The sequence below is a fragment of the Platichthys flesus genome, chromosome 22 (assembly GCF_949316205.1).
Source record: "Platichthys flesus chromosome 22, fPlaFle2.1, whole genome shotgun sequence".
Taxonomy (NCBI): Eukaryota; Metazoa; Chordata; class Actinopteri; order Pleuronectiformes; family Pleuronectidae; genus Platichthys; species Platichthys flesus.
Genome location: NC_084966.1, coordinates 2649192 through 2720601, shown reverse-complemented (window position 1 = coordinate 2720601; position 71410 = coordinate 2649192). Strand labels below are relative to the sequence as shown.

Below are 71410 nucleotides of genomic sequence, written 5' to 3'. Positions count from 1 at the left end.
AAATCAATAGACACACACAGATGCCCACATACTTACAGACACACATAAATCCACAATGCACATATACACCCAGCTCCCCCTTGTCTCCTTCTTACTTACCTCCCACCTCTTTTTCTCTCTAGCATCCCCCCCCTCCTCCATCCACATCCTGTTGTTGGGGTTGTATGAAACAAAACACACACACCCACACACACACCCTCACCTGTCAGGTAACATCAGAGGAGGGGAGAGTTGAAGGGACGTGGCAGCCTGCTGAAGGAATCGTGTGCCAGGGACACGGAGCTCTCTCCGTTCACCTCGGCTGTGCGGGAACACAGCGAGCTGCAGCCTCTCACCTCTGCTGAGGATCAGGCGAGTTCGCAGGGAGCTGGAGAACCTCCAACAGTAAGGGCGGCGGAGCCACGCCGAGAAGAGGAGGTAATATATCTGAGCACTGAGAGGGAGTTCTGATAATCAATAGGCACAGAGACTAAGTCGGAGAAGGGCGAAACAAAGGCAGACAGAGGGAGAGAACCACGGGGTGGGGGGGGCCGACACATGCAGCCCAAAGGCCTTTTCAGTATCCATCAAATTCAACAAGTTGGCCCGAGAGCTAGCAGCTGCCGTATGTGGTGAAGCATTTCCACAGCCAAGTCCAACGTGTCAGCGGCAGAACATGTCTGAGAGAAAAATCCACCAAACTGAAAACTTGAAGATTGCTCTCCTTATTTTATAATTTTCCATTTCATCGCTGATGCTACATGCTAAAGGTGCCAGAAGGAGCCGAGGCTGTGGATAATTCAGAATCAAGTGGATTCTTCAAAACAACATGGGATCATTTTATTAATCTGATTATAATTAGTTCTGTTCAAGAAGATCCAGACGTTTCAGTCTCGTCTTGATTGTATCGTGTCTTATTTGAATTAAAATGTTTAAATCAAAGAAGACACAATGTACTTATCCCCATATATTATTAAATAAAATGTATATATTAGTTATCCCTGAGAAAAGATGACCAATCAGAGAGTCTGCTGGGAAGGGGTGGGTCGACGGTCTTAAAGAGCCTGGAGCTCTTATTGTTCCAGTCAGAGGCTGAACTGAGAGGTTTCATAACACTTTGAGATGAATAAATCTGTGAATCAAGCAAAGTTGCTCAAGTCCCAGAATAAAATATAGAGCTGGAAATGAGAATAATAGTTCCGCTCTAAAGAAAAGCAGCCAAGTTGACGGATAATGAATAAATACATTGGTAAACAACTGGCTGGGGATGTAGATGACCGACGGACAGAACTAATAATGCATTCAGTCCTCGTGGAAGCTGACAAATAAGAAAAAAATGTACTGGACCGTGATACACGTCCATATTATTAATAAATAATAAAGAAATATTTGAGTGTTTCTATTTCAACCAGCAAAGCTTTTCTAGACTTCACGGCACCGGTTTAGCAGCTGAAGAAACTAATCGCATGTGTTAACACAACTAAATTAACACTTTGCATACACTTGTTATTTGTAATATCAAACACTTAAAAACACATTGTTTTAATAGACAAAGTGTCAGATGAGGTGTTTGTGGATCATCAGTGTTAATAACAGTCTTGTAAATAGTACCAGGGTTGGTCCCTTGGTTTTAAATAGATCTGAACTGAATAGAGCTGTCAGTGACCCTGTGACACGCTGACGCCATGAGGGGGTTTTCCTGCTGGCAGCAGAAAATATGCTGATTCAGACCTCAGCCTCCTGGACAGGAGAAGATTACACCAAGAGGAGGAGTCGTGCAACTATTGTCATTAAACGATATTTCCATTTTAGTTTGAAATCTTTACTGTTATTTTCCTGTTATCAGATTTTCTGTGGGCTCGCTCTTGTTTTCCTGTCCTGGATATGTACACTAAGTGCGTGGTCATCAGTGCAAATAAATGTGGCTGGAAATGCATCCGCCAACAACACGCTGCATGCAAAACTCAATGTATTCAAGCTGGGAGAATGAATTAGTAATATGTCTGCATGTGCTGGCCTTGGGAGAACATCTTTATAATTAAGCCAGTGGCAGAGGAAACCTTAGCACAAGCCTCGGCGTCTCCCCCTGGTTCGAGGGGAATGTTAAAAGCCGTTGCAACTAATTGGTTCCCCTGCCTCCTGTTTGTCATGGGAAGGACACAACAATCAACACCCTCCATCAACTCCTCCGGAATCGGGAAGTTAAACAACAGGGTGGTTGTTTGGTGTCACACCAAATAGACTGGCTGTCAGTCGGACACTAGTGAAGACTGATGTCATGCATTAGTCACGTACAGGGGGCATCCGTCCATCGCCCGGCTGCTTCTGCGTCTGAGCAACAACTTCTGCAATTATCCTAAAACAAAAGGAATCACAAGTTCTTTGTTTATGCTCCGTGCAAGCAAAGAATTAACTTCTCACACTCTGCAAATGGTCCTATTGTCTAATTTCATTACTTTGAGGGAGCACTCCAGCGTGTATATTCAAGCACAGCCCTCCAGGCAGATTTGAGGGGCTATTTGCAAGTTAGAGAATGCTACTCGAGCGATAACTATCCGGCTCTAGTGTTCGTTATCCTCAGTGTCCACAAGAGCCATTTTCACAGGGGGGAGAGAACGATTTTCTCTTCATCAGGAAGAAGTGGATCTTCTAAAAACAGTCATTTTGTCCCTGCGTCTTCCCCCCCGCCACCCGCCCTTACGCCTCAAGAGATGCTGCGGCCCGATTCTCTGCGTGAAGAGCCTCTCGACGCTCTCAAAACTTACATCACGCATTGTTTCGCCGCCCGGTATGTTTTGCAGGCTCTCGGTCCCATTCAGGTGCTGGATTGAGTGTGTGTAGGTTAGTGGGTGGGCAGCAGGAGTGGGTTCTCTGCGAGGGGGCAGTAGATGCTGAAATTCCTAATAGAACATAATTGAAAATGAGCACTTAGGAGCCGTTGGCGGGCGTTTTCATCGAGCTCGCTGAAGGGCCTCTGTAATCATGTGCTAGACGCCGTTGTGCTCAACATACGAAGGGCCCACGTGGCCAGGATGCATTTTCTCGGTGTTCGACAAACATACACACGTAAAAAACAAAAAGAAACCCTGCCCCTGTCAGGTCAGCAGGAGCATTCCTTTCACAACGTGCACGAGCGCTGCTGCTCAACGTGAAGTGGAGCTTCGACCTCCATATTCCTACTCTTTCACTCTCCGTCTTGTCTGTGTCCCTGCGGCGCTCTCTGGCCGCAGCTTTCAGAATAATGGCGCTGTTACCTTTACATACTTGTGCCACCCTCAGATGGATTTGAACACTCGTCACAAGTGTACAGTGGACGACTCATGCAAGATAAGTCCTTGTTCCATTTGTGTGAGTTGAAAGGCAAAGAACAAACTCTTAAGAATGTGTTGAGCTTGAGGTTTGATCATCTTTCTTAAGGACATGTCCGGAAAATGATGAGAAATGGTCAGAACTGCGCTGAAGGGCACCGTTATGTGATTCCATTGTGTTCTATGAGCGTAAGCAGATGTAAAGTCTATTTTTACGGGGGGTAAACTTGGCAGTGGAGGCGACTTGGTTTGAAGAAGAAGAAACTAAAGGAAGAGAGACAGAGACGAGAGCTGCCTGAGAAGCAGAGGTCACCCGATCCAGTTCTGATAATCCTCACATTTAAACGCTTCGACAGCGGCGGAGCTGAGATTCTATAGCCGGCCGCTGCACTCAATCTAACACAATATCTTGCTCCAGCAAACAGAAGCTGTGCCGCGGCCGCTTAGCACCGGGATGATGATCAGATTAAAAGCTTCGACTGGTGAGGCTTGGACTGATTCCAGGTGATGGGAGCAATTTGCTGTCCAATCAACGGCGACGGGAGCGGCGCACTATTGGCTGCGTGCGACGGGGAGGGAGGGGCTGCGAAGGCCAGGAGGGACGGCTGGAGGCATCCCAACCCCAAAAAACAGTCAGACCGTCTCCATCTTTACCTTTTATACATCAAGTGTCTCTGCTCGTCTCCTTCTAATCAAGTCTTTCCCCACTTTCACTCCAAGAATTACACCATCAGCACCAAGGCCTTTTTAACACTGAGTATTATTCCACACAACTCAGCCAAATGCAGCGCCGAGGAGACGTCTCTGTCAGTGAGAGAAAGACACGAGTGGGCCGGCATGCTAATCATCGATCGGATGATTAAGGCAGATGAGGAGGGCTTTTTCCCTCAGTGAGAGATCTGATTGTTGGTTTCCTCCCGCCTGGCGTCCAGGGAGCACGCCGGCGGCAGCGGCTCAGGATCAATACACTCCATCGCGGCTGAGAGGGGCAGCGTCAGTCACGCTGTGCCAGACGATTAGAACCAAGTAGGCAGACAGTGAATAACTCCATGCTTCCCTGGTCCCACCTCACACCACAGGGGGGAAGCGAGGAACTGAATGGCTGGCTGGAAGGAAGGAATGTGTGTGTGTGTGTGTGTGTGTGTGTGTGTGTGTGTGTGTGTGTGTGTGTGTGTGTGTGTGTGTGTCACACCTGCTTTTGGTTAAAGGAGGAGTACGAGACAAATGCTGAGACAGATTTGAAGATTTAATCTGCAGTCTGTTGTGCTACAGCCACGATAATACGTTTTAGTTTTAAAATGCATCATAGAGTTTTCAAGCCTCAAGATAAACTTCAGTTAATAGATCAAACATTTTAAATACTCGTGTGTGACTAATTCATCAAGTCAATTTCCTTTGACCTGATTCCAGTAAACACTGGGGCCTGGATAGTCTTTAGTTTGGCCAGTGTCCCATTTGGTGAAGGTCGACGTTGTGGTGTCCCATTGTCAGAGTGGACATCATAATGAGATGAGACTCATGTTGGTATAAAGACTTTTGGAGGAGTTACACAAAGAAAATTATTTGCAAAAATTGAAAAACCTAAACTCCAGCTTCTAAAGACAAAAGCGATTGATAAAAGCAGCAGCGACCATTTCTTTTACCGTATCCTTCACATTCTCACAATGCTTCCTCTAGAGTCTCAAAAAACTCAGCACTTCAAAAATATTACCCATGAAAATCACTCCTCAGACAAAAGGAAATAACAAATCACTGTGATCTCCGCTGCTCTGGCGTCTTGTCAGGAAACGACACACATGCCGCTCGGCCTCGTCCTCATCTTGGTGCTTGAGACTCTCTGACAGAAAAACAAACCCGTCCTGCCCCTATGGACAACATCGTCCTGTGTGGCGCCGGGTGAAAGACTCATTAGAGGCGTAAGAAGGGAGGACGGCACTTGTGAGACAGCTGTGTCCCTGACAGACAATGGATGGCCCGGGTCCATCTGGAAGCAGCAGCCCTGGACCAACATGATGTATTCTGTACATCCTCGATAGCCAATGGGTGCCATCAATCCCTCCTTCACCATGGTGACCAGCAATGACAGCCGAGGGTTTCTGCATCCATCTATCCCTCTTTCTTTCTATCTATCTATCTATACATCCATCTATCCATCTATCTATCTATACATCTAAACATCCATCTATCTATCTATCTATCTATCTATCTATACATCCATCTATCTATCTATACATCATCTATCTATCTATACATCCATCTATCTATCATCTATCTATATATACACATCTATCAATCTATCTATATATACATCTATCTATCTATCTATATATACATCATCTATCTATATATACATCTATCTATCTATCCATATATCTATACATCCATCTATCTATCATCTATCTACCTATCTATCTATATATACATCTATCTATCTATCTATATATACATCATCTATCTATATATACATCTATCTATCTATATATACATCTATCTATCTATCCATATATCTATACATCCATCTATCTATCATCTATCTACCTATCTATCTATATATACATCATCTATCTATATATACATCTATCTATCTATCCATATATCTATACATCCATCTATCTATCATCTATCTACCTATCTATCTATATATACATCTATCTATCTATATATACATCTATCTATCTATATATATATACATCTATCTATATATATATACATCTATCTATCTTTCTACTCAACATATAAGTAGCACAACATATTAAGTATGCAAGTGACATGCAAGTAGACAGTAGGTGGTCAGGGCAGAGAGGATGAGTAGTGCAAATGGGATTAGTGCTGAGGTAGAATGAGCCGTGCAAAATACTTCAGTGACAGTAATGTTCCTCCACAGGACGAGTAAAATGGCAGCAGATGTAGTAAAATTGCAGCAGTAAAAATATCAGCAGATGAAATGAGGACGAAACGTGACTGGTGCATATTGATGAGTTCAGGTGGAGGTTGAGGGGGGTGGGGTGTTTAGTGATGTAGGTGTGGGGGGGCCCTGGTGCGGTGGTGGTGTCCGAATAGTACGTTCAAGTGGGGTGAAAGGTCATGATAGACAGCTGAGACTGACTCACGATTGGTCGAGCTTGGGCATCAGTGAGACCTTGCCATCATGGCTCCATCCCCATCGGCTCCCAACATGGCGGCATTGATATCCAGAATATTCTGGCCTCATATCTGGATGGTGAGAGGAAGTGGAGTCGTGTCCGTGAACCTGTGAACAAGTCAGAGGAACAATCATTGAAAACAGGAAGTTGAAGACAACTTTCTCTTTTAGAAACACTTCAAAACAACTTTATTCAAACTAACATCTTAAACACTTCGACTCTAGTGTCATTTATGATAATCATAACAAACTTTAACGATAAAGCACTTTTGCTAACAAAGATAAAAGGCATACAAAATAAATTCAATGGCAATCGTTAATCAAAATAAGCTGAATGAGATAAAGAAATAAAATATATATAATGTAACAGAATTAAAGAAAATCCATTTAAAAGAAAGACTTTGTGCAAAATCTGTGCAAAGAGGTGACTTGGAAAATAGATAAATTCAAAATAGATTAATAAATAAAATAAATGACCCCAGACAAAGTAAAATAAAATGTATTCAAATAGTTTATATTTATAAAAATGTGCTCAATCAAGTTTTTAAGGAAAACATCTATCTATCTATCTATCTATATATCCATCCATCCATCCCTCCATCCATTCACCAGCTGTTTTAATATTCAGTATTATCCCTTTGGTCGAGGCTGCTTTTGAATCGAGTGTTTGCAACATTCCTCTCTAATCTACACCTTTAAAAAAAAAAAAATCCCAGGCAACCTTGTCAGCCGCGCGGTGGAGATGCAAAGAGAAATTGGAGGAACGGCCTTGCTACAGGACCATTCGGAATATGTTAACAGCGCTGCTTCCCTTGAACTGTCACAACTTGAAAATCCTCCGTGTTAAGAGCCTCACGCGCAGGCAGCCATGAATATCTGCTGTATCCATAGACTTGGCCACAGAGGCTCTTAAAAAGCACTTGTTGTAATACATGACCAATTTCCCGGCAGCGAGTGCAGGGGAGTATTAACATCTCCTCAGCCTGGTTCGGTTTTAATGTGATGGAGATGTTATTAGAGCCATCACAGGCCCAAATGAATGGCCGGTGGAAGCGCCACAGCGGGAGAGGGAGACAGAGAGAGAGGGGGGGGGGGGGGAAACACACCGACCTTCGCCTCACCAAGGACAAGGACACTTGTGCTCGTAAAAAGGGGGTGGTCCGATTGTTCACGCCAGCCATGGCTGCTGAACCAAGCCTTGGAGTCAGCCTCACACGCTCACATTACACACAGTGTGTCCGCTTGCATTTCTGGGAATTTCACAAGTTGTGTAATGCCGCCGACTAAAGAAGTTTCAATCCAGTGTTTTATGATCTCAAGTCGATAAACATCATCTCTGTCATTCGGATCAAGTGCAAGAAACGATTGAGGACATGTGCTTTTAGTTTATAAGAATGTAAATGATGAATAACTTCATATTCATCTGCACATGTGAGATTCACTGTTACTCCTTTATTAAATGACAGATATCAAAAGGCTTTAACAACCCTGCAATGCATTTGATTCATTTCTCCGTCCTACTTGGTTGAGGAAGCAGTTCTCGGCTTTGAGCGCTTCCCGTGCCCGCCTGCGTCTATGAAGTATAATTATTTCACCATAATTAGAAGCGGATCATGCTTAGTAAACACAAAAACAGGGTCTCTTCAGATTAATAGGCCGGGGTAATGCGTTAGGCACGGGGAGCTGCTCAGAATGGGCTTTGGCTGCGCTCCAGCTCGGGCATGATTCTCATTGTGTGGCGGCTCCCGGCCTTGACGAACTGACCGGCGACTGGAGCACTTTACAGAAAGGGGGCGAGAGGGAAGACACTGGATTCTGCTATTGTTCCAACGCAAAACATGTTGTTCTTTGTTGTCGGCCATTAATAATACATCTGCCAAAATGTGTGGGTCAAACACGGCAGAATTACGCATGAGGCACCTTGTTCCAAATCCAGAGCGTTACATAACTTAAGAGCATGCACTGAGACTTTCCCATCATGCAACACTTGGGATATTTGACTCAAAGTACAGGGGGACGTTGGATTTAAAGCAAATTTTAATTACATTTGCATCGTTAAACTTTCTCTTGCACATTGATGCAGTTATTGCTTATTTCATAACAGAGGAATTTAGATCCCTTCCTCTAACTTATCCACTAACACTATCAAACTGAAAAGATAAAATGCTCTAATATTTACTTGCTGGTTTCAGCAGCAACGTGGACGGAGGGGAGGGAGTGTGTGGGGAGGGGTGGGGGGGGTGTCGCTCTCCCAGCAACTAATTACTTAAGCAGTTGTCAAAGGTTTGAAGCTCGCTCTTGAATTCCAATGAACACTGTCCATGGACAGCGGTGGTTTTGCATATATTATGAATATTTCAGCTTCCCCCAGTAACCTTGGTGTCGTTTGGCAGATAGGGGCTGGCAGAGAGCCATTTAAAAGCTTCTCTGTTGCAGGAGGGAGGAGACAGGGTATTAAGCTTTATCTATACTTGACATTTCCAAGCATTTGTAATTAATTCATATAGAAAGATCCCCCCCCCAACACACACACACTCACACACACTCGTCCCCCCCCGCCAAATTTCTCTAAATGACTGCAAAAGGTAACCATGATTGTTTCTGCGAAAGGACGCGCGACACAAACTGGTACATGACAAAATCACTCATCAAGAAGCGCCGCAGAAAGCAGGCACACGTCAAACCGGGTTCTGAAATGTGTTTGTCTCTCTTTCTGAGCCAGCGGGTGTCCAGCTCCAGCTCATAGAGACGTTTGTGTCCACGCCTGCTGCTCAGGATTCAAGGTGCGAGCTCAGGTGCGGCCGGGCCCTGAATACCATCTCACAGGTTTGAGATTCTTAGTGGGAATAAAGATGCACATGTAAATGTTAGAAGTGAAATGGGAACACAAGGCCAGATGGACACAACTATAGTCTGTCTGCTTGTCACCAGGGGTGGCAGGCGGCCAGAGACACAGGTGTGTGTTTCCTAGACTGTATATAAAGATGGACGACACGTCTCCACCTTCTCCCACTATACAGCAATGAAGCCACAAGGTGTTTCATCCCTTTCTCATATCATAAATCAACTAATTAAAACCTAAAAGAGAACTTTGACATGTACTTTGACTTCTTAGCTTGGTTCATGTCCCATCCACTAACATGGAGGATGCAGGTGGTGCCAGTCACCAGGTGGTGATCGAGATGCTTTGGCTCTGTTATTGCAACGTACAGAACTCAGAAGTCTCTTACACACACAGTTCACTTGCAGTTTGTCTGTTTTCCTTCTGTCCTTTTCCCTGCCTCACATTTCATCTTTCTTTCTTGTTGTTGAATTGAAAAGGCCGACGTGAAATCCTTAACCACAGGCCTTCAGAAAACCTGAACTATTCGACCTTGGACAGAATATTTCTGCGCTTCTTGTCCAAATATGGCAACACACGCAACCACTCGCAGAAAAGATAATATCCGCCACTTATAAAAACACTAGTTTTTCTTTCTTCGAGAAACTTTATTAAAATTTTTATAAAGTTTACAGCATGTAGTAGCAGTCCAAAAAAACTTGTAAACCGTAAATAATCCTACCAGCAGAGCATGCTGTAACTTAAACATGAAATACCTACGATTTATATATTGCATTTAAGCATCTTTCAGCGCATTGTTTGGGTTTGGATGGGGAAAACATTATTTTGTTTATATTGATCATATTTGTAACACAAAGTTTCAGTTAGCCAGATAGAAGTTTACTGATCTGTGTGAACTGGATTATATTGAGAAAACTAATGCTCATAATTAGTTAGCAATGAAGCCCAGAAATAAAGTGATTAAAGTTAATTAGATTACATTTAGATTTCAGTAAAGATCGAAAGAATTCGTATAAATCTGTATCAAGTGATTGAAAACATCCCGGCCGCCCAGTAAAGGTGTTTACGTTTTAAGAACTCTGGTGATTCAATAAACACCATAACCTCAGTTCTGATTGGTGCTCGGCCTCCTCACTGGAGGTGATGTCACTCCACTGAGACGACCACGCGAAGTGTAAAGACTTCAATCTGCGCCTGTGCCTCATCCAGGGCCGGACCCATCCACACCATTGTTTCCATTTTCTAAAAGAGTGCGTGACTTAGTGCGGCGTGGGGGTGGTGAGCGGGATTGTGTGCAAGCCTGCGTGTGTGTATTTGTGTGTGTGTTTGTATGTGTGTGTGTGTGTGTGGAGTGAGTGTGCCTGTCCAAGAGGTTGCCAACTGGGATTAGGGGAATGTGAATCAGTGAGGGACCACCGCGGTGGTATCCAGTGGTGTTGAGAGTGTGTAGCACCCCCCCTCCTCCTCTAACGCACACACACAAACGCACTACAACCCCCCCATCCAGCCACCCTTGTGTCTCTTTCAGAATCCAGTCCACCCCCCATCCCCTCCTCACCCCCACCCCCATTCTTGTCCCTTGTTTCTGCCTCCAGCTTTAGCACTTCCTAGTTTACTTCTGCCTGAGCGCAGAGCAGCTCTCTCTCCAATTTAGTGAGTGGCAGGGAAGATGTGGACTGACACCTCACTGATTCACTGTGTGTGTGTGTGTGTGTGTGTGTGTGTGTGTGTGTGTGTGGTTTGGGAATGTGTGAGCCGTTACATGTGGGTTGACTGAATGGGAGACAAACTGCAAAGAGAGGGGGGGGGGGTAAATAATAAATAGTAAATAAAGTGTGCACAAAGCTGTTTTCAGACTAGAACTGCGAACAATCTCACAAAACTGGGTCTGGACATTTTCTAGAGCTTGTGAGCAGGAAGCAGACGTGACGTGTAAATTCCGGCCTCTATCGCCCGAACCTCTTGGATCTCATCTTTCCAAGTTGACATCTTCATCAGCGTCTTCTACATCTATGACATCTCTTTTTAATTTCGAGACATTTGAAGAAACATCACTCACTTGCTGTATTTTCAAATGGGCTCACCTGTACATTTTGCAAGGGGGGGGGCATTTAAAAAGGGGTCAACACGACAAAGAACGGCTATTGACTCCTTTCCTGTTGCAGTAGAGGAATTTGCATTAATCATATCAACAACAATAACTACACAAACAATCAGGCCAAAGCCGTGAAGTTCAATGCACATCATTAGGTCACACAGAGAAAGTGCAGCATCAGCGTCTAGACTGTCACGATAAAGACGTATTTAGCACGTTCACCCAGGTTTCATGTTCACTGCCGATCACAGCCGTGCATGAGTCATTCGACCCGGGAGTGAAACACAACTGCATCCCCCACGTATGCAGACAAAAGCCAGATGTTCTCAGGTACAGCTCCTCCTGAACACATCAGGCAAATCTACGGACTTAACTGCTTGTCTAAAATCTGCCTCTGTGTGTCAGGGAGATAAAGACACATCAGCAGCTGAGCAGTGTCTTGATTTCACCTCTGTAATCTTTCTAAAATAATCAGCAACTGCTGCCACCTGACCTGTGTGTCTCTCCTAATTAATAACCCATTCATGTGGGAGAACACGCAGACAAAACGGGGCTTTAAAGAAAGAGCCAAATCATATCCTCCATCAGCCGCGATGCCATATCTCTAAATCCTCTCTTTTTATAGTGAAGACTGGTGTTTGCACAAGGGCTGAGGCGAGTATGTGTAGAAAAGCTATAGCTCTGTATGAGAAGGCCAGCGCTCAGTCTTCAGGGTGCCATCCTGTGGCAACATCAGAAGAAATGTCAAAGATTTTGAAGGCTTGGTTAAATACGACTGGATTTCTTTGCCTTAAACCTTCAATGACATTTTTGGCTGTCGGAAAGGTCAGCGTGCGGCTCCTGTGAAATGCTAGCTCTTTTGGGGTGAACTTCAATACAGGATAATAAATCCCTCTCTCTTTTTGTCCCTCCATACTCGCAGCGCCGGCCGCGCCACAATAGCCCGTCAACAAGTAGGAGAACATAAGAGATTTGATAGATATATCTGCAGCTTCTGTCCTGTGGATTGGGACAGATTTAGCTGAATTCCAACCTTACAACTCTACATTAAAAACTATATTTGAGGTTTTAAAAAGAATCACAATCTGTAAATTAGGCTTTTTAAATGAATTTACCGGTGAGGATTGTTTTAACATTCCACCCGTGAATCTTTCATCCTTTTTACAGTCGTCGTTAAAGAGAAGGAGTCAGTATTGACCAGTGGCTCAGGGGAAGGCTCTCGTAAGCTCATTGAATGAATGTGATTCATAAGGTGGAAACCCCAGAAATAGAAACAAGTAAGGAAATAGAAGCCAAAGGATATACACTGTTGAGTTGAAGCCTGATACCTAAGGGTTGAACATCCATTACCTCTCTGAAAAATGGTTTGATGCTGAAGTGCAAAGACTCTTGGGGCAGGTTTGGCCAAGAAGGATCCACCCGTCGGCTCCTTCGTTTATTGGCGATGGACGGATGCATTTGTTGGTTCCTCCGAAGGATGCAGCCCCGGGATTGAGACGCAGCTTTCGTGTCCTGCAGCAAAATAGGAAATGCAACTTATTCACCCTCCACTTGTGTGTGAGTAAACGTGTCATCGGCGAGGGAGCAGTCTCTGTACTACAGTGTAATTAAAATATTGATCACAGTAACAGGTATTGGTTCACAGTCATTTTTCATTAGCTGCAGTTGTTTCCGCTGCGGCGACCTGAGTCACTTCCACTGAGCAGCAGCACAAGCACAGTGGTGCTACATCGAAACACGATGACACAAGTGCAAGAGGAGATTTCAGTTGTGTGCATTTGACAGGAGGTAAATGTGCCAAGGAGCTAAGTCATCACCAGCAACAAGCTACAGCTTCACTCGCACATGATCACGTACTTGAACGCTCCCTGCTGTAGTCTCAGCTCTTGCTTTACCAGAGGATGCTGCACTCCACCATCCACCGCAGTGATGCACAATTACTCCTTCACTACGATGCCACACAAAGACGATTTGGAGAGAGGGAGAATCTGATGAGAAGCATTGAACAGGAATTAAATCATGTTTTCCACACCATAGCCTCGGAAAATGGTGCTTGAGACACTGGAGGGCCCAGCGGCGGATTCCAATCTGTGGGCTGAAATTGGAAATGAACAGCGGTCCCGTCTCCATTCTGACAGCCTTGTGTCAATAAAAGTCAGTCTCCCTCCATTGCTTCCCATCGCTGACCACAAAGGGACTTTTGTCAGCCGCCGCGCCGCTAACATCGCACTGAGATGCAGGAAACCGTGATCGCCCGTGCAACCGGTGGGATTTTAACGATTCACGTGACGAGGGAAGAGGCAAACAAAGTCTTTAAAGCCTCCACCTGTGCCCATAAGTGCCGCATTATGCAGCGGTGATTTGGTGGTTTTATGCTTTCGGGGTGAACGTGCACGGCAGCTCCCCTGAGCAGAGGAGATCATATAATGTGATTTATGCTTGTGGAGTGAATTATGGAAACACTGACCTTCCTTTTACATCCCATCAAACAGATAACTGGCCAGTAAGTTGCTGTTATGATAGGACGGGGGGGGGAAGAGGCACCGTCATGCCTGTTTACATGAACCGCTGCGGGCGAATGGCGACGAGCACCAGATTCATATCGGACGGCGTCTTTGATATATGAACAGGAGTCCGAAATTTGGCAGCGGATGAGTTTTTGGTGGAAAACACATCTAATGGCATCTCACGCTTTTCTTTTCAACACAATGTCATGACAACACCATCTCTGAGATTATTTTATTTTGGGGGGGGGAGAAAAAAAAAAGAAAAAGATCCTTCATCTCCCCCACCTTTGTTTGCACTTTCTATTTGCATATCAAAGAAATCCCATCGGGACCTGCTTTGCATATTTACATCTGATTAGTAACTTTAAATGAACATGTCAAAAATGGTCGAGTTTTCTTTTTTGAATGTGCGAGGACTACCTAGCTTGTATAATTAGTGCCAGCACATGTAACGCAGCCAAAAAACAAAACAAGCTGATTTCAAACACCACCTTTTATACTTCCTTTCATTAGGCGTACTCAAATATTCCTGTCTCACCTTGGACCTCCAAGCTTGCTAAATGATAACTCTCTCCGAACGATAAAGACAAAAATATGTACTGTATGTTTGTGGTAATATTTCTTTGCAATGACATTAGGTCTCGTAAATTCTATCAGTTTGCTTCTGATGGGAATATTTTTAGATGTACGGAGGAAGAGTTTGAAACGAGAACGGCTGGGTTCAAGGTCACTTAGTTCTGTGACAAAAACAATCTGTCTGCTTACCGTCATATAGTTCAAAGTCACAATAGGCTAAAGTGATATTCTGTCGTCTCGCCTGACAGCAGCGTATGTCTCCATGCTGACATGTTATTCCTCTCATTCTCGAGAGCTGAAGCGAGATCTGAAACCAAATTTAAACATTTTTCTTTTTTTAATTTCGCCTGTTTTGTCGCACGTGGGAGGGACGCACTCGATGGCCTGTGCCTTCTTATTTCCACCGAGCTGAAAGTTGACATGTTTGACGTTCTGTGCATGTGTGTGCGTGTGTGTGTATGTGTGTGTGTGTGTGTGTGTGTGTGTGTGTTGCAGCACGTTGTGAGATATAAACCAAACTTTCCCCTCTGCAGAAACTTCTGGGAGGCTCCTGCAGGCCACAGCGTGCGCACGAAGAGCCGGGCAAAAAACCAACTAACTATGTGATTATTAATTGGAGCCTATTTTGATTCAGTATTCCACGCTGCATATCGTCACGGGTCCTCAGTGGGATTGTGTCTGCGTGTGTTGGGGGGGTGAGGTGTTGGGGGGGGGGCAGTCTGGAGGGGTGTGCCGTTTGGAGCTCGCCATGCCCGCACTTCGGCATACCAATGAGCGGGGTTAAGAAGGCACGGCTCCGCGCGGAGACACCGTTCCTCCAGCAGACCCAATCCGCCAAGTCTCCGCGGACCTATTTCCAAAAGCTGCTCCTAATGTGGGCCCGTGTCAATCACCCCCCCCCCCCCGCTCCTGTCCATATGAAATAGTCATACATTAGGAACCAGGGGAGAGCACCTCGCTGTCTCCCAGTCCTCATGTATTCTAATGCTATTCAACTAAATCTATGGGTAGTTAAGTGGAAGATGGACGCCTGCTCACTGGAAGCACTTCCTGCTTCAAAGAGCGGAGCGTCGACATGTGAGGAATCATCTGTCTTTTGTCTCTGTGTGTTTGTTTATGGAGACTCACACTGTGCAGGCAAGGAGAGGATTTAACAGAGGAGGCGTCGTTCTGTCAGCAGGTGGACGGGGCCTGGATATTGGATCCCGTAGTGACATGTTTATGTGACAACATCTTTTGACAGCTTTGACACTCCATAGACAAACAGCTTCAAAAGAGTTGGCAGTAAACCCACCTCAAAAATATAGGGATGCCTTTTTTCTGCCAAATGTACAATAAGTTGATGGAGCACGTTTGTTTCCCTCTTTCTCAGTGAACTTCACTCATCGTCAGGGCTTCGTTCAGTCTTCAGCTCCTCCTAATGTGGCCTGGAATATGCAGCTGGATGCAAAATCCTGAAAGCACAGAGACGGATCAGCACCTAGGAAACTCACAGGAAACAAAGAACTCAATGTGTAAAACAAGATCATTTAAAATTGCAGAACTTTGGTGTGTTCCTGTTTGACCCAGCAACTTTCAGTAGGAAGCATGTGATTGGTTCTCCAAGGCTTTTAAAGCCACATTACACAACAGTTTTAAAACAGTTTCCAGATTATTTTCAAACATAAAGAGTAAAAAAGGCAAAGCGGATCTTGCTTTCCATCCTGTATTGACTCCTGATTTATTGGAGCCTCTACAACTAACTCATTATCAGGCTGTAAGGAGTCGCACTGTGGTGCCGCGGAGGCAGCGAGTTCCTCCATGACCAAGGATCCAATCTCCTCTGGGGTCAGAGTACATCCAGCCTCCGCGGCCCGTCCAATAGCACCACGCTCGGCTGAGTGCGGCCCACGCTGGGCCAGAGGTACAGTGGCATGTCCACAGGACGTGAGGTAGTATGAGTACACCGCAGGGATCTGAGTGGATTTACTCTCCTGCCAGCATCCTCTGTGGTGGAACCATTGTACTGCTCAATATTTTTAAAGCAACACAGAGACAAAGAGAGACTGAGGGAGACGACATATGAAGACAGGTGGAGGACGCATTCAAAGACGCTCAAAGACGCAGCGTCACAAGGACACTTCTGCTTCAGTTAAAAAAAGAAGCTCTTTATCATAAAGAGAGAAATAGCTGAAAGAACCGAGGGGCCATGAAACTGAAAATTATTACCACTTGAAGTCTTGTTTCGTGGCCAGGTTTTTACTGATGTAAAACTTATCTCCCAAATTAATTTAATATATGTGAAAAGAAGCTGATAAACCAATTAATTGTGGAGGAGTCTGCTATTTAGAGAATGTGGATTTCTTTCAAATAGATTCATTTATGATATAAAAAGGAAGGCTGTTCCTTAGAGAATATCATTCGACTTGGAAAATTACCACTGGAGTATGCCGCCAAAAAATGTATTAATTTGTTTGCATTCATTGTTCCGACCTGGAATTAAGTTTTAATGCACAAACAATGAAATTAAGCATTGCATTAGCGCTAATATTATCCAGTCGCCGTGTCACAAACCTCCTTCTATACTCAAGTCTTTTAGAATCTTTGCAGGAATAAAAAGGACGGGTCACGGGAGGATTAGAAAATGTTTCTTTTGAAGACGCGGCTTTGAAAAGTTGTTTCTTTTTGATGCACAAAGCTGAAACACCCACACAGTGTCAGGAGAAGCTGCTGCAGCGCTGATCAACTATCCAGACGGTTGTTTGTGCCGCTGCTGCTCTTGTGTGTTTAATTGAGAAGTGTGCGACTGTGACTACCTGTCGTCTTCACCTTTATCCGCTTCATCACTGACGCTATTCATTCTCAATACACTGACTTTGTGTTTGTCGTGTGTTGGTTCAGTTTTTCCGTCTCTGTGAGATACATCACCCTTTATAGAATTAATTAACACATTAACCTGCTTAGAAAACAAAAGATTTAATAAGCACCTGCACACACACACTATTTGGGGTTCAAGCTACGAGATTTATATTTCCTTTCTGCCCAGTTAACATTCAAACCAATGGTGCAGGATACTAAGCCAATATTGAACAATAGAAGAAGAAAAAAATTATATTAAATGAATACTTGCACAAATACACCACAGCTAATTTTCCTTGGATATGAACGTATAAATGTCGATGTAAAAATGACATTACAATGTAGGAAAACCTACCAGATCAAATGTAAACAAGGTAAACTGGTCATTCTACAGGAGCAGGAGCTAATGAGCTCACGTCTAATTTCTACAAAGAAGAAGTGAACTCAACAAACACGTCAACATGAGTGAACACAAGTATCAGGATCAGAAAACACTCACACACGATGTCCACAGGTGCAGGCAGGTGAGCAGGACGCCATTAACGTGACGTCTGGATGTAAACACACTCACTTCCGGTTCTTTCGTCAACTTCCGGTTACTCCAATCAACCAGTAGGGGGCAGAAAAAGCGAGATGAATCTGACCCGACCCACTTATCTAATTAAACTGAATAGATGACACTTCAAGGATGATTTGTTGGATTTATTAGAAATGAAATTAGTGTAGTTTGAAACTGTTCATGATATAATCTGCAGAGTCTTATAACACTGACATTTAATGAGTTTAACAGAAACTCTTGTTTTTCATTTCATAACGACACATTTTTCTTCTAATCCATTAGGTTTTTTAAGGTTAATTTTGGTTTAAGAGGTAAGTGGGTGTTCCACTAACCAGAGCGTCAGCGGTTCGATCCCAGTCTTACCCGTTGAATGGCAAAACTTTACTGTAAAGCACAAACTTTATATAAATACAGAGCATTTAGCATTTTACTAATTATTATCTCACAACTTCAGGAGTAGCTGAATTTTCCACTTGATCCTTTTGTTTCCTAAAGATTGTTAAAATTCTTTCTTCAACGAACGTAGCAAAAAATAAGAGGCATCCATTCAACACTTGTTTTATTTTTGAGATAAGAGATGTGAAAGTATTTCTCAGGTGTCTTTTTTAAGTTGCTTGCTGCCATTCATCACAACCACAAATAACTTCCCTACAGTCCTTAAACTCCACTTTTAATATTGTTTAGGAATTTATTTCCTATAATAAAACCTTGAATTCCAGTTCAGAAAAGCCTAAAGTCCTTCTGGTGGAGCAGTGGATATGGTTAGTGTATAGCATGAAGCCCAGCGGAGGAATTTATCATTACTGTGTGAAGCCTGTCGGTATGTGTGCTTTTAAAATTAATGACAGCAGCACTCTGACTTTTAGTCCGTCTAAAATTTTCATTAAATTTCATTATTCATCTGTCTCTGTGGCCCTGAATTAATAAACTCCAGGTATCATATCATGAATTCATATTACATTTGAGATGGACACAGACAGGTATGCAGGTTTTTTTTATACTCCACTTTACAATATCCTCCAAAAAAACCTACAATTAAAACTAAGTTCAAAGCAGATTTTCTTTGAAAATAGAACGTGAGGACAAAAGAAAGACAACACACACACACACACACACACACACACACACACACACACACACACACACACACACAGGTGTATCTATTTTTGTAGATGCTGAAATCGATGGTTGGAGCATGTCTCACTCAACCGGCCGAGATTTCTTTTCACCGACACTGACGGATGAAGAGCAGATGATAAAGATTTTCCCTCCGTGGCTGAAAACTTCAAAAGTCAAAGCGTTTATGTTTATTTTACAAAGTATTTCACGTGTAGGAAATGGTGGAGCAGATGATGTAGAAGAAGGGGTCACAGGTAAAGCACCTTCAACTCAGAGCATTCAGAACTGTACTTGAGAATAAAGTCATAATATTAAATCATATTTAGACATTCAGGTTGTAATTTAATGGGAAAAAAGTTTTAATTTAATGTGTGTAAAGTTGAAATTGGGAAAAATCCGAGTAGATAAAGATCGTACGAGAGATTAATCTCAAAGTCCAGATACTTTTGTTGATGAGGAGCTGATGAGACAAAAGATGAAGCAGTTCTGTATTTGTGAGACTTTCACTCAACTCCAAATATAAATATATAAATCAAACGTTGTCGGAGTCAAACAAAGATCGAACTCTTTCCAAATTATTTCTGGCAGATGTCGTCAAAAAGCAGCTTCTCTCTACCTCTTTCATTTTCCACATAAAACATGAAGGAGATTTTTTAGATGTTTCACTCTCTAGCATATTGAAGAGAAGTGAAACTGGCGTGTTTGTCGGAGAAGAGTCCACACAACTCTTAATTTCCTGCAGGAAGTAGCAGATTGTGAATAGCGGCCTCCTGCTGAGAGTCGGGTTCATGTTTGTTTACCCCGAGTGCGATGGCGCCGAGGTTAAAGCTTCCTCGAGGCTCCGTAAAGACGCACAACACCTGTTAATAGCAGCGGCCTTTTACTTCAGCAAACTCTTTACAGGTTTTACATTGCAGCAAGAAACGTTGCCTTTCAGTGCATCTCTCTCTGGGTCTGGACCTCCCACCCTAAACTCATCACAGAAGACGTGGACGGGAAAAAGTACATGTGCACAGCCCAGCGTCAGGATACAGAAGATAAGAAGTGATTCCATACATGGAACGAGAAGAGAGTCTGATCTCCTGCTGCCTCCAGTAGATCTGACTCTCACATCTCCTTTAACGTCTTGTTTTATTGGGAAATAAATGTATTACTGGTTTTATAGGAGATGCATGTACTGAAGTTCATGCTACCGCCATTTTGTAGTCACTCAGAAAGATAGATAGATAGATAGATAGATAGATAGATAGATAGATAGATAGATAGATAGATGGACAGATACATACATAAATACATTGATAGATTCATAAATACATTGGTCCGTTTAAATGACTCATTTGTTCATTGTGTAGTTTTCAAAAAAGCTGAACTTTGAAAGTGCAATAGTCCGAAGTTGTGTTGATTTTTCTAATCCCTCTTCAAGCTGTAAAGTTACCAACATGGAGACGTGTGTTACAGGGACCACGACGATAATGGAGACAAATGTGACTAATTGTCATGTAACCTCAAATTGGGGGCACGGAAGTGGCTAAATGATGGCAGCTAATTGGCCTGGTATTGTGCTTTGGTGATGGCTTTAAATTGAATGAGTCAGGATCCATTCTGGCGTAATGTGAAAGACGCGGCGCTGGTTCACACCGGAGACATCCAAGGTCGAGCTTCTCCAAACGAAGGGGTGACGGGGGAGTGGAGGGAATTAAAGGAAGGCGGCTGAGTCAATGGACGGCCGCTCGGCAGATTTGGCACCTTATACATGTAACCTTGAATTATTGCTTTCTCTTTTTTATTCCTGTCTGCATTGAAAGCTTTTCCTCGAGCCCTCCTCAAAAATATATTCATTTTTGTCACCCACATTAATGGCACAATCAGTCTGGAAAAATTGCAGTCGCAAATTATTCATTGTAATCCTCCATTTGATGGCCCTAATGCCTCTAATTGGGCTTTTATGACTTACAAACTGTATCTTCCTCTCTTTTGTTTAATTTTTTCCCCTCTGGCGTTTGTTTTTCTTCCTTCCCGCCACGGTGCGGAGTGACATTGAGCCTCTCCCTGTCGGGGTGCTCTCTTGTCTCACTCCAGTGCACATTTTCTCTGTCCCCTCTCCTCCTCCCCCAGACAATGAGCTTTTGACTGAATACATTATCCGAGCTGTTGTTCTGTTTGTTGTTGTTTTAGCATCCAAGAAAAGAGATGAATTATTAATGACGACAGACAAAAAAGAAAGAGGAGAGTATAAAAAAATAATCATATTTCTCTTTTTTTCAGGGATGCTGCCGAGCGCTGCGGCTCCATCAAGAGGCCTGGAAATACGTTTTATTAGACAGGCTGTGATTTACAGTGTAAATAACAGTGGATGCATCACAATATAATGCTTAAACCAGTTTTTAATGGTTGACTAACTGGGAAATAATAAGGGAAAGGTTTGAGAGTAAAAATCACATTTATTAAAAATTAAAAAAAATAGAATAAGGTCCACATATTTATATAAATGTGTTTAGCCATTTTGATGCACTTACTTATACATATCGATTCAATATTATTATGCTCATCAGTTTTTCCTCCTGTGCATGATGAAACGGAGACCAGACGTGTGGAAGCATAGGAGGGAAAAATGTAATATTTGAAATGAAATGACTGATTTGAGTTCAAAATGTGCAGATAATTAGCACAACATGCAGTGAAGTCACAAAACTGAAATATCTGTGTGTACACATTAGTTTGAAAGCTCACATTTCACAAGTTGATTATTCACAAAAAGGTTGATTTCTGTAGCGTGTGAAAACAGTAAAAATCAAGTGACTCTCTTTTGAAGAGTACAAATATTGTTTATTGCAGCTATAATATATAAGTTGGTCCTTTAAAATATGCACTGTATATCTCTATAGTAGCTTTTTGTCAGGTGGGACAAACTCACTTTAAAACTGCTACAGTCCATAAGCAAGTCACACATCTCCAGTGCATCAAGCTGCTGTTCAACCTGTGAAGCCTCTTTCGAGTCTAAATACTCTTTAAATAAGTATTTCCCAAGGATTTAATTTTCCTCAGAAACATCTGTAACAGTGTAAAACATTATTATACCATGATTACATGAAATGTTCTGCAGAGTGTGTAGTTTCCCCCACTGCATCCCACAGGTCTAAGAAGACTTAAAGCATAATTTATTTCTCATTTCCTCTAAAAAGCACAATTATTCCCCAAAGTCATGTTTCTTGCAGTGGTGATTTGCTCTATATGTAATTATACTGTAATTAGTGGGCTGTGTTGTAAAGTAAATAGTAAAAAACAAGTGTAAATCAATAGTTTTTTTAATGCATCATAGTAAAATACTAAAATAAAAACCCGACAACAGCTGCAACATCTGGAACCATCATGGTTGGGGCTGTAACTCCCACCATCAATGTGTTTCTGAAACAGAGATCACTCTGCCCCCTGTTGGTGGCACACCGGGCCTGCACTGTCATTCACAGCTTCATTAGAAGCTTCAGGTTTCAGTGAGACGACACAGAGTCAGAGATAAACATGGGGTCAACACGTCACCAGGAGGAAATACACTGTTTTGCATCAGAGTGCTTCACAGTGGAGGATCCTATAGAGACGAGGCTTTGACAAATTAAGTAGCATTATTGTGTCACTGCGTTGAATCAGAGACGTCGACCATTCATCACACAGAATCCCCGTCCCCCCCCCCCCGTCCCCCATCCCCTCCTCTCAGGACTCAGTGATAAGGCTTGAATGAAGAAAAATGAGAGCGATGGGCCTTGTCCGCCATCGATCACCGAGCAACAGGGGCCTTCCTTCTGTGAACTCCAAAATGGCGCAGCGGCGTTTAGCTCCTGCACGGCGGCTCACGTCATGAAACAAAGCGGTTTGACTTTGTGTCAAACGAGCATCGCTTTGTCCTTTAAGAGACGGCGAATCAAACCTTTCAGGATCCACATGTTTGATTGATTTGCGCCGCTCAGATTTTTCGCTTCTCTATTCTCTCCTCGCTCTTTGTATTTTTTGGCGCCTCTTTAAGTCCTTCTACCCTCAACCGAGGAGCGGTGGAAAAAGAATCCGAGAGGGCCCGTCTGTTTGGAGTTTACAGGATCAAAGACGAGGTAAATATCATTTCCATAACATTTGAACCAGTTAACCACCAGCACAATGCAGAGAAACACTACTGTAAGCGCCTGACAACGCCAATGAGGCAGGAACTCTGTGATTTGCCGCTCCGCCAAAGAGGATGGAAACGAGCGCGAACATGGAGGAGGTCAGGGGTCAACTGTGCTCTCCCTGCATCACTTTCCAAGAAGCCCCTCTGGCGCTGCTGGTGTTTTAGGCAGCCGTGCCTCACTTTGGGGAAGGGGGGGTGGAGGCCTGATGGATGCCGCTCCCAAGGTGAATGGAAAGAATAGCATTAGGCTGCAACCGCACCGCCCGGGGAGGACTGCATCGCTTTTGGTGATTCATCTATTGATTATTTCTACCCAAGCATCGAGGTGCCCATGTAAACACACATATATTAGCAGCGTTGTGTCTCCACGATGAACATGTGCGCCCCCTAACACGCATGTAGAAGCGGTGGGTTCCGGCCGGAGCGCGCCTCGGGCCCATTGCACTCGTTGATTTTATAATCAGATTCCGACTCCTGCCAGCTCGTGGGCATCTTCCACACCACAAGGCAGATACATCTGATGGATAACTAAATAGAGATGAATGAAGAGATGAAGGAATAAATAAATGATTAATGTGTATTACCACTATTTGTGTGGGCCGGCTGTTGTGTTATTGATTTGAGCAGAGGTGGGGGGGGGTGTTGGTATTTTGTGTGTACTCGCAGTGGGCTTCAGGATGTGGGCCAATCATATTGTTAAGCTTATTCTTAAATCAGATATTAGCATGAAAGTTAAGGTTTCATGTCTCATCACACATGAGATAACAAAGGAATGTTCAGTGATTTGTGTGCACGCAAGAAATCTTCATGCTCTACAGACGTCTGGTGCATTCTGGGACACGCAGCTATCCTCCGAACCCCCGTGAGCATTGATTTGATTATTTATTTTCTTCAGTGTTATTCAAGTTAAGGCTGATCCCAGTGTTGCCTGGGTCGGATCTTTCTTATTTTTCTATCCACTTATTACACAAATTATTCCAAAAACAAAAATACAGGAGCACACCTTGGTTTTCCTTATTTTTCCCCATTGAGTAAAACAGATTTTTCATTGTACACATGCATTAAACTATAAATAAACTCGTCTGTCGTTCAGGAGATTGTTCGACCTTTAACTGAATTCCTAACAACCTGGATTAGAGATTTAAAGTGTGAACTGTCAGATTGGAAAAACCTGAACTACTAAAGAACGGATGCATTAATAATTTTTATTAAAAATTAGATCAACTTCCAAGAACCTCACTGGTAGTTTTTACTTTTGTATTATGCACTTGTACTTTTTCTGAGGAATATTTCAGTGAAATCAAAGAATTGAAATGATAATTTAAGGGATTGCAAAAAGTGGCTATAATGCACAGTGTGGGTATGATCATGTAGAGCTACTCTGTAATGTTATCATGTTGCACCTGCAGGGGTAAATCAAAAAGGTGAGTGTGTCTTCCTTTTTGTGCATTTAGGCTCCACACATGTATTTTCTCCACACAGGTAGTTGTGGCCTCCATGTGTGTGAGCAGCCTCCTCATCAACGTGTCTGAACCTGGATCATGTGACTGAGTCGTCCTGCAGGATCCTGCCCGCTCCCTGTGTTTCTCAGTCCGTCTCTCCACCTCGTCTCCTGAGACACTGCATCAACAAAAACCTCTTTGTGTCCACGTCTGCTGCTCAAAGGTCCGTCTGCGCTGGCAGCCTTTTTTAAAGCCTGGATCATAAACTTACATGACACGAGTAGCATTTCATGTTCCGCTGCATTACAAACCCCGAGTTCTTGTGTCTGCATGATCATGAACATCAGTGCTCAGGTTGAAATCCAACCTTTCACTGCTGAAGCAGGAGAATGCCAGGGTTGTCACTTGCGTTGGATATCATTGCTTTGGGCAGGAAAAGGAGCTTCTCCCCAACATATGTCTGTTTCTTTATCCACAGACTTTAAACGTTGGATGTGGCTCTCTCCCTCAGGGGCGGTAATGGCATTCTCCATGACAACGGCGGTGTGACACGGCGGTGCCCTTGAGGGCCGGGCGCCCCTTCTGGGGGGAGCGCCGCAGAAACACGACAGGGTCAAGGGTCACCTCCCATCATCCACCAGCAACCCGTCCTGGTCTCCCTCTCCTCTCCCTCCCTCGTCAGGTGGAGCGAGGAGCGCTGGAGAGAGAGAAAGTCTTGAAGCGAGCCCACTCAGTCCAGGCCTGGCAAACAAGGAGGTTTGGCCACAGGCAGTTCTGGCTGGGTCTCTCCCTCGCACAGCTCCTTGCTGTTCCTCCAAGGCCAGGGCTGGATCAATACGTATAGTAGTGCGGATTCTTTTGGCACCCAAGTATAGCTGTGCAGTACTGCCCCGAGGTACGGGTCCGTTAAAGACATAACAGTGTGAGCATGTGAGCAAAGTGGACTGAGTTTATTCAGGAAGGTGTTGAAACGCTTCCAACACAAATGTTTATTCTTTTATTTTGTCTCAGGAAATTCAGGAAATTCTCATCTCCCTGTTAAATATTGAAAGTTGTTTTATTCTTAAAATAATCCTTCAAAAGCATCTTAATTCTGACAGTGCAGAAAAATAAATCACTTTAATTTAATTTAAAAGATTCATTAATATTTTGTATAATTTAATTCACGACTCCTTTATAGTAAATAAAAAACATAGTCACTAATACTATATATGAAACAATAACGAATATGCCACATGTGATGCATCTACAAGAATTTATCAGATAAAAGAAATACCTCAAATAGATCACCACCTGTTTAATGATGCTCTACTGCCACCGTGTGGCCAAAAACAAAACCAGCCTGGATTCGACTTCATGAGGTTTACTGCATGTGTGAGAGCATAAAAAAAATTATCTACATCCTGAGGGAGAAATTAATGAATCCCAGCACAATAATTACAATCATATCACTGCTTTTGTTTTACACACGGAGTTCTGACGTCAGTTGTATGTCCGTCCTTGGCACATGTTGAAAGAACATTTAAAAAGAAAGTAAAAAGAAAAACACAGGACGCTGTGGGATCAACAAACTCGTGTCCTGTACATTTGGCCTTCACAGCTACATGTTTACGTCCAACCTCTGAACGTAAAGTCCAAAATAAAATCAACACAACACAACACAACATGGCGTCTTGCACAAAGAGAAATAAAAAACACACATCAGAAGTCAGTTGCTACTCGTCAGAAAACTGAGAGTGGATGAGGAAGATGAGTGAGGAAGATCATCAGGCACCTGCAGCAGAAACACAGAGTCACAACCCTCCTCTACTCATGTAATAAGATGAAGATGAGATATAGATATAACATACAATAAAGATGAGGAATAAGATTTAGATATAGAAAAGATAAAAGAATAAAATAATTAAGATATGATACAATAAAGTTAAAGGGAGGTGGGGGGAGGTGCAGCCAATAGTTAAAGCCAGACGACCATAAACAACACGAGGTGGAAAGTTTAACAATGGCTTGACTTTTTAAGGAGGTACTTTAAAGAGGTACCAGTACGTTAAGGACTTACCGTACTGGTACGTGGAACTGGGTGCTGAGGGGAGTGCACTGTGCTGGCCACTGGGATCCTGAAAGTCGAGAGTTTTCCCGTGACTCTGCAGGTGAGACATCTGCACCGCCAACGCCACCGCTTGAGCAAATCTGGATGGAGCTGCGCTCATCTTATCCAAAGGCTCTGGTGCACCTGAGACGTCTCGATGGTCCTCGCTGAACGCGTTGGTCTCTCCGTTGCAGGCAGGACTTGATGGTTGGGAAGGAGAAGAAGTGAAAGCGTCTTCTTGCTCTTCTGCAAGAGCTTCTAGGTCTTCATTAAAGAAGACGGGGGGAGGTGGAGGAGGAAACGCGTCCTCCTCTTCAGTCTCATCCTTGCATGAGATCCTCTGGTCCACGCCCTCACTCACAGACCCTTGACCAGGACTCTGAAGATCTTCAGCCTCATCGTTTGAGTTTATCTGACAGTCACTGGCAAGTGTGATTGACTCTGTAGCTGCAGTCACCTCGGATACAACTTCAGGTTCTTCCTCCTCTCCCTCCGTCGGCCTGTTATCGTTGCCCTCAACCTCAGAAAGAGGTGAGACTGTACGTTTCTGATCGACTAAATCTGGAGGAAGTGGAGGAGAGTCTGGAGTGTCAGACACCTCCTGGTCGGATGGAGGAGAGTTTGGAGCACCAGACAGATCCTGGCTAGGTAAAGGAGAGTCTGGAGGATCAGATGCCTCCTGGGAAGGGGGAGGAGAGTCTGGAGCCTCAGATGGCTCCTGGGCAGATGGAGGTGAGTCTGGAGCCTCAGATGCCTCCTGGGCAGATGGAGGTGAGTCTGGAGCCTCAGATGGCTCCTTGGAAGGTGGAGGAGAGTTTGGAGCACCAGAGAGATCCTGGTTAGGAGAAGAAGAGTCTGGAGGATTAGATGCCTCCTGGGAAGGGGGAGGAAAGTCTGGAGCCTCAGATGGCTCCTGGGCAGGTGGAGGAGATTCTAGAGCGTCAAACGCCTTTTGAGAAGGTGAGTCTGGAGCCTCAGAGGGCTCCCGGGAAGGTAGAGGAGAGTCTGGAGCATCAGACACCACTTGAGAAGGAGAGTCTAGAGCGTCAGATGCCTCCTGGGCAGGTGAAGGAGAGTCTGGAGCCTCAGACGCCTCTGTAGAAGGTGAGTCTGGAGCCTCAGATGGCTCCTGGGAAGGTGGAGGAGAGTCTGGAGCATCAGACGCCTCTTCAAAAGGAGAGTCTGGAGCCTCAGAGGCCTCCTGGGAAGGTGGAGGAGAGTTTGGAGCATCAGACGCCTCTTGAGAAGGTGAGTCTGGAGCATCAGATGCCTCCTGGGCAGGTTGAGGAGATTCTAGAGAATCAGACGCCTCTTGAGAAGGAGAGTCTGGAGCCTCAGATGGCTCTTGGGAAGGTGGAGGAGACTCTGGAGGATCAAATGGCTCCTGGGCAGGTGGAGGAGATTCTGGAGCCTCAGACGCCTCTTCGGAAGGAGAGTCTGGAGCCTCAGAGGCCTCCTTGGCAGGTCGAGGAGAGTCTGGAGCATCAAACGCCTCTTGAGAAGGTGAGTCTGGCGCATCAGAGGCCTCCTGGGAAGGTGGAGGAGATTCTAGAGAGTCAGACTCCTCTTGAGAAGAGAGCTTCTGCCTCTGCAAAGATGTTCCAGTGTCTGATCCGTGAGGAGAATATGGATTATCCTCATGCTCAGATTGATAATTCTCAGCCTCAGGAGAAGCTTGGCTCTCAGGGTCCTTTTCTACCATTACCTGGTGCTGGTTTGAAACATCTGGAGGCGTCTCTGGTTCATCGGACTTCTGCTTGTTCAGTGGAATGACTTTGAAAGTGGTCATCCCCTTCCTCTGCCGAGGATCCTCCCACTGGGGCTCAGTGGGGAGCCTGGACTTGAGAACAGACTCGAGCTCGATGCGGAAAAGGCCGTTATCTGTAAACCTCTGAGTCAGAGAGGAGGAGCTCCGGTGAATCTTCGGGAGGCTGGCAGACTTCCTCCAATGCTTGACCAGCGTTCCCTTGGAAACAGAAGATGACAGGACTTTGGCGAGAGCGCTGCGGGCTTCTGAAAAGTCTTTCCCTCGAAACGAAGGCAGACACGGTTCAAACGCTGGTCGAGAGGAGGAGGAGGAGGGCAGTGTTCGAGATGAGTGTGGTGACGGAGACGAGGAACGTGACAGGTCTAAGGAGTCGGACTCGTCGCTTTCTCTCAGCTCCTCCAGAGTGTTCAGAGGGTCAACCGGCCCTGGAGAGACAGGAAACTACAAATAAGGCTCTGGAAGTTGCAGTGGAAAAGAGATGGCTGTATTTCAAATGGAAGGTTTTAACACATTAGAAAAATATTTCTCATGAGAAAATCCCAAACACAGGAAACTGAAAGTACTCAATCTTTTTACCTAAATCACTTCAGTGAAATATTCAGAGACAGAAACACATCCAATTGAAGTGAAATGAAGTTTCCACCATTTTATTGCAAAAAGACAAATGATGATTTATAGTTAGAAATTTTTTCTGGTTAGTATAATTTTTAAATGTATTAGTAAAAGAATTTAACAAACGAATCAAATCATTAATATAAAACAAGTATAACTCTGAGAAAGTATAAATCATTTTATAAGAACATTATGATGGAGAACACTTATAATTTCACAGTGTGGAAAAATTAAAAATACTGCGTATAGAATGACAGAGTACTTGGGACATAAAGGGAAAAAATATGAGATTAAGCAAATCGGAACATTAGAGTAAAATTGTATAATATTTAGATCCCGCATCGTTTTCCCCATTTTGTCATTAAATTACAACTTTATCATAAAAATATCAGTTTCTTTTATTTATCTGGCCCGAATACTCTGTCATACCAAATGAGACAAATGTGGACTTGGCTTCTGATTTCAATAAAAGGCACAGCAAATAGTCTATGAGGTCTATTCAATAAAGTAAACACACAAAACAACAAAAAGAAAAAGAATCACAGAATTTCCATAAAAATAGATGAGGAATAAGTAGGCGGCTTCAAACAAATAAATAACATTCAGGTGCAGCAGGCCACAGTGACACACATCCATAAAAAGCCACTAAGAGGGGAAGGAGGAAGAAGAGGCCGACGCAGGAGGAGGACGGAGAGGAGGAATAGGGACGATGGAAGGAGGAGAGGAAAAGGAGACAGCAGCAGCAGCAGCAGCAGGCCTCAATCACCCCCATCAGGTGAGTCTGTAAGCAGGAGGAGAAGAAGCTTTAAGGCAGGTTTCAATCAGGAGCCCCAACACCTTCACAGTTCAAGTTTCATTCAGATCTGTGAAACCGGGTCTGGACTTTCTCAGGAGTTTGCCTTTCACACATAAACAATGTCCAGCCCTTATCCTCAGCTTTTTCATCCTGTGATATTTGTTTTCTTTCCGTTTTTAGCATTTGCATCGGTGCAGCGTGATAGACCGTCATCAACACATCCTCTCGCTTGAGGTGAATCCAGGCTCCTTCAGACCAGCTGCAGACTTGTCTACTTGAAAGTCTGCAGAAAGTCCGGAGGCTCTCTCTCTCCGGAGGCTCTCTGGAGTTCAGTGCATGTCTGGAAGCAGCTTATGAAACTCTCGTGTCACCGTCTGCACAAGGAAGTTTGACGAACTTTCACAGCCTCCACAGAAGTGTAGGAGGAGGACAAGGACGAGGAAGAGGAGGAGGAGGAGTGCGTTTAATGATCGACTCGGCACTGGGAGTTTGTTTTTCAGGCCGGGACTCAACACCGAGTCAGCAGAGAAAACAAGGGAGTGAACCAAGACAGCGCTGAAGGCAATTTAGTCTGGTAATTACGACATGGACAAGAAAAATACACTTTTGTAAGAAGTCCTGTAATTACAGTGGTCTAATAGGCAGCATGAGATAAAGTAAAAAGGAGCCGAGCACAGAGAGAACCTGAATCCAGGCGATAAGAGCACATCAGACGGACTCATACAGGAGAATGAAAGCCGGGACAATGGAGGACTTATCACTGGAGCTGATATGAACGAGGCTCAGGTCACTTTAACAGGGCTAAATTGTTCAGACTGATAAAAGCTGCATTTAGTGTTGGATTTAACTTCTAAATCTCCCACTGGACTTCACTGTGACATTTTAATCTTGATTTAACTTCAAACCTCTCTTGACCCGACTCAAGTGAAGTGGCAAGGATTTGGCAGATACTAGAATCTGCCAACCCCCCCTTCCTCTAAACCCATTTGATTTCCACCAAAATACTGTAAAAGGTCAACAGGGATTATTCTAGTAGTATATTTCATCTGTGCTGCTGTCGGCAGGATGCAGAACCAACAGTCGCCACTAGGTGAGAAATGGAATAGCAAGTTTGATAATGACACAGTCTGTAGATATTTAGAGTCTGTTCCCATGTGCAAAGGTCAAAGGTTATGAATGCTTTTACCTGTGAGCTGTGTGTCCGCCTGCTGCTCCTGGTGGGAGTCTGCACAGGGCGGGGGTGGTGCCCTCCTCTTGGTTCTCCTTAGGGTCGAGTCTGCAGACATCTGCACAGAAGAAGCTCGTCACAAAATGATTGAGCTGTGACCCGAGCACTTTCCTCCCAGCGTCAGTCCACCTACCTGCGGCACCCGGAGGTGACACGTGCTCAGGTTGTTGGGGACACTCAGCGACACACTCATAGGCGGCTGGGGGGCTCGCCTCTTCTTGGGCGTGTCCACAGTGTTGGAGGAGGAGGCGTCCTGCACATTCATACTGAGCGCCATCGGTTTGTTGGCAGCAGGCGAGGCCGGGACGCTCGCTGCTCCGTCCTGCACAGAGGAAACCATCAGACGGAGCACGTGATAGGACAGTGTGGAGCAGTCTGGTGAAAACAGATGTTAAACAAACCTGCTCTGGGTTTTTCTTCTTTCTTCTGAACAAGCTGAGGAATCCAGGGTTCTCCTTCTGTCTCGACTCCTTCTTTGGCCGCTCTGTACAACGCATGAGAACTAGATGAGTGAATGATGCACAGTGTGGAAGGTGAATAACACTGAGGCCCTGTCACAACTTTTTGTGTGTTTTATGTGCCGATACGATAGAGAGAAAGAGAAAAATAAAGAGATAGATGTAGTAATAGAGAGAGCGAAAGACATGTATATATAGAGAGAGATAAATAGAGTGTGTTACCTTGTAGTGAAGGTGGTGAGATGATCTCTGTGGGTGAGAGAACCATGATGTCATTATTATATTTACCAACACAGAAGGATACCATCAGGTTTAGAGTATGAATCTAATATTGTGCGTCGTCCTCTAACGTACCTGCTCCCGGTGTCTTGGGCCGGTCAGCCGGCTCCGTCGCAGCAGAGTCTTTAGCGAACACTTCCCTCAGGCCGTGTTGGTCCAGGCTCTTGGTCAGGTCCAGTGGCTCTGTGGACTGAGGGTCTCTCAGTAAGACGGTCGTGTCCACTTGAAACTCGCACTTGTCGCACACCCGCGGCAGCAGCAGCTCCAGGGGAACTCTGGGATTCACTCGCACCACCGCCTTGTGGGCCCTGTTGTAGTTGATCAGCAGGCGGACGGTGGCCTGCAGGGAGAAGTTTGTTTTATTCATTTAATGCAACTGTGAAATGAGAAAAAACGTACATTGTCCTCAGTCTTCATAAACATTTTCAGACATGAACTCTGGATATTTTCTGGAGGGTCAGATGTGTTCACAACAACAGGAAAACAGCCCTCAGATCTATTCTTGAAGGTCGACATCTTCTTTCGGGTCTTCTACGTGTATGACACTTTTTTAATCCTGAATTAATTGTATTGTATTCTTCCAGTTTTGCATCATCAACTCTCACTTTACGTCCTTGAAACTGATCGAATCCATTTTTCGGCTCGGTTCTCACCTCCGGCATGTACGGCGTCCTGATCTTTCCCTCCGTTCCTCTGGGCTTCAGCACAATCCTCTCCGCCTCCAGGGAGCCAATGGGAGAGTTGGGTTTGAAGCTGATGTTGTTCTTGTTTGTCGAGACGACCTCAACGGTGTAGTCGGCGGGATTCAGGTGGTAGCTCGCACAAAGGGTCACCAGTAAGTCCATCACTGGTTTACTGGGAGGAGGGGGAACGAAGAAATTACAGCAAACTTCAGTAAGGTCCGGGTTTATTCTAAAACTAGGACTTTCCAAAGAAGTGATAATCCTGTAGCTTAGATATGACTTACCTTCCATGCACCATGGCATTCTTCTCCTGTCCCCCAGGCAGAACCACATACAGGGAGTGGTCCCTCTCCAGTGGATTCCCCTCCTCGTCCATCTCAGGGACCTCGAAGGAACTCTATCTGCGGCTGTTCCTGACGTCAGGTTGAACTCCTTGGGTGTAAAAGATATTCCAGTTATTACCTCCCCCAGCCAAAGAGGTCATGTGGTCGTCTTGGTTTGTTTCTCAATGAGACTCAGAGGAAGGATGTGGTGTTGCTCAGAAAAGAAGTTCCAGGGTTTTGTTGTGATTTTTACATTTTTGTTTAGGGGACTGATATTTGTGAGTGTGTGACATTTGGTGCAGCCACAAGTAAAAATCTGGATCTGGTTTAATTTAAGTGTGACAGAGCTATCGAGTGCCCTTCAGGTTCCATGCATGTACGATAGAAAAGATATGCTGCATAAACCCAAATGTGTGAAAATAAACACATTACAGCCTATTTTATGCAACATGGGCAATACAATAGGTTGAATAGGGTTTTCTAGGATTGTATTTTACTTTTTTAGCATAAAGCTCATTTTACTTTTATTTAAATGTCATTTTTGAGCTCACTACAGACGGACTCATGCACAAATTCATCCAACTATTCATTCCAAGTCTTTGAACAACTCCAATCAAAGAGTGACCTGCAGAGCTTCTTCCTCAAACTTGCACCAAAACCAACAACTCACTTCCCACATTGCAAAAAATGTCTCCTCAGTGCAACGTCGCTGGAAACTGAATTAAAACCATTCCCAGCTTGTTTTTGTTGTTTTGTGGCAGATTGTGCAGCGGCAGCAGGACCCCTCAGTGTGAATGTGTGAATGAAAGTGACCCGACCGTGCGTGCGTCTCCTCAACCAGGCGCGTGCCAACAAAACAGCTGTAACTCTCTCTGCTCATCAGGGCAGTGCGTTCAAGTGCCCCTCGGATTTCCCGTTTCCCCGAATATGACGTGTTCATGTGCTTTAAAGTGGGGAACAAACAGGATGGCTCTAAACACAGCGTTTCCTATGAGGTGTGACAGGAGGTCAAATTATTTAAAACTTACATTAAACAAAAAACTTCTGAATTGCGTGGAAGTTGTGCTAAGCCTTTGAGAGACAGAAATGAAGTTTGCGAGAGACAAAATTGTAAAATGTAACTAGTTGATGTTGCAACTGATTGTAAAATGCTGTTAATTGGTTCATATATTATTATTATTATAGGATGCAGCTAAAAGCTGAATGTAAACTCTATAAATGTGTTTATAATTGATGATGTCAGCAGCTTGGCAGCTCCTGCACCAACAACTTGAGCTGGCAGTTCCTTGAATTTAGTTGGAAACTTATCTTTCCAGTTATCCCTAGAATGTACAATTAGGCCAATACATCTTTATATTTAATTCTTTACTTTACAAATTATATATTGAGGAGTAAAGTCTGAGGAGTTGTTCAAATCTATGATGTACAAACTATGTGGATAATTTATTTACATGCTACATTTGTCATGCAGAACTATATTCACTGCAGAAAATGACATCACACCATGAATGGAATCATGAACAAAAGAATCTTTAGTCCAAATATATCTCAGCATAATAAAGCCATGAAAATCATTTCAGAGACAAACTCACGCAGGCAAAGATCCTTCCAGCACTGGTCTGTTGTTCCACCACCATGTTGGTCAAGCATAAAGCTTGAGGACCAAATAAGCTTATACTGTTGCTCAAGTAAGAGGGATTAGTGCTTTTAAAGGCTGCGTCTCGCCAAGCCACAGATTCACAGACCGTTCCTCATGCTCAGTGTCCATCTTTAGTGTCCTGCACTTACCTGCGTCCTCACATTGTCCCCTTTCTCTTCTGCTTCGCTGGGTTCTGGGAGGACAGACGTGCAGGGAGAAGGAGCTCCTCTTACCCTGGAAATCCCAGTTTAGCCACCACACCTACAGGCCCTGCCCAGTCATGTGATCACACTTTGCATGTCTGTGTGTCTGTGTGTGTGTGTGCTGTGTGTATGTGGTGGAGAAGGGAGTGGGGGGGGGGGATTTACACAGGCATGAACATGGTAACCCGTGTGGAAAACCACATGAATGTTGCATGATAGGAGTTGACCAGACAATTTGTGGAAAAGGCCTCTAATCCACTTAAGCTTCTCATCCTCTCTGGGATAAATTCATGATGATTAACAAAAGAACCAAAAGCAGAGGTGGTGGTGTAAGGAGGTAAATGAGGCTCAGGTATCTACTCTCACCTTATTGAGAACAGTCTGAATGTTATGCAGCCACATGTTGACCTTTCTCTTTTTGCACGAGTCTGTTTTTGGCTCCGATGGAAAATCACACTCTCTTGCTGCTGCTTGTCTCTATTTATCTTTCCAGCTTGTTCTGTCACAGCTGAATGAAACCACTTCACGTCCGGCCTCTCTGGGCTCTTCAAGTATTTTATCCTAAATCGTAGTTAAAGGAGGAGGGTGGTCATTAATTAATATATATCATTTACACACATGATTATCATATTGTCGCTAAAGTCTCTTTTAGAATTTAATTAAAAAAATCATTTCATGCAGTCACTAGCATGACAGACTGTTGTTGGGTTTAAATCATCATAGATTAATTAATTAATATCTCACAGAGTATATTAAGAAACTAAAACTCCCTGTTATAAACACGTGGACTTCACTCTGTTCTATTTTTACAGTTTAATAGGAAGTTATTTACCTAAAGCTTTGATTCGTAGAAGGATTTCCTGGCATCTACATTTGGAGGTTAATCCTCAATACACTCCCCTGCACACATAATGTTTTGTGAGAGATTAACGGCCCACAGAAAGTCAAATTATTGTTATTTACTTTGAGTTAATATCACACACAGTCCGAGGAGCAGCAACAGGCAGTTAAGTGGGAGTTGTAATCAAATTAGACACAGGGAACACATGTCCACACGACTGTAATCCTGTAATCTCATTGTGAAGTCTGTCAGTGGCCGGCTGCAGGGAACGCTTTGTTGTGTGTGGCCGTCTATGGCCGTTAATGAACTTCTTTAGATGGCTAATAACATAATAACAGAAAGTCACACTATCCAGGATCAGCACTTAAATACTGAAATGGAAGAGAGGACCATATTCTCCTGTTTGCCAGATCTAGGCCACAAGTGAGCCACAGCAATTAAGACGCATTTCAACCAAAGGTGCCAAAGGTGGCCTGGATTTGTTTTGGGCCACTTGAGCCACTTTAGGCCCACATCTGTTTGGTCCTGGTCACAGTGAAGTGCCAGAGAGCTTTAAGTCCCCTGCTGCCCTGGAGGACAGGTTCCCCTCAGGCCTTCAGACTCCAGCCTGGAGCCCCGTGAGGAAAGAAGTGGCGTGATACACACAAGCTTTATTTTTCCTGTCAGAGGAAATCCAAAACGCCAACAATATGATTTCACTTCCCAGCCTCATCCTGTGCTAATGTAAACATTCACACTCACGTAAACTCTATTCTTGACATGTTGTGTAAACTCAGGAAGTTTTTACCCAGCCGCGTGAAGAATGGTGATGCTGCTCATTATGAATATTTATAGAGAGTCTAAAAATGTGATGCTCCATGTTTGTTTCTCCAGATTCAAACAAGGGCACAAGAGGCTGTTCCTTTGAGCAGAGCGACTTGCTACAGCCTGATTCTGACGTCACACAGTCCAGAACAACACTTCCAAATTCATCACTTGGCTTCTAATGAAATGTGAAGCGGAGTCACAGTCAGCTGCAGAGAATGTAACTGTGAAGTCATTCACACCCACCAAGGAAACGCTGTATATAGAACTGTGTTTTGTATTTGAATACATTACAACAGCAAACAATTGAATCTTGTCAACATTTTCAAGTCATGTCCTCAAATCTTACGTCATTGTTAGAGTCAGATTTGTGTGATGGTTACTTCAAGGCTTCGTCTGCTGCTGTGCACTGCAAATATCAAATTATGTGTGTGAGTGTTGTTTTACATGCAGGTTGCAGGTTAGAGCTCAGAAATGGGATCTTAATAAAATAAATCAAATAAATGTATATGATTTATATCTAAAAAAAAAGTAATCAGAAATGTTAGTATAGAGAGCTGTGACTGATAATCCTTCAAATGTACATGTCAACAACTGTAGAAATGAATAATTAATAATCAAAATAGTAGATAATAGAAAAATCTCATCTTGTCTGAGGAACAATCATTGATGCCAAATTAGAGAACCTAGCATAGAATCTTTTTAACAAAAGATGAATGATTATGAATCTATCCAGGGAGAATATAATCATAAATTCAGAAGAGAGAATAATGTGTTAAAGTTTGTGAAATCCCAAAAAACAAATATACTGGTAGTGTATTGAGAGGAAAATGTGTCAGAGTAATAGAGTACGTGAAATAAAAAAGATGTGCAAAATAATAAATATGGAACCCAAATAAGTGGAGAAACAAATAGAAGAAATTCAAATTCATCCATTTTATGCAAAGATCTTTGTGAATGTGTCAGCGCCCTGTCTGCAAGGCCTACAGTAGTGTAAGGTAACCAACTGTCCAGCAGGTGGCGTAAATTCACAAGAAAAACACAAGGGGCTGTATTTAAGCGTGGTCTCCACGTGAGCTAACCATAGACTGGAGCCAACCTGTTTCCTGTCACCTGTCACCCCCCCCCCCCCCTTTCCTTCAACTTATTAGTAAAATGTCAGTTCTACCCTTCATGTCATTATTTCAGTACCAACATTTAAAATAAAATCTTTATGTAAAGAGATGGTAACTTAAACAGAAGTAAGTAAGAATAGGGATTTTAAAAGTGAAATAATAAGCAAAAATAAAAACTTTATTTACACAGCACCTTTAAAAACAGGGTTTGAAAAGAGCAAAGCAAACTCAAGAGGTTAGTTTTTCTCATCATGCATAATAAAACTCCAACTTTATGTAATTCTATCAAATTTAAATGTTCATTAAGAGTTTTTCTATGATTTATCTACATTTTCTTTTAGATTCTGAAGCTGAACCAACATGTTGGATGAAAACCTGCAGGATTGTCACAGTGAAATAAGAGATATTAATTGAATTCATTGCATGTATGGGTTTAAACAGTAAATCTGTATTAATTTAGATCTAACCTCGCAGCTCTACGTCACCACTGGTGTATTTAGAACATGTGGCGTTCAGGCCATCTTGTCACCGCTTCTCTCCCGTGCCCAACCAACCGGAAGCGCGCATTGATTTCTCAATGGCGAGTGCAGGCTGCTTTAAAGAAGAAGAAGGAGAGCAACCAGGAAAAAGACAAATCCACTGATCTCTTATTATATCATTAACAAACCACCAGCGGATTATTTACACGGTTTTCACGCTCACTCCTGAAACTGCGGATTATTCTTTCTGGAAATGGGATCTACCTTCCAGGTCCCCACCTGCTGGGCACCATGATGGTGGTGAGTATCTTTCAATCACTCAAACAACGATTAACAACCGTCTTCACATCGTTTCTTTATAAAAACAAGAAGAATACATCCCATGTATTTATATTTATTGTCATTTGCCCATGTTTGATTGAATGCACCTCCGCTAATTATGCTCGTGATGTATCCTGCCTCATTTATTCCTCGACATTTTGTTTTAATCACGCAGAGAATATAGTCCTCTCTCCCTTTAATGGAACTAATATATTAATTTAACACCATTTACAGATATGATGAACATGTCCTCCTTTTCCAAACAGATTAAATGAACAAAACTGTCGTGTTGATCTTGAATATCGTCACCTCCCCTCCCATCCACCCTCTGTCAGCAACAGGCCCTTTTTTTATTGAGTGCTCTCTTCATGTGTGAATCAGAAATCAGAGGTCTCATGAGGATGTGACAGGAGGAGGAGACGGAGGAAGAGGAGGAGGTGTTGTGTTTTTGCTGATCCAGATGCTGCCTGTATAGATTTAGCACATCTGGCACACCGGGCACGCCCAGACTCATTGAGAACCATCCGGAGGTTTACAGGTGGTTTTAAACCGCTGGTCCTCCTCTGCACTTTGAGTTTTTACACATTTCACTACATGCTGAAGATGGTTTAAGCTCCTGGAGCCACAGCTCGAGAACTCCTCGGTTGGAGCTCCACGGAGCCCAGGCTGGAGTTGCGTCGCTCCCCCGGCTCGTGTGCGTGTTGAAGCGGATCGCCTCTCTCTGGTTTCGCTCCTGGGAGTCATGCCGCCGGTGGAGGTGGTTGTGCGGGGAAACGAGCTCTTGTGGTCGGTCGGAGAAATGCGACAAGTGTCGGTGTGTGGGCTCCAGGAGGTGAACGCGGAGACGTGATCAACATGGCGACTGCTTCTGCTCTTTTTTGAATCCGCCGACAATTAAGGTATCGTCTGATTTCTGATCAGCCTTTAATCTCCTGAGCTCGTATCTGTGGCTTTTACATTAATATCATGGAACATATTGTCATAAATATCTGCCACCTTTAGTGTATCACAGGTAGGCAACGGTAGAAGAGCGGTGAGACCAGAACAATCGATCATTATCGATGAATCTCACATTGTTATTCCTCTGAAGATTAAAGACAGGTTTTTGGAGATTGGAAGTTGTGGTTTCAAACTCCTAATGTCTAGAAACTTGTTAACAACAAAGCAAATCAAATTTAAAGTGTCATCATATATGGAATCTTTGTTTGATGGAAATGATATTGTGATAATGATAGATATCGTTTTGCAGCCCAGCATTATACTTACAGATTATTAAAGACACACACAAGCATGAATATCACAGAGTAAATCATTGTAATTGGTGATAAACGGATCCACCGTGTCTCATCGGGGAGATTTTCCATTTGCTGTCCGGGCTGAGCTTTAAGCACAATGGACAGCTCCGGCCTTTTGACATTTCAGTCATTCAGAGGAAATCTGAGCAGCTGAGGTAACGCACACAGCAAATACCCGGCCGGCTTCCACACAGAGATGTTGTATTGTCGTTGGGTCTTTTCAAAAGGTCTGTGGTTCCATTTGTTTGTTTTCTGAAGCAGCTGCCCTCTTAAGCTTCAGTATCAGTGAAACATCTGCCCCAGGAAACAAGAGAGCTCGTGTTTCCTTGCTTCAGGGCTCTTTAAACGAGGCAGAGCCGGCTGCGGTGATGGGGAAATATCAGGCACACGATTTGGACCTATAGGGCAAGTTTGTCAAGTCTGGCTTGTAAGAATAATCACATGATCGTAGCAACATTAAAATAGTTTGTGGTCGCTGTGATTGTTCCTCCTGGAATCAGGCTTCACTCGTCTGAATTACACAAAGTGGGTATTGTTCTGTGTTTTTATTGTGAAATTCTGTGGTATAACCTCCCCCCAGGCGGTAATTGTTTCCTGAGCTGCTGTGGAGAGAATAGTTTGATTCTTTTTTGACATTGTGTGGATCTCTTAATGGTTAGTGTGGGCAAACCATCAGAATAACAACTATCAGGGTATCAGGGCTTCTTAAAGGTCTAAAAAGTCGTAGTTTCAGGCTAGGTGTCATTTCAGAGGTGGAATATTGGAAGTTGAGTAGTTTCTCAGTTGTAGTAAGTTGGAAATTTGGAATTAAGATGCAATGGGACTTTGTTTTCTGGCAATATTATGATTTTTCTCTAATTTAATTCCCACTTTATTCTGGAAATCTTCCTTCAAAACGTTAGATAATCGAATTATATTAGCAGGGAGAAGAAAGAGTGCAACCCTGTCGTTTACTGCTGGACCGCTGGCCCAGTGAAATTGCTAACAGATTTAGAGCGTGACATAAGCCTTGCATCAAGGTTTCACGTCCATCATTCACAAGGCTGAGTGGTCGCTCTCTTTTGTGACCGGTAGGAAACAGAGGATTAGCCTCGGCTCTCCAGAGGCTTTAGATTTCTGAGCAACAGTGTGAAAACACTTGAAAACCACAGATAATGCTAGAGGTGTCAACATCCGGTTTAAATGCTGCACAATCACCATAGGCTGTGTCATGTGAATCACATGAGCGCAGAAATGTCACTTTATATGTGACCATGCTGATGGCTCTGAGGTGGGTGTGGATGTTCCACCTAGAGGGTCGATCAGGCTTTCACAACCCCCCCACCACCCAGCGGCTCTCGCCAGTCGAGCTGTCAGGCCACACGTCACAACACGGGTCCCGGGGCAGTCTTCAGGACACCAGCAGATGGGTTTTATGAGACGCCCCTATGGGAGAAGCTGCAATTAATTCACACGTTATGGCCTGTGAATAACCTCGAGATGCATGTAGCGGCTGCTGTTGCTTTGGAGTGAGTCTTTACATGGGTAATGATGGATGCTGCGTTCGCCTGTTTATCAGACGGATCTGATTTCAAAGCATGCTCTCTCAACGTTGTCATTTTAAGGACTAAAGCTTCACCACAGTGTTTAAATATTCGGATGGAACAGTTGAATTTTTACATCCAACACTGCATGAAAAACCTGATTTTCATCCTCCTGAGCCTTTTAGCTTTCTACTGGTAGTTGGTAACTTAAATTAAGTAAGAAGTAGTAGCGTGTCAATGTGCACGGTTCAATACTCTAGTCGAAACGCTTTGGTGATCACACAGTGTTCCAGAGATTCCCTTGAGTTGCTTGCCACTCATGAACAGATTTTAATTTCAAAACAACTTTAATAAAACCGTCCTCTTGCTGTAGCTTATAGCTTTTAAAAATAAAAATAAAGGTATATAGGTTGCTGTTGTCGAAGCGGTGTCTGCTTCTCCCAAAAAAGCTAAGAAACCTGCTGACTAAAGGAGACACCATGCACTTTTGAGATGATTCTGCCGGAGGGGGGTTCCTGTTTTCTGGGCCCGGGTCCCAGGAGGAGCGGGTTCCCCTGTGGGAGCTACTGGGACGGGGAGGCACCGAGGACGTGCTGATAATGGCCCACCAGGGTTTTTGGGGAAGATCTTGTTTTTGTGCCTCCTTCCTGTTATTCCCTGTGAGAACAGAGATGGGCTTCTGGGTGGATAGAGAAGATGTCGGGGCTGAATCTGATATTGCTCTCTTGTAACGCGTCGACTAAAATCTATGAAACAGTTAATTTATCCACTAATTAATCGTGCCATTAAAGGAAAGTACTGCTTGAGACCGATTAAGACCGAGGAGTAAATGGGGGGAACTGGTGAGATGATGTTCTCTTCAGAGTGTTTTTCTCTCCTGTTGTCCACCTCAGTTGTTGCTGGGTATTTCTGGGTCTTTGTGAATCAGCCAAAGGCGTGTCCTTAATGTCCGATCCCATATTTACTGTTTCCAAAGCATCCGTCCTACCTGTGACCTCGCTGCTTTCATTCTGCCCAGAGGTCAGAGTGAGACACATTTTCATTTCTTATTTTCTTGTTTCTGATCCAACACAAAGTAAAATGAAGGCACATCATTATGTCAGCTTTGTCCACATGATGAATACTGGTTATGAAACAGATTTCAGACCAGATAGAAACGTCTCACCATTGTGTTAAACACTTAGGCTCTCAAATTGGTATTAGTCACTCCGTCAACCATTTGCATGTGTCGTCTTTTATGTGCTTCTCTCCAACGCAGCTCTGGTCCTCCTCATGTCTGCGTGTGTGATAAGACTCCTGGACCTGCAGATTCCACTGACATTTGATTATCTGGTCAAAATGTAAAGGCAGCTGCTTCCAGACATGCACTTTATGTTGTAATCACTGTGATTTATCAGTTTCATGCTCACAGCTTGATCCAGGAAGATGAGTTGACCCCCAAAGGTGAATGTACCGACTATTTCCAGAAGCCCTCTGACCCCTTCCCTTCTCGCTGCAGCTCCCTGCCCAAGCTGAGCCCCTCGTTGCCCTCTGAAGAAGCAGGATGACAAGATGGCACAGCTGCTTGTACCGCCCGGACCTGACAGCTTCCTCCCCTTCGTCCCCGAGTCGCTGGCCGCCATCGAGAGGCGCATCGCCGAGGAGGAGGCCCGGAGACCAAGGGCGGACCGCCGCAGCGACAGCGATGATGAAAATGGGCCTAAGCCCAATAGTGACCTGGAGGCGGGGAAATCTCTCCCCTTCATCTATGGGGACACCCCACCCCACCTGGTGTCCACCCCTCTGGAGGACCTGGATCCCTTCTACAGCAATCAGAAGGTCAGAGCTGTTATAGGAACCATTTCTCCTCCTTTACAGGGTGAAACTGTACCTGTAAGATCTGTCCTTGACTCAGCTGGCCCTAAAGCATCATGACATGTGCTTTTTTGGCCTTAATTGCTTAAAGTTAATTGCCCAATTATCTCAGAACCACATGAGCAGATGTAGAAACGTCCTCCCACGCTGAAGAAAAATAACATCCTGTCTCTCCTGTGAGCGCAGATCAGTTTTTAATAGAGGCTGCAGGAAGCTGAGGCTCATTTTGGCACATTCAAGAGAATTGTAATTTGGGTCACTACTATTCATATGTTTAATGGATTTAATTGTCCCATTTGGGGTTCTGCACTCACAGAACTTTATAATTGGAGAATGACATCTAGTTCTTTCAGCCTTGTTTTTTTAAAGTTTTCCTCTTGGTCATTGTATTGAAGCAACTTGCCTCTTTGTACAGACTTTAATTCATTCTCTCTTGTCTCTCTTCCAGACCTTCATAGTATTGAATCGCGGGAAGGCAATCTTCCGTTTCAACGCCACTCCTGCCTGTTACATCTTAAGCCCGTTCAACCCCCTAAGGAGGATAGCTATTAGAGTTTTAGTACACTCATATCCTTTCTGCTGTGGTTTCAGCTTGATTCGGATTAGAGGGGTTTATTAAACAAAGGAGGGATTTAAATTGAGTTGGTCTAAATGTCACTTATAGACTCTGTGAATAGACTTTGTACATAGACACACATCAGGCTTTTATATTTATTGTGTTAGTTTTCTTTGTCCAAATTGTTTCCATTGTGTTCCTTAACTGTTTCTTACTTTGTTCAGCATCTTGATCATGTTCACTATCCTGACCAACTGTGCTTTCATGACCCTCAGTAATCCCCCAGAATGGGCCAAGAATGTAGAGTGAGTCCAACTTTGAATTTCACTTATTAGTAATCGATATATCTATTGATTTATATGAATATGATGATGAGACCCCCCACACATAACAAACAAAGATAATGCAAATGTCTCAGGATGACAATAGAGGTGCCATACATGTTAAGTTAAACAGAAAACAAGACAATTTGCCTTTTCAAGCTGTGCATGAGTCTCCTGTGTTCTGTTCACTGCAGCATTTTCAGGAGATAATGTAATAACCAGAAAACTCGTGAAGAACATGGTTGACTAATAAGATTTGAGGAGGAAGGGATAGATGCAATTCAAAGATGCAGCAGTGTCACCATCAACCAGCGTGGTTACTCTCCGCCTGTGTTTTCCTCTCCAGGTACACATTCACAGGGATTTACACCTTCGAGTCCCTTATCAAAATCCTGGCCAGGGGCTTCTGTCTGGGGAAGTTCACTTTCCTGCGGGACCCGTGGAACTGGCTGGATTTCAGTGTTATCCTCATGGCGTAAGTATTATGACAAGCCCGGTTAGGATGAGCTTAACGTGATCTGACGTAGATTAGCAGGCCAAATGCTTTTAATGCTAATCAGCCCAGCAGCCGATGAATTCCTGCTGAATGTGAGAAGAAGAGCGGAGAAAGGATAATCTCTAGCTTATTGGTTTTAGAGTCAGGAAAGGCAGCTCTGCTCCATAATGGATGTGACCCACCAAAGCATGACTCGGTTACTTCAGCTACTTAAACCAAATAAACCTTCAGTGTGAGATTACACAGGGAAAGTGATCTTAGTATGTGTAGATATAATATATATATATATATATATCTCATTCTGATTGAATTTTAATGTAATTGATTTGATTTTATAGTTGTTTTTCCAATCTCTATTAAAGAGTGTGGTCAGTTTGAGAGGGTGATTTCACATTTCACTCAAACAGACCCTGCTCTTGAGTAAAGATCTGAAGAAGAGCTGGTTTTGCTCCTCTGATGTTTGTCTTTGTGCACATGTGTTACTGGCTTCCTGCCTGTGCAATGCTGTGAAGTAACTGTGCATTTGATCCTGCAGGTATATAACGGAGTTTGTAAATTTAGGCAATGTTTCCGCTCTGCGCACATTCAGAGTATTGCGAGCTTTGAAAACTATCTCAGTAATACCAGGTAAGGCTGCCTGCGCCTGCCGCCAGCACTCCTGCCTTTGTCCTCTGTGCGTGACCGTTTGCCGTCCCCTCCTCTCCCTCCTTCCCTCTTCCTGTGACCCTCCCCTTGTCTCGTCACGCCATTTGTGTGGATGCCTGGTTTGTGTGTGTGTGTGTGTGTGTGTCTGTGTGCGTGTCTCCCACACCCCTTTTTTTAAAAAATGCCCCATCTCCCCAACTCCCGCCCTTCCTCTTCCTCCTCCTCCTCCTCCCTTCCCTTACAGATATGTCACAGAGTTTGTGGACCTGGGCAATGTCTCAGCACTGCGAACCTTCAGGGTTCTGCGAGCCCTGAAAACTATATCAGTCATCCCAGGTGAGCGAGCCATCGCGGCGCCCCAGAGGGTTTAATATAATGCTAACGGCTAACTGGCGTTCTGCAAACATCCAAGCACACCCGCCCCCCTCTCAGCTCATCTCACTGTAGCTTAGCCTGATGACGCCCGTCGCCGTCCCTCCATGCTGCCTTCTTCCCAAGGCCAGTAAAAGCTGGAATCTGGCTCCAATCTGCACAGATTGACAGGATTCAAAGCTTTTCCACACATCCTTCAAGGCAGAATTCTTTTTGGTTGAAATCTATTGCCTTGGGAGCCGTGCGAGTAGATTTTGTGCACCATTTGTTTTTCCTTTTTGCATGAGATATTGCAAAAGCCGATTTTCTGGTGGCAAGTACTTGTATGTGTAGGGTTCCTCCTCTCTGTGTTTTCCTGTGCATGTCTTGTTCGATGTGGTGTGTTCCTTTTTGGATAAGTTGTGATTTGGTCAGTGGTGGTTGGGATGTGGCGTTCTGAACACTCACTCTACTCACATCACACAATAACATTGAGGTCACATGCAAACCATCCATCCTCTAGTTCCACCTCATGTTTGAGATTTCATATACATCTAGTTGGGCTCTGTTTGTGTCGCAGTGCAAAGCCCGGTGCAAGCAGTGCTCGTCTTTGCCACTTTGGTTATTACTGTGTCTGTAGAGAAGTTACAACAAGATTTTAAAGCAGCATTCTGGTGAAGACCAGCTAATTTTTGTTGAGAATACAGATGCAAATAGATAAAATCATTCTGCAGGAATAAAAATAGTTTGACATTTAGAGTAACTCTCTCGTAACTGAAAGAAACTGGAGCCAGCAGTCAAGTTGAGTTTATGTATAAAGCACAACGACCACAGTTCACCGTGGTGCTGCACAACAAGAGGAGACACAATGTGATTTGCAAGAAAATAGATATGTAAAATAAACAATGCTCAGTTTAGCGCAACATAAATGCTGTGCTCAATTCAGGGGCTGAACCAACATGAGATGATCTGGTAGTTAGTTACTTTAAGCTGCTGCACCCTGCTGCTTTTATAATTTGTCTGCAAGAAAGGAAATATGTGTATTTCCCAAAATGTTAAACTATTCTTCTATAATACTACAAACTAAATACTTAAAGGAGCAGCTGCTTCATGCAAATGTACTCACAGAAAACATAAAAGACATAAAACCACATCAGAGTGGTTCTCCTCTTTCCTCCCACTCTGAAATGTTATCATCGGACTATTCCACCCCCCCATGCATCACTACAGCTGCAGGAGAAAGATCAAGAGAATTACTGCAACTTCTAATCAGTAGAGTCCCCCCCCCCCCCCCCCCTTCAGTTTATATTGCACTTCACTCACCACTTGACCTTGTGAAGCGACTGCTGCGCGCTGCTCTTTGCGACTGCACTCAGAGCTCAGGTGAACACTTTCACTCCTGTTATAACCACACAACTGATTTACAGAATATTATACATTAAAACAAACACACAGAAACACATTTTTTATGTACCATCATTTCCACTGAGACCAGTACTGGCAGTGCCCACAGCACCATAATGTGGTTTATCCATTCGTAGCATGGATCTGCCTGGTTCCTGTATGACCACAAACATACATGAGCCTCCACTTCGGATCCTAATGGCTGCTTGCTGCTCTCACCTCTGCTGCTTCTCTCTACCAGCTCGTGACAAACAGGCAGTAATCATTCTGCGATGTCCCCTTCCCGTCCCCTCGCCCTGTCCCACCTCCAGGCCTGAAGACCATTGTGGGCGCCCTGATCCAGTCGGTAAAGAAGCTGTCGGACGTGATGATCCTCACCGTGTTCTGCCTCAGCGTCTTCGCCCTCATCGGCCTGCAGCTCTTCATGGGCAACCTGAGGCAGAAGTGCGTTCGTTATCCGCTTACCAGCAACGCCACCAACATCAGCTACGTAACCAGCGACGAGGACATGTTTGTCAACTACTACAACAACTCCCTGATGGATATCAACACTACGTCTGTGCAGAACGCCACAGAGAACCCCTTCAACTGGACGGAGTACATCAGCGATCCGGGTAAGTAACATGTCTGCCAGGCGCACACAGAGGTTAACTAGGGTCAAGTTAGCTTCCTCCCCAGACGGCCTCAGTCAGATGCTGGCTACTGGATATGCAGAGATGGGTCAGTCGTGTTGGTTGTGCAGCGGGGGTCGGCCGTGATAGGCAGTGACAGCGATGGCTGGGAGCAGGGGCTGGTGGGAGAATGCGGCGAATAATCGCCTCAACAATAAAAGCCTCTAGTTTCACCCCCTCACTATCCTTCATCACTCTCCGATAGCCCATCTGTGTGGCAGCAGCGGCCTAAAGTGCTGGAGGAGGGTGAGTCACTGACGGTCAGCGGGACAGAGAGCAGACAGGCACCAGCTACATGACAAGCTGATACCAGAGAGAGAGAGAGAGGGAGAGAGAGAGAGAGAGAGAGAGAGAGGGAGAGAGAGAGGGAGTGAGAGGCTGATTAGAATCACACAGACGTTTTTAAAGTCTGGCATAGCTCCTGTTTCAGTGATGTAAAGTCATGTGCTCATGTCACACAACAAAGCATTAGTGCCACTCAAAGGGGGGGAAATATGAAATTTCGAGAATACAGTTATAATATTTCGAGAATCGAGTACTAATATTACATTTCTTCATATCCCCTGTTTGGCTCCTGTGTCTCTGACCCATTGTCTTCTCTCTTCTCCAGAGAATTACTATTACCTCCCTGGCCGCAGGGATGCTCTGCTCTGTGGGAACGGCAGCGGTGCTGGGTAAGGCTGGACATGTTTTATTTATATGACCAATTAGACGCAACACAAAGCTGAGCATACACAATTAGTGTCGACGCTTTCCACCGCACTTAAACCAACTGGTTAACTGTGGCTGCGTTTCATGGGTTTTGCCGATTGTTCAAACTTTTCCTTTATTCCTGTGCTGCTAATGGAAGATTTGCATCATTGCTGCATGTGACTAATAAATACCAGCTGATGTTATCACAGGCTTCAGGACTGTGTACAAGTTGCACCGAGGTGTCTCCTAATGCAGAGTGTGTCCTGACAGGCTCTGCCCAGAGGGTTTCACGTGTATAAAAGCAGGTCGCAATCCAAATTACGGCTACACCAGCTTCGACACCTTCAGCTGGGCCTTCCTCTCTCTGTTCCGACTCATGACCCAGGACTACTGGGAGAACCTCTACCAGCAGGTTGGGTTGGATTCATGATCAATTTCTGTGTCTTAATAGAATATATCCCAATGACCCTTCTCTTTGTTCCTCCCTCTACCGCCAGACTCTGCGTGCTGCGGGGAAACCCTACATGATCTTCTTCGTGCTGGTGATCTTCCTGGGCTCCTTCTACCTGGTCAACCTGATCCTTGCCGTGGTGGCCATGGCGTATGACGAGCAGAACCAGGCGACCATCGAGGAGGCGCAGCAGAAGGAGGAGGAGTTCCAGGCCATGCTGGAGCAACTGAAGAGACAGCAGGAGGAGGCACAGGCAGGACATTTCATCTTCTCTCTCTTCATAGTTCATTTTTGTTTCCATGTCATCAGAGTGATTATCTCACTTGAGAAAAGGTTTAAGGTTCAGGAAGAGACAGAGACTTCATAACAGAGACGAGTGGATGGGAGAACCTGCCTCCTTGTACCTGGGTGGGCTGTTGATTCTATGGCTTAGAGTCTTGATCCAGCTGCTATAAATAGTAATGCCCCAGACAACTGAAGGACCCCCCCCCCACACACACACACACACACACACACACACACACACACACACACACACCCTTTGATGACTGCGGCTCCCTCGGGGGTCAGACGTCCTTGGTCGACCTTTAGAAAGTCAAATTAGCAGATGAACATCGCAGCCAATCAGGGGTGTTGAGGCCAGGACAACAAAGTCTACAGGACTGCACGTATATCACACGGCAGAATGCAACAGGTTCAGTGTCAGAGAGGGATGAGGAAACGAGTACCAGGGGTAGATACAGCAGAGGTTCCCGACTAGGTCCACATGAAAGTGGTGATTGAATGATTTCATACAGTTGTTAGTTGGATAAACAGATAATGAAATTAACCAAAGTAATGAAAGGTCGGCTTGTTTTTATCTCATCTGTTCTTCCAGGCTCATAACATTCACGCTGTTGTTGTTGTTGTTGTTGTTGTTGTTGTTGTTGGCGGCAGCAGAGGCAGACGGAGGCAAAGATAAAACCTGAGTTCGAGGGAATTTAAAGATTCAAACCTTGTTACCACAAAACAAATGTTTATCCCTTAAAACACCAGATTTTACTGACTCATATCCCCGGCCCAGTTTTCAGAAAGCACCTAATGAAGAAGACTCTTCATCATCTTCTTGATACTCGATCGGGTTGGCTCATAAATATATTTATTGTGTTGTTTCACTTCTCATCACATGAATATCAATGATATAAATGCAAGAATCCAGGCGTCCATTTTTAGAAGGCGTCTGAGGCTTGTCGGCCACTGCTCTCAGCTGCCAGCACCCCCCCCCCCCCCCCCCCCCCCGCTCCATTCCGAGAGAACCTTTGAGACAGGCGCCGGGGTCGTCATGACAACTGTGCTTCTGCTCCCATTGGCTGGCAGGTTGCCGCAGCAGCAGCCACAGTGAGCGGCGAGTACAGCGGGAGGGGGGGCCCCACCTCCGAGTCCTCCTCGGGGACGTCTAAGCTGAGCTCCAAGAGCGCCAAGGAGCGACGCAACAGGCGGAAGAAGAGGAGGCAGAGGGAGGAGGAGGAGGAGAGGGGGGTGCGCAAGTTCCACAAGTCCGAGTCCGAGGACAGCATCAAGCGCTCCAGCTTCCGCTTCTCTGTGGACGCCAACCGCCTCTCTTATGAGAAGAGATGCTCCTCCCCCAACCAGGTAGAAGCTTCCCCTGATCACAAATCAGCCAATTAGGATGATTGTAGTTTGTTTACACGGGTACGTCACATCATAATGTAGTAAAAGAACTTGAACTTAATTTTCAGTATCTGAGAATCTAAGATTCCATTTTACTCTTTGGTTTCTGTTCAGATTAAACACTCAAACAAGTTATAATGTTTTAATTAGTAAAGATTTAGATGGATTTAACTGATACAGATACATTATTCACTACCTCTAATCTCTAACCTCTTTGATTCTACTCCATTTAATTTAGTCTCAGCTGTTTTTAATGTCTCTGATCAGCAGCTTGAATCTTCCTCTGGGTGAAATGTTTATGACCTCAAATCTAAAGTCCTCCAACTTAAAAAAAAAGTTTAGGAAACTGCACTTTAAAAAAGTTTGGTTGGTTTATATCCCGCATTTCTCTTTTTGAACTTTCTCTTTCAGTCTCTGCTCAGTATCCGAGGCTCCCTGCTGTCTCCTCGGAGGAGCAGCCGCACCAGCCTCTTCAGCTTCCGCGGCCGGGCCCGAGACATGGGCTCCGAGAACGACTTCGCCGACGACGAGCACAGCACCTTCGAGGAGAGCGACAGTCGCCGCGGCTCCTTGTTCCTGCCGCGCCGCCTGGAGCGCCGCTGCAGCGCCGTCAGCCAGACCAGCCTCGGGGCGCCGCGGGTCCTGCTGCCCGCCAACGGGAAGATGCACTGCGCCGTGGACTGCAACGGCGTGGTGTCGCTGGTCGGTGGAACGTCGGTAACAACCTCCCCTGTAGGTCTCCTGCTGCCTGAGGTGACTTCTTTGTTTCATGCTTTATTTTCCCATTGACCTCCTTCAAGTTTATCTCCTGAAGTTCCTTTCCTGCTTTGCTGCCTCTTTCGCCAGTCTATGGTTTTCAATTTACACATTCGCTTTACTTTTTTTTCACATTTTCATCCTCACTCTCTAAATCAATTGAGCTCTATGGCGCAGATGAATGATACCTATCAGGGTTTAGATGCACACACACTATCTGATGGTAACATGGAAATGATTCTGACCAGATCTGCGGGACTCACTTCCTCTTCCTCTATCCCTCTGGCCTCAGATATTTTGCCGTAAATCTTTCTCTTTGTGTTTAATTTTGTATTTCCAGGGAACAACGACAGACACTGAGTTGAAGAAACGCCGATCGGGATTTCGCAAGCCGTCCATGGATTATCTGGATGAACCAGTTGGTCGGCAGCGAGCCATGAGTGTGGCCAGTATCCTCACCAACACCATGGAAGGTCTGGATCAGGATGCATAGTTTTTAACCTTATGCCATCAAGTTTGAAATCTGAAGAGAATAGGGGGGTGGACACAAATAAATCCATTCATCTCTCTTTTGCAGAGCTTGAAGAGTCGAGACAGAAGTGCCCCCCCTGCTGGTATCGATTTGCCAACACCTGTCTGATCTGGGATTGTTATCCGGAGTGGCTGAAAATCAAGGAGGTGGTCAACATGGTGGTCATGGACCCATTCGTGGATCTGGCCATCACCATCTGCATCGTGCTCAACACCCTCTTCATGGCCATGGAGCATTACCCCATGACCAAGGAGTTCAACACCGTGCTCTCGGTTGGAAACCTGGCAAGTGTTGACCGACTGGATTCAATCTGAAATACATTTAAAATGCATCTCATGAGACAGATTCAAACTTCTAACTCTTCCCCCACCAGGTGTTCACGGGCATCTTCACAGCGGAGATGTGCTTCAAGATCATCGCCCTGGATCCCTACTACTACTTCCAGGAGGGCTGGAACATCTTTGACGGCATCATCGTTAGTCTGAGTCTGATGGAGCTCGGCCTGGCCAACGTGGAAGGCCTGTCTGTGCTCCGCTCCTTCAGACTGGTGAGAGTGAAGAGTTGACATGAACCTGAGCTTCTGGGATCAGGCTGATTACTGTCGTGTTCTTAATGAGGGGACGAGAGCTTCTGTGCAACATGACTCCACCGAGAGTTGCTGAGGCCTCTGGGGCTCGCTTTGTTTTTCTCTGCTCACCTGATATGTGCTGCAGTACAGCAGGGCCACGGTTGATGATCTTTTATGATAGAAATAATGACTTACAAGGAGATTTAAGTTCAATTTATAGGAATACATATGTCCATGAGCTTTCAGACATTTGTCTTTTCATTAAAACTAGTTAATAATGACAGTTGTGGTGGTTATTCCTCTGAACTGCTGACCTTTCCCTTGTCCAAACAGCTGAGGGTCTTCAAACTGGCCAAGTCGTGGCCCACCTTGAACATGCTGATTAAGATCATCGGTAACTCGGTGGGCGCTCTGGGGAACCTGACGCTGGTGCTCGCCATCATCGTCTTCATCTTCGCCGTGGTGGGCATGCAGCTGTTTGGCAAGAGCTACAAGGAGTTTGTGTGCAAAATCTCTGAAGACTGTAAGCTGCCGCGCTGGCACATGCACGACTTCTTCCACTCCTTCCTCATCGTGTTCCGGGTGTTGTGTGGAGAGTGGATCGAGACCATGTGGGACTGCATGGAGGTGGCAGGGCAGACCATGTGCCTGATAGTCTTCATGATGGTCATGGTCATTGGAAACCTTGTGGTACGTCGTGCTGTGTATATTCTCTCCAGAACTCCCAGCTACAGGAAGGTGAGGAGATGTTGATGATGTGAATTTCTTCCCAGGTCCTGAACCTGTTCCTGGCTCTCCTCCTGAGCTCGTTCAGTGCTGACAACCTGGCAGCCACTGATGACGACAGTGAGATGAACAACCTGCAGATCGCCGTGGGCCGCATCCAGCGGGGCTTCGCGTTCATCAAATCCGCGGTGCGGCAGTTCGTCCAGAGCCACTGCTTCGGCGGGGGCAGCAAGGGATCCGGTCTGACCGAGGAGAGCAAGCCCCTGGACGAACTGCACAGCAACGGCAAAGGCAACTGCATCTCGAATCACACGTCACTGGAGATCACCAAAGAGCCCAGTAGGGTGTACATGACGGAGGGCAACGGGCGGCCAGGAGGGGGGCTGGTGGTCGGGGTCAGGGACACGGCTGTGAAGTACCCCATCGAGGAAAGTGACTACATGTCATTTATTCACAACCCCAGCGTCACGGTCACTGTGCCCATCGCTGTGGGCGAGTCCGACTTTGAGAACCTGAACACAGAAGATTTCAGCAGCGACTCGTCGGACGTGGAGGGCAGCAAGGAGGTAAGATGAGTGAATGATCGACTGTCAGGTTGAGGGACATCTCTAGAGTCGTGCAGCTTTCGTTTGTGTTTAATTACTTTTATATTTGTATAAGTAAATAAATAATATAAGTTAATATATTAAATTTCAACTTCCAATTCGCCTCAGCATTAGTAAAGCTTGTTCTTATCCTCGAACCCAACGCTACTTCCAACAACAGTCAGCTGATGAATATATTGAGGGAATCTGCTGGAATTGAGGAATAACAACTTAGTTGCATTTGACCTGTGTATCATCTTCACTGTCTAGTTGTGCTCATTAGTGTGTGTGTGTGTCAGTGTGTTCCTGTGTTTGTGTACAGTGTTAACACGGTTGACTCACCAACACAATCACCTGCTAAAGAGACTAATTTAATGAAGCAGCAAACTTAGAACTTAAAGATCTATGTCTGCTGCACAACAGAAATCAGAGATCCAACCTTCTACCATTTGAACACAATCAATACTTTTGGTGATGGCTGGCCTCAGAGCAGATGCCAGGTGTTGTGTTCCGTGTTGCCAGGCTGACGGAGCATCGGGACGCTGCTCCCTGGTGATGTCAACCTGCCACTGTGGGTGTGGTGCCAATTCTCCGCGGTTCAAAACAACTCCGGAGACTAATCTTAGCCGTGGCACCACATGCTCCATATATGGGTCGGCAGTGACTCCCTGACTTGACGCCCTGTAGCAAGGGGCTGGTGAATTCTAGATATATATAGAGGGATGAATTTATGCTGTTTTCGTGCCTGTTGTGAGAGATGAGTGTCACATGTCAGGATGAAAACTGCGTCTTCTCAGGAAAATGCATTCAGGGAAATGATGTCTGTGGCCACTGTGCCCTGTGGGCTGACTGGTGCGTGTGACTTACTGTGTCTAACCCCCCGTTTGTTATTGCAGCCGTGTCACAGACGCTCTCAAGGTTTTCATTGAGAGGAGACTTGTAAGACCACTTTATTGTACCATAGCACTAACCATGAGGACTGCCTCCGCCATCTACAGACAAACTACATACGTTTTCTCATACCTTCAATGGATTGCCCATTTTTTCTGTTCTCTGCCTGGTCTGCCCTCCGTCCCCCAACCCCAACCTCTTTTCTTTATTACCCCACCCGCCCCTCTCCCGTACAGCAGTTCCCTTACTGCTGTAAGTCTTCCCTTTAACCCCCCCCCCCCCCCCCCCTTCATGATTTATCTCCAAACATCAGGCTGTATTGCAGTTACAAACCATTAGGAATGAGCAACACCACCTTTTTTTTCCCATTGATATTCAAACTCATCTGAACTCATGATGTTTGCTTTTGATTTCATTGCTTGGTTTTCACTTGGTTTTGGAATTGATTGGCATCCGGCACTCCGAGCGTGAGAATGAAGGAAGAGTGGAGGTGGAGGGAGAGGAGGAGAAAAAAAACAAATTGAGAGAGATGGAATGGAGGGATGAATTTTACTCTATAGTCGGGGGAAAAAAATCATTTGTCCGGTTCATTGCCCATTAACACAGACATGGAATAATTGTTTCCTGAGATATTCACATTTTCATGGATGATTCTTTACAGAATTCTTTCCAAGGAGATTGAAACACAAATGAATCGGTGCAGATTTTTGCAGAGTTGCAAAACATATAACACACGGCAGTTATCTGAAATATAGAACTGGAAATTCTGACAAAAAACACAATTATATTTGTCTTATTTTAAGTGCTTTTATGCCTGTGTTATTCCGTTTTTGTTTTGCTGCAACTATCTTGACACTCGTAAAACTATAGCCATTAATATCAGACATTTCCTATAGTGATGAAAACATGGTAGGTAAAGAGTATAAATAATCATCTATGTACTGAAGAGGTAAGATGGGTATGCAGGAGAAAACGAGCGGGAAGGGAAACGCCTTTCCAGAAAGCGATGCACTCGTGAGCGGCATGCTTCCATCATTCCCATGCTGTATTAGCTGGGTCCCACAGCAATCAGGGCTGCTGCACTGTCTAGGATGACATGTTCCTAACCTCCACACACCAGGCAGATCAGACACACAAATAGAAACACAAGACCCCAAAAAGCCTCACACGCTATGCAGATGATGTTGTAATGTACATTACTGCGAGATGACCTCAGGGCTTCAGGGGGGAGAGAGGGAGGGAGGGAGAGAGAGGGAGAGACAAACAAACAAACAAACAAACAAACTTTACATCAACAACACTTGCACATCACTTAGTCCTGAATGCTTTCTGGGTCTGTCATGGGAGCTGATCTTACCAATGGGAACAAAAGACAAATGGCAGTCCACATGCTGTCTTATAAACAGTGCACAGTACTGGTTTTTGCTGGTAAGCTAATGTGGTTATCCGTCTACTTCAACATAAACAGAGGAAGCTTGTCCACTGCTTTCAAGGAATGGAAATAACGTGTTTTCATGTCACTGAGGAAAAGGTGGAGCACTCATTTTGTGGGCGGGACTCTAGATTTGAGGGGCGGGGACACTGCTTTTCCACCATTTTGGAAATGGGACAAACTCCAGACAAATTGATTTGGGTTCATTTTTTTCAGTGCACATGAAAATACTTGAGCACATGTTCTGCTTGGTTCTATTTCAGGCTTGGATTGATAATGCACCAGAATACTGCATGCACTCTTCCTCAGAATGAGGTCACATCAAATGTACCTACAGTGCATTTCCACACGGGTTAACCCCCCCCCACGTCATGTGTTCCTACATAATTTGATTTTAGCTATCAGATAAAACTGATATCAAAGCCTGTAGATACATTTGATCGATGCTGCATGATGATGATGATGATGATGATGATAATACTGTGACTTTTTAGAGTCCAACTCTGTGAGCTCTCGCAGTGTCAGGTTTCCAGTTGTGGCACTGGAGTGAATCACAACCAGCTCAGGAGGTTGGCTCCTGTAACCTCTGATCCTCTGTGATTCCAGACTCGGCAGTTTAACCTCTCATCTTCTTCCCGGCCCGCGCAGAAGCTCGACACAGAGCCCAAAGGTCTGAGCTCATCGGAGGGTAGCACGGTTGATATCCGGCCCCCGGGAGATGGGGTTGACTCGGTGGAGCTGGAGCCGGAGGAGTCTATGGACCCGGAGGCCTGCTTCACAGAGGGTGAGGGGGACGCGAGGGGGACGGGCAGAGAGGATGATGGGTAGACGGGGAAAAGTGGGCCAGCGCGAGAGAGGTGGGAGAGGAAACACTTCAGCAGCCCATTTCAAGACGTGGAGTAAATCGCATTAACTGCTTGTGCTCAGCACCCGTGTGCTGAATGACAGTGAATACTAATGCTCAGCAGGACAGAAAGAGAAGTAGACTGTGGTATTCTCTTGGTTTGAGATGTAACCTGACATTTTATCCGCCACAGCTCCAGCTCAACTCTGAATGTGCAAACTCCTCTTCAGTCATTCATGAATGAAACGTTAAATTAACACATCTTTTTGTGGCTTGGGGATAAGATACTGGAGGCCGAGCATTCACATTATGTTGGGAACGTCTCAAATAGGATTATTATTTAGTTGTTGCGTTATAATGCTTTGCATCATATTTGTGAGCAGTGGAAAATTACATGTTCACTTTTTATTTTCATTCACTTTGTTTCATATTATTAAGAGACTAAAGAATAAAAACCTGATTTTAAAAACAAAAGAAGACTCATCTTTAAAAGGCCTCTCCTGTTCTGCAGTGTTGTAATGAACCTGGACACTCCTCTGCCCGCAGGCTGTGTGAGCAGGTTCCAGTGCTGCCAGATCAACGAGGACAACGACAATTATAAGAAGTGGTGGAATCTGAGGAAGACTTGCTTCATCATAGTGGAGCACAACTGGTTTGAGTCCTTCATCATATTTATGATCCTGCTCAGCAGTGGGGCGCTGGTGAGCAAACGTTGATGTGTATTTACAGTTGACTGCTTCTGCTTATTTAACCCACGATGCATGTGGATGTCCCAGAGTTCCCTTCTTCACACCTTGATGTGTCTTCCCCTCTGCACAGGCGTTTGAGGACATTTACATCGAGCAGCGGAGGACCATCAAGACGATGCTGGAGTACTCGGACAAGGTCTTTACTTACGTCTTCATCCTGGAGATGCTGCTGAAGTGGGTGGCATACGGCTTCGTCAAGTACTTCACCAACGCCTGGTGCTGGCTCGACTTCATCATCGTAGACGTACGTATATCGTCTGATGGATTCATGCTGTTGAAATCTGCTTCACAGTTGTTGTTCATGTGCTGTGATTCATTTTAAATGCTCCATGATGTCTGTAATGCTACGAATCATTCATGGGAGATACAGCCTCTTATGAGGCCGGCACTTCACGTCTCACCTTTCACCCTGCTCGTCTCTGACATTGTCTCCTCTCAGGTGTCCCTGGTGAGCCTGGTAGCCAACGCTATGGGCTACTCGGAGCTTACCGCTATCAAATCTCTGAGGACGCTACGAGCCCTCCGGCCCCTGAGGGCCCTGTCTCGGTTTGAGGGCATGAGGGTAAGAGCACGAGGATTAACAGCGACTTTTAATTAGTGTTTCTCTACAAACAAGCTAACGCGCGGCAGATTAGTACTTAGTTAGTAGTCTTATTAAGAAGGCTAAGATTTGTCTTAATCCTGGGAGTGGATGTGTGAAGAACTCTGCAGTATAATTCATATTTCCACGTGTATAATGCAGGTGACATGTGAAACAAGTCGGACAGACACGTTGTTAAACTCTCTTTAGACTGCACGCCTGTCCCAGCTCCTGTAAAGTTATCTCTTCCTTACGATTCCGCTCTTGAACTTCTCTCTCTCTGCATGCCTCTTCACATCGTGTCACTGGATTAATGTACTCTGCTGTTTTCTGACGTTGCTCGTGTTGTGCCTTTGACCTGTAATGTTTTTCTTTGTTGTGTGTCTTTTTTCATTTGCAGTCAAACAAAATGTTGTGACTTCATCCTGCCTCTCTAAGGTTTTTTTCAGTTTTTTTGCTTTGTTACCTATCAAATGTAAATTTTCTCACCTCTCCACTCTCTTCTTCTGTCATGTTTTCAAATCTCTCTGTAGACGTGCACGGTGGTAAGAGCTTCACATGTGCACACGTAACATATTAAACACAGCTCTGAATAATATATCAACACTTTGAATTTGTAAGTCAGTGGCTCTATAGCTCTGAAGGCACCAATCAAATCCGGTGTCTTATTTAAGAGCCGTTAAGTGATTAGATGATTGTCATGGCCACTTATCCAAAATCAGACATGGACATGAGAGTGCTGAGGTTGTGTGCTTTGACCTCCAGGTCGTGGTGAACGCGCTGCTGGGCGCCATCCCCTCCATCATGAACGTGCTGCTGGTCTGCCTCATCTTCTGGCTCATCTTCAGCATCATGGGCGTCAACCTGTTCGCGGGGAAGTACTACTACTGCGTCAACACCACCTCGGACGAGGTCTTCCCCATCCACATCGTCAACAACAAGACGGAGTGCCTGAACCTGCTCAACGACAGCGGCCGCTGGAAGAACGTCAAAATCAACTTTGACAACGTGGGGGCCGGGTACCTGGCTCTGCTACAAGTGGTGAGTCTCTGCAAAGGCTGGCAGCGATAACCCATCATTTAGACCCAGAGTTTAGGATTAAGATATTTATTACGTTCTAGCCTCCGTCCCACTCCCCATAAGAGAATTTCTTCAAAATAGATGAAATCCCCTTTTTGGTTAAACAACTTCTCTACGTGTTAATCAAGCAGCTTTAACGTGTCCTCATCTCCTCCTAGGCAACGTTTAAGGGTTGGATGGACATCATGTACGCAGCCGTGGACTCTCGAGACGTAAGACACTTCTATCTCCGACTGAACGACCTGATGCACAATCAGCAGAGCTCTACATATTTAATGTATCTGTCTCTTTACAGGTGGAAGATCAGCCCAAATATGAAGTGAACCTGTACATGTACCTCTACTTTGTCATCTTCATCATCTTCGGCTCCTTCTTCACCCTCAACCTGTTCATTGGTGTCATCATCGACAACTTCAACCAGCAGAAGAAAAAGATGAGTTGCATTGAGGAACTTTCTCCATTTCTATTTTAACTTGGGGCTTGGCAATTCAAATCTCAGTCCCACAACATCAGACACTTAGTTATTAGTATGCTCTACTTTAATATACAGATATTTAAACAAGCTGCAGAAATTCATTTTTATATACTAGAACATGTTGCCCAGCCCTAACTGTAGCTCTGGCTTTAATAGATGCTGTGACATTTCAAATTGAGCATGAAATCTCAGGCAAGGTCTTGAAGAAGAAGCCCCGATTTATCCAAAGAAGAGCTCCAGCTGTGTTCAAGAAAGAACTGAGCTGCAGGACTCATTATCTGGAGCACTTTGAGGACCCTCACCCCTGCCGAGGATTACTGAGGCTGTGTGACTCACTGAGAAACACCCTGCCTGCACACGCGCACACACACACACACACACACACACACACACGCAGTGTCACAAAGAACGCAGTTTGGAAATCTGCACTCCGTTCAACCGAGCGCTAACAAGCAGGATTGGCAACGCCCAAGAGTAGGGGGCAGAGGGGGAGGAGGGTGAGAGGCGGAGAGAGAGGTGGGGGGGGGGGTTGCGAGCCTCCGCCGCTGCCGGGGACGACTTGACTGACTGCCTGAGTGACTGAGACACCGCATCAGTGGCTGTGCTTCAGCAGCCCCACAGCCACAGCGCCACACAAATGGTGGTTCAGCGGTGACACCAGTCTTCCTCCAGACATGCATCCTGCACTCAGAGTGTGATACTGAGCAGGGGAACTCATGTCTTTGATTAATGAGAGCACAGCGCGCGTGCCGGCTCAAAGAAAAACCTTATTACTGTATTATTCGGCTCAATCGTGAAGCAGAAAGTCTCATCTGGATTTATCAGGTGAATTGAATACATTTCACCTGCAGCGGGATTTATTGGCATGTAGGATTTTGAGCAAGAACAAAAAGTACCAGGCCACAGATCCTTCCTGCAAACTTACTTCATTTCATTCAACACATAATCAAGAAACTGCTTCACTTTGCTTTGTTGTACACGGTTGTCACCAAGTTCTTCTATTCCCCCTTTACTTTGGAGGTCAGGACATTTTCATGACTGAAGAACAGAAGAAGTACTACAACGCCATGAAGAAGCTGGGCTCCAAGAAACCACAGAAACCGATACCTCGACCGACCGTAAGAGCCGACACACTCTGGTTTCATGCTCCGCTCGGCTGTCACTTCTTGGACCTCGTGTAAAATCTCCTCCTCTTCCCTCAGAACGCTTTCCAAGGCTGCGTGTTCGACTGCATCACGAAGCAGGCGTTCGACATCGTCATCATGATCCTCATCTGCCTCAACATGGTGACCATGATGGTGGAGACCGACGACCAGACGAAGGAGATGGACACCATCCTCTACCGGATCAACATGGTCTTCATCATGCTCTTCACCACAGAGAGCGTGCTCAAGATGATCTCCCTGCGTCACTATTACTTCACCATTGGCTGGAACATATTTGACTTTGTGGTGGTGATCCTGTCCATCGTGGGTGAGGACATATGTGAAGGCGTTTTTGCTTTCAAGTGCAATTGCAGTTAAATTGTGTGCTTAATGTTTGTTTTCTTTTTGTTTCTACAGGAATGTTTTTATCCGAAGTTATCGAGAAATACTTTGTGTCCCCAACGCTGTTCCGAGTGATCCGTCTGGCCAGGATCGGCCGCATCCTCCGTCTCATCAAAGGCGCCAAGGGCATCCGGACGCTCCTCTTCGCCCTGATGATGTCACTCCCCGCCCTGTTCAACATCGGCCTCCTCCTCTTCCTCGTCATGTTCATCTACGCTATCTTCGGGATGTCCAACTTCGCCTACGTCAAGCGTGAATCCGGAATCGACGACATGTTCAATTTCGAGACCTTCGGGAACAGTATGATCTGCTTGTTTCAGATCACCACCTCAGCCGGGTGGGACAGCCTCATGGCGCCCATACTGAACAAACGGGAGCCCGACTGCGACAGCCAGATGGAGCACCCAGGCAACTCTTACAGAGGCAACTGCGGCAACCCGTCGGTGGCCATCTTCTTCTTCGTCAGCTACATCATTATCTGCTTTCTCATCGTGGTCAACATGTACATCGCCGTCATCCTGGAGAACTTCAGCGTGGCCACGGAGGAGAGCGCCGAGCCGCTGAGCGAGGACGACTTCGAGATGTTCTACGAGGTGTGGGAGCGCTTCGATCCGGACGCCACTCAGTTCATGGAGTACAGTAAGCTTTCTGAATTTGCAGACGCTCTGGACCCGCCACTGCGCATGCCCAAGCCCAACATGATCCATCTCATCTCCATGGATCTGCCGATGGTGAGTGGCGAGCGAATCCACTGTCTGGACATCCTGTTCGCCTTCACCAAGCGCGTGCTGGGCGAAGGCGGCGAGATGGACGTGTTGCGCGGGCAGATGGAGGAGCGCTTCATGGCCTCCAACCCCTCTAAGGTGTCTTACGAGCCCATCACCACCACCCTGCGCCGCAAACAAGAGGACATGTCGGCCGTCATCATCCAGAGAGCCTTCCGCCACTACATGATCCGTCTGGCCATGAAGAAGGTGTCCACCCTCTACAAGGAGAAGCTGAAGGAGGGCATCCGCGACCCCGACAAGGACGTGATGGTCATCAGCAAGTTCACCGAGAACTCCACCTCGGAGAAAACGGACATGACTCCGTCCACGGCCTCCCCCCCCTCCTACAACAGCGTGACGAAATCGGACAAGGACAAATACGAGAAGGAGAACAGGGAAAAGGACAACAAAGGAAAAGACTCGAAAGAACGAAAGAAATAGACTTTCTTTTTTTAAAGGAACAAAACATTCAAATCAGAGACATGAGAGAAATTTGTTTACAGCTTCTGAGGGCGGGTAGATAGACCTAAGCGTGTGTGTGTGGATTGTGGAGGAAAGCTCCTCCAGGGAGGCCTAAGAATCAGAGTGTGGTTTGATGGGTCCTCTCAGAGCGGAGATGTGGATATGAATGATCCAGCAGACACTGCCAGAGTCGAGTGGAACAAGGAGAAGCCGCCCTGCAAATCGCTTGTGATGTTCCTATTGGTTGTTGTTGCTATCTGACACACTTGAGTGTACTGTTAAGTTGTCTGTAGCTAGTGCTGCTGCTACTAATATAAATCCAGTGTCTTGAATTTAACAATAGCTGTATCACTTAACGAGTACTCTGCATTCTTGTTTGTGTTCTTTTGGTTTTGAGATTTTCCTTTTTTTTATGAGAAAGAATGTTTTCTACTTTTTGTGTCCTTATCGTGAGAATGTGTCCACTGCTTTCACTGTTGTAAAATCACCAAGGGCAGAACAAGTGGATACTGGAAACTACGACAGCCACGTAAAGCTGGTACGATGCAGGGTCAGGACCATGTCAACGCTAGATCAAGTGCAAAGGACAGATACACACACACACACACACACACACACACACGCGCACACACACACACACACACACACACACACACACACACTGGTGATTGTTCAAATCTGTTTTGTGCTTTTGTCTTAACGGCCATCTCCCCATTTCAATACGAAGCACACAAGTCTCTAGATTCAGAGAAGCTGAATGTATGCAAGCCAAGGAAGGAGATACATGTTTGACATTCAGGGAAACGTGCCTGGTTTCGTTACTGCGGGAGTGAGATGAGAAGATTTCATCCATTTAGCTGCTGGCGTCCGAAAAGGCTCATTTATGCTCAACGCAAGATTCTGACTCTTTTCATAGATGACGGCTGCAGAACTGAGCTTGAACACTGGACTCACATGTGATGGTGGTTGTTCCCGCTGTTGGCGCTGACGCCATCGTCTTAGCAGCAACAATCACAGTTGGCTTTGTGCTTTTACATTCATATATGGTCGAGTAAAATTGGTAATATGAAAGTACAGGAGAAAGAGGATCTTCGGCTGATACCTCAACCCCCGGTAAACCTTGACATTTGAGTTCTTTCCTGAACTAAGCAGAAGCGACATGATCATTTCTGGACATTAAAAGCATTTTTCAGCTTTGCAGTGAACAGGTTGTTTTCCTCTTCAGCTTTAGCTAAGATACAAACACAAGAACAAGATTCACTCCTCATTCAACCCTCGACGACAAATCCGTACGTTTCCCTAAAATGTCGGAGTGATTTCCTGGAGGTGACGCGCACGTGTGATTGTTTCATCCGCTGTCGTATTGCAGTGTCTCTTCTCCCCGGCTCCTTGTGCCCCCCCCCCCCTCCTCCTCCTTCCCACCTCCTCCACAGCTCTTGTAAAGAAATAATCTCAAGTAATAAAATATACAAAAAAAGGAACAATGTCAATCTCTCTAACTTCTCGAATGAAGGTTATAATGTCACAACTTGTTGGTTTGAAGTTCATGTTGTTTTTGTACTGTAAATAATATCTGGGCTCAGAGTATATGTAGGAGCACTTTCTATCCCCCAGCCCTATGTAACACCACATGTAAGTGTGGGAGAAAAAGTCTGCACGTGTTTGTGTTTGTATGCGAGTGTTGTTTATGTTCTGCTGCAGTAGCGAAACTTCAAACTTCTTTCATTACTTGATGACGGCAGGCTTGGACAGGAAGTCGCGTCATCAGACTGTTGCTCAATGGGTACAGCCCAGCCCCCCCACCCCCAGGCTCTGTCCCTGCACCAGGTCTTTGTAGCGTTCAGATTCTCTCTCAAATGCCTCCTTGCACCCCGCGGCACAGTCAGCTCCACTCGGAAGATCTTCTCTCCTTCAGTGGGAAACAGGACTTAATCTTGATGACATCTGGAAACTGGAGGCATCTTTTGCTCTTGAGTTGATGGTTCCCGGTTCTCTCACGCTCTAGAATGTCAGCGAGCACAGTCTGTACTTTGTCGTGGCTCCACACATATCATGGTGCCTATTTGCCCACAGATCTTGCACATCGGGCTGCCTCTTCTGCCCCACCTGTGCAGGTTCACGGGGGTGTGAGGGGGGTTGTAGACGGCCCTTAGCTAGAAGGAGATCCAGAAAGGCTCTAGTCCCATAGGTCAGCTCTTGTTAACTCTCTTGGGGAGGTCCCACCTTGTCCAGGCGCTCCCTGGTCATGTTGGCTTGTCCCCATTGTTCCCAGTCCTCGCCTTTCGATGATGTCCTTGAGTTTGAGGTTTCCTTCTGTTTGTGCCAATATCATATTCTAAAGATTGTTTTTACTGTAGGTATGAGTCCATCTGATTCACGTTTTTTCCTCCAGGTGTTTTTCTTTTTGCCCCTGCACTGTAACACACATGTTTGGTCCCATCTCTGTAGATACAAACCATGAAGCCATCAGTAGCCATCTCTCAATGCGCTTGTAGTGTTTTCAGTGAACTGCATGCAAGTGACTCCTGTCTGCTCATGTGGTCATATCATTTCAAAGCCAAAAGAATAAAGGACATATTTTTTGTAAATGCTTGTTTATTGGAACTTTGGTCAATTGAACAGGATCATGTGGTTCAAGTACATGTTACACTTAACTATGTAATTTGCTAAATGTGATGAGTGATATATATATTTATTTTATTTTATTTTAACCAAAGATGTGGCAAGAAAAGACAAATCTAGATTTCCAAAATAAAAGTCATTTTGGGAATTGTACTTTGCATGCAGGATGAATTCATTCTGAAGGAGAGAGCTCATGCTGTGAAGAGGTAAGAGGCTCAGCAGACTGAATGTTTTGAATTGTAGACTGTAAATGAAGATTCACTTCCTCCCACTATTCAGAAGAGCAGCCACGAAAGCCATGTTGTGTCAGTGACGTCATTTGGAGCCAGAGTCTGTGCAGGAGGGGTGGAGCCACGGGAGCCAGGTCCCGTCGATGTAAGTCCTAAGTCCGTCTCAGCTGATGCACGTTTACAAATTATGTTCAGAAGAAAAGATCCTGAAATCTGAATGAAGAGATCAAGTGGCTGGAGCAATGAAAAAACAAGAATTAGCTTTAATAACTTGGGAGTGCTAACTCCAGTTTTGATGTTAAGTTGTGATGAAGATATCATTTTCTAATTCAATTTGGCCAAAGTTTAATCAACAAACTGTTAGTGACATGGAGGAAATGACAAAGACCTATTTCAGCACCGGACAGCTCCCGTGCAGCCACAACACAAACACATGAAAAAGCAAAATGAAAAGAAGTGAATCTATTATATATGAAACAAGTCGCCGTGTGGTTATTCACAAGAAGTCTTCATTTATATATTTTTTCTTAAATAAAAAAATATAGGCTACATAATCGCTGAGGGGGCTTGACTGGGGCTGGGCGTGGCTTCATCCCACCTTTGACCTGCTCCACGTTTGCAGTTCATCCCGTTTTAATTACATCAAATTACTAATTATAACCAATCTTACTGGGAAATTGAGCAGTTTGATCCATGTCCCATAAGACCTATACTTTAGCTGTCATCTTGAAAGACAGGTGTTTTTTTTTTATCCAGGAGAGCTTGTCGTCCTCAGGGGGATGTAATTATGTTCAAACGTGTAAAGAGACAGTGAGTCCTTTAAACAGACTCTAACAGTAACATTGGAACATCAGTGTTTGCTTAAACACGTCCTCGTCAGTCTGTCCTGTCTTTAGCGTCTCGTCCACATCAAGCACACAGGAGGAGCTGGTGCTGGGAGGGAGGGAGTCGGAGGTGAAGAAGCCGAGACTACCCCCCCCCCCCCCCCCCCCACCCCTCCTCCATCTGAGCACTTTGCTGCTCCTGTGCCTGCTTCTCCCAGCCTGTTGCCTGGCAACCTCACATCACAGCTCTCTGTGTCTGTGATTGATCAGCAGCGTCTCTGGGCTCACTTTACCCACAATACCTTGCTGGGTCGGCATTCCCCTCCTGCTGCACCCCCCCACACAGACCTTAATGGTTGGGTTACATAAGAAAAGCCGGAGGTCAAACGCTGACCTTGTGTTCCTGATTATATTCCACGTGCAGAGTGTAACTGCTCGTTTCAGCTGCACACTCTCGCCTGCAGGTACATTCAGTCTCCACTGTGAGCCGCACCTGCTGTGTCTGTTGTGTGGTTATGAAATGAGCCATGAAAACACGTCTCTATACGTGAGGGGAGCAGGTCTGGTCACAGTGTTATTAACTCTGCAGCGCTCTCTAGAGGATGTGAGGCGAGTGGGGGCTCGGGGGGGAATCAGATTGAGATAACAGGGACAGAACAGTACAGGTGTGTGTGTGGACGTCAGAGGATCATCTCACCATCCTCGGTTTCAGCGACAGAAAAAGACTGCGATCGTTTGACGACTGAACAAAAGCAATGTCACAGATTGACGTGAGGCAGAAATCATGTAATCAACTAATTTGCTGACGTCAGACAAGATTTTTTGGGGGATTTAACCCCCTCCTGCTCAGACACGTCAGAGGGAAGATGAAGTCGGATGTTGAGCAGCAGACGCCATCTGATGGTGGAAAACTAGAATACAGCACATTGGAGGATTTATCACTCTTCCTTCAGTGGATTATTAAGTGGATTTTACACCTTTATTTTATAAACTACGATTTTAATAACAGAATTAAATAGTGCAGTGTTATCACATTGTTCACAGGACTGTAAAATAATCAATAACATGCACAGACAAATCTTATTATTATTTTAATGAAAGGAACACACACGTGTCTAAGCTCGATTGACACCAACCACGTGAAGATTGTGGTGTTATTTAGAGGAGGAACAGAATGATTGACGTTCATATCAGCAAAGTGTCAGTGGTGGAGTTATTAAAAACAGATTCATGCATGAGATGCTTTGGTTTTAAAAAAAAATGACACCTTACGTGAAACCGAAGTTAAGTATCTCTGAAGTCGTGATTTGTCGCTGTTTATTATCTTAATTTGGAATGTAAAGCAATTCTTGGGCAGGTAGGAATGTTGCAGTATTTAATTTGAAATATTGGACAGGGAAATCATAGCGTGATGTTTCTGTAGATGAAAGTCAAGTTTGCAATTAGTCATACCTCCAGAGGCTGCAGGCAAGAGAAGCTGAGTAAACAAAACACTGATGGAAACAGTCGGCAGCAGATATGGAATCACTGTGGACATGTGTAAGAATCATCACTCCATGTCATGCCTTGTTAATATAAAAATATTTATTGATACGTTAATGAAATACCTCCTGCGGGGAACATACATTTCTAAACCAAATCTAAAGCATCCATGCGATAGTCCGCTACACTGCGAGCGTGGATACAAACTGAGCACAGAACAGGAACAAAAACACAACTCGTGTCCACTGGGTTGTCAACCATTAATACGAATGCTGTTGTTTTGCCAGTGACATCGTTTTTCATTTTAAACAGTTTGTGTGAGAGTCCAAACAGAACACATGCGATACAGACAGGCATTCCAGAACGGCTAGCAGCGGGGGGGGACACCAGCACGATGGGGAATAGTGAAACAATACGGGCATCTCACAATCTCATGGATCAGTCACTGACGCCCCACATCCAGAAAACATGCTGTAATAATCAAAGACTTCAGAACAAGGCAGAAGTGACACTTCATGTAGTTACAGGTAAGATACAGAAACACTGTTCTATTGGCCAGTTGATCTTGAAAAGGTTTGGCTCGAATGAGATCACCCTCTGTCTTTGGAAGAGCACTTATCCAGAATAACCCTCCGACGCTGGAAGGTCACGATTCCAAATAAAGAACGCACCCTTTCTGAAGGGTCTGAATCATCAGGCGCTCTGTGAGCATGACGCGTCTGTCTTTCCATCGGGCTCGGCTCCCTGCTCTTTCAGCCGCCCCTGTAATGGCTCTCTTATTTCCTCCCCTGTCTGCTCCACAGCCTCAGTGTGTGAGTCATGGTCGTCTGGACCGTTCTGGAGGTCTGTGGAGCGCGGCCGCTCATTGGCTGCGGCGCTCGTCTCACGGGTGTGTACATGTGAAGGGGTCGGGAGCGTCAGGGACTCACTGGGGCCTGGGAACGTTCGGCACTGGGGCTCAGTGTTTATTTCGGCCTCGAGTGCTCTTTCCACTGTGGGGAGGGTGGGGAGGGTGGGGGGGCTGGGGAGGGTGGGGGGAGTGTCCTTCACAGAGCCGTCCATCTGATAGTGCTGCATGGGGGGGGTGCTGTGGAAGGGGTTACTGAGGCTCACGAGTGTGTTGTTGGAGTAACTCAGCACAGAAGGAAGTGGGACAGAGTAGGGCGGAGGAACTGAACACTCCCAGTCTTCCTCTTCCTCGTCTTCCTCGTCCTCCTCCTCGTCCTCCTCGTCCTCCTCATCCTCCTCATCCTCCTCGTCCTCTTCTCCATCCTCGGGCTCGATTGTTTCCAAGCTGTGCGTGCTGCAGTCTGACAGCCCGCTGCACATACTGCTGCCGTCCTCGTCTTCCTCATACGCTTCATCATCTTCATCCTCTTCCTCCTCCTCCTCCTCCTCTTCTTCCTCTTCCTCCTCCTCAAGGTGTAAATCAGCGTCGCCTGTGTTCTGGAGGTGCATGATGGGAATGTGCGGCGTGGCGCTCATCAGTGGAAACTGCAGGTTCGGATGCTGCTGCTGCTGGACCAAGGAGGAGTCTCCATGGTAACCGTTGCCGTTGGTTACCAGCTGCTGCTCCGGCGGCTGCTGCTGATGATGATGATGATGATGATGATGATGCTCGTCGCCGCTCCTCTCCAGCTCCAGCTTCATGATGGTGTGCAGGAAGTGGGTGCGCACCCGGACCGGGTTGAACTCCAGGCGTCCTGTGGCGTTGCTGCAGCCGTCTTTGCTGCAGCCGCACGGGAAGGACATGCGGTCCACCTGCATGTGTGGGACAGAGGGGACAGGTCAACACAACCAGGGCTGCTACTGCTCTATATTTGGTTTGTCTAATATTTCCATACGTCTTGATGCTGAAGAGCTTCATGTGGTCAATACCCTGAAAATCTAGAATTTGAATTGATTCAATGATCAAACAGCAGTCGACTGTATATAAAAAAAATGATTCAACCATTTGCTTGTGAAAAATCCTCTAAAACTTTGAAGATAAATTCAATAATCCACTAACCCTAACCCTAACTGTCTGATAGAAGAGGTAAAACTAAAATATCACTTTCTGTGGTGTGACACAATCCACTACAGGGTCAGGGTTAGGGGTTAATCCTAACCTCATGGAAGACTTGCTGGGATAGTGTTAGGGGTTAACTCTAACCCTAACACTAACTGTCTGATAGAAGAGGTAAAACAAAAATATCCCTTTCTGATCAGGTCGAGGTACTGTGGTTAGGGTTAGGGGTTAACCCTAACCCTAACCCTAACCACAGTACCTCGACCTTTCAGTTTGCACCATGTCCCATCTGCTGTGACATGGAGGAGGCTGGATGCTTAAAGTGATTTGGAGTTAGTATTGCTGCGTTCAAATGGAACTCAGGAGCTTGAGGTTAGGATGTGGTAAAATGTAAAGGTCAGAGGTCGTGACCAAAGGAGTAGCACCAGTATGGATTGAAGTCAGAAACCTAAAATAACCAAAATTCCTACAATTCCTAACCGGACTTTTGACCAAATAAGAACAAATGAATATGTTCAGTTCTTCAGACAGACGGGAACAACACTTGAGTATTATAGATGGGCCTCACCACAGTTCCATTTACCTGGCACTTAATGCCGGCCAGGCTGCAAGCACACGTCTCAGGGTCACATGACCCGCGGCACCGGCACCCACACTCCTCCCTGGACACGCGGAGGGAACGCAGCTCGTGCTTCTCGTCCACGTCGATGCGTCGGACGCCCGAGGAGCGGAGGAGGGCGCGGCGTCTCCTGGTGGTCAGAGGCTGGAGGAAGAAATAATCGTCCACCTCTGTGTTGTCCACGTCCAGGTCGTCCTCAGAGATGTCATCGAGCGTGAGGGTGTCGGCCTCCACCGATGACACCGTGCCGTTCTTTGTCATCTGGAGGAAGAAGAGATTTACGTTAAAGTCTTTTAAATGGACAAAGATCTGGTTGTTCATTATTATCACATGCAGAGAAAACTAAACACTATATTTTATTCCTTTGTCCTATCACTGTCCTATTTCAGCAGTTACCCTTTAGTCAAATAGGCTTTGATGAAGGAAAAATCATGGTAAAGAAATTAGGCAATGGAACTTTGTAGGAGTCAGTTGTCTCACGGACTTTGAGTTTGATGGCGTTGAGCTTCTCCTCCTTGAGATGATCCCTCAGCATGTTGCGGTGGCTCCTCTTCTGCTCCAGGGCGAACTCCCTGAGGGTGAAGCGCTTCACGCCGCTGTGGCGTGGCGACATCCCCAGGGTGCTGCCGCCCTGCGTGGGCACGCTGGTGAAGCCCTGCCGCCGGTTGAAGTAGTAGACTGTCACGCTCTCAAAGTGCACGTTGCGGCCCCGGAGTCGCTTCGGGTGCTGCTGCAGAGAAGCTGGAATAGAAACACAGAGTCGGGTCTGGACTTTAATTGTCGATTCACTTTTATTAAAGGTCCGGGTCGAGCTAAACCTGTTTCATAATTATACATCATAAACCTAATGAACTAAGATGCTATTGTTCTGTTTGGGCAGAATCAAAAAACCCAGTCACCCCATTTAATCATGCACATGATGGGAGCAGACAAGAGACGACAACAATGTTACATCTGCAGCTGGATCAGGTTCTAGGGAAATAGTCTGATGAATAGAAAAGAAGAGTGGTCCCACAATAGATCCTTGAGGGACACCGCACATGTATGTGTGTATATAATACAAGATGACTTGTATCCTATAGGTATTGAGGGTTGAGACTAACTGTACTCCTTATACTCAGGCATATAGAACCACTAAATATGTAATGGAAAGATTTCTATCAGTTTAATCTTCACCATTTAAATCTTGAATGGAAAACGTTTGCTGCCATATAAATTGATTATGAAAAAATTACACACAATGACTGCAATGGACACTAAAGAGTGAGTTGTCATGTTCACTGATACGTTTACATGACTTTAGGTGAGTCACTTGTGGGGATTTGTGGTGATTTGTGGTGATGTGGTGACGTGTGGTGACTTGTGTTGACGTGTGGTGACGTGTGGTGACGTGCTGATGTGGGGCCTTAAGGTGACTTGTGGTGACTTGTGTTGACGTGTGGTGACGTGTGGTGACGTGCTGATGTGGGGCCTTAAGGTGACTTGTGGTGACTTGTGG

The 71410-nt window shown here is 45.1% G+C and overlaps 3 protein-coding genes across 4 annotated transcripts in view; 1 reads left to right on the top strand and 2 right to left on the bottom strand.

The window, feature by feature from the left end:
- Positions 1-25704: 25704 nt before the first annotated feature.
- On the bottom strand, positions 25705-34658 carry LOC133933703 (cordon-bleu protein-like 1). Of its 2 annotated transcripts, none has more exons than XM_062380886.1 (10): positions 34588-34658; positions 32761-32908; positions 32447-32648; positions 31869-32133; positions 31737-31763; positions 31458-31540; positions 31190-31378; positions 31015-31114; positions 26623-28845; positions 25705-26337 (listed from the first exon to the last, which is right to left on the bottom strand). In XM_062380886.1, the coding sequence occupies exons 2-10, from the start codon at positions 32850-32852 to the stop codon at positions 26330-26332; spliced, it is 3189 nt and encodes a 1062-aa protein (XP_062236870.1). In that variant the 5' UTR covers positions 32853-32908; positions 34588-34658; the 3' UTR covers positions 25705-26329. The 2 variants fall into 2 exon arrangements, with proteins under 2 accessions (XP_062236870.1, XP_062236869.1); XM_062380885.1 differs by lacking the exon at positions 34588-34658 and adding an exon at positions 33470-33642.
- Positions 34659-38017: 3359 nt separating this feature from the next.
- On the top strand, positions 38018-64872 carry scn1lab (sodium channel, voltage-gated, type I like, alpha b). The gene is made up of 27 exons (XM_062380895.1): positions 38018-38180; positions 42518-42837; positions 43322-43440; positions 43645-43734; positions 44099-44227; positions 45138-45229; positions 46960-47262; positions 47930-47993; positions 48283-48424; positions 48510-48716; positions 49820-50095; positions 50546-50887; positions 51231-51363; positions 51468-51706; positions 51796-51969; positions 52324-52680; positions 52764-53282; positions 56230-56407; positions 57014-57168; positions 57287-57460; positions 57656-57778; positions 58562-58837; positions 59035-59088; positions 59172-59309; positions 60365-60469; positions 60554-60824; positions 60914-64872. Exons 2-27 carry the CDS (start codon positions 42571-42573, stop codon positions 62104-62106), a joined length of 6120 nt encoding a protein of 2039 aa, XP_062236879.1. The 5' UTR covers positions 38018-38180; positions 42518-42570; the 3' UTR covers positions 62107-64872.
- A 2721-nt stretch (positions 64873-67593) lies between these two features.
- LOC133933705 (cysteine/serine-rich nuclear protein 3-like) overlaps positions 67594-71410 on the bottom strand; it is an 8117-nt gene continuing 4300 nt past the window's right edge. Inside the window, exons 3-5 of the mRNA XM_062380889.1 lie at positions 70397-70653; positions 69862-70173; positions 67594-69046 (exon numbers count right to left, since the gene is read on the bottom strand). Of these exons, the coding sequence (XP_062236873.1) occupies positions 67979-69046; positions 69862-70173; positions 70397-70653 (1637 nt within the window). The 3' untranslated portion in view covers positions 67594-67978. The remainder of the gene's footprint in view (positions 69047-69861; positions 70174-70396; positions 70654-71410) is intronic.

Coding starts and splice junctions, on each gene's coding strand:
- LOC133933703 (XM_062380886.1), bottom strand. CDS start 32,852: ATGGACGAGGAGGGGAATCCACTGGAGAGGGACCACTCCCTGTATGTG. Junction 31,379..31,457: donor AGAAGAAAAACCCAGAGCAG/GTTTGTTTAACA, acceptor TCCTCTGTGCAG/GACGGAGCAGCGAGCGTCCC. Junction 31,115..31,189: donor GTCACCTCCGGGTGCCGCAG/GTAGGTGGACTG, acceptor TCTTCTGTGCAG/ATGTCTGCAGACTCGACCCT.
- scn1lab (XM_062380895.1), top strand. CDS start 42,571: ATGGCACAGCTGCTTGTACCGCCCGGACCTGACAGCTTCCTCCCCTTC. Junction 58,838..59,034: donor ACCTGGCTCTGCTACAAGTG/GTGAGTCTCTGC, acceptor ATCTCCTCCTAG/GCAACGTTTAAGGGTTGGAT. Junction 60,825..60,913: donor GGTGATCCTGTCCATCGTGG/GTGAGGACATAT, acceptor TTGTTTCTACAG/GAATGTTTTTATCCGAAGTT.